The 58,050-nt window shown below is 36.2% G+C and overlaps 1 protein-coding gene across 1 annotated transcript; it reads left to right on the forward strand.

Annotated features, from left to right (window-relative positions):
- The first annotated feature begins 14,958 nt into the window (after positions 1 to 14,958).
- On the forward strand, positions 14,959 to 49,247 carry USP38 (ubiquitin specific peptidase 38). The gene is made up of 10 exons (XM_003257755.3): positions 14,959 to 16,174; positions 17,743 to 17,878; positions 22,956 to 23,085; positions 25,066 to 25,167; positions 30,664 to 30,822; positions 33,284 to 33,477; positions 36,833 to 36,926; positions 39,591 to 39,697; positions 40,856 to 42,218; positions 47,563 to 49,247. Exons 1-10 carry the CDS (start codon positions 15,493 to 15,495, stop codon positions 47,722 to 47,724), a joined length of 3,129 nt encoding a protein of 1,042 aa, XP_003257803.2. The 5' UTR covers positions 14,959 to 15,492; the 3' UTR covers positions 47,725 to 49,247.
- Positions 49,248 to 58,050: the final 8,803 nt, after the last annotated feature.

The raw sequence follows: 58,050 nt of genomic DNA on the forward strand, positions 1-58,050 counted from the left end.
CAAACAAATTTACAAGAAAAATACAAACAACCCCATCAAAAAGTGGGTGAAGGATATGAACAGACACTTCTCAAAAGAAGACATTTATATGCAGCCAACAGACACATGAAAAAATGCTCATCATCACTGGCCATCAGAGAAATGCAAATCAAAACCACAATGAGATACCATCTCACACCAGTCAGAATGGCCATCATTAAAAAGTCAGGAAGCAACAGGTGCTGGAGAGGATGTGGAGAAATAGGAACACTTTTACACTGTTTGTGGGACTGTAAACTAGTTCAACCATTGTGGAAGTCAGTGTGGCGATTCCTCAAGGATCTAGAACTAGAAATGCCATTTGACCCAGCAATCCCATTACTGGGTATATACCCAAAGGATTATAAAACATGCTGCTATAAAGACACATGCACACGTATGTTTATTGCGGCACTGTTCACAATAGCAAAGACTTGGAACCAACCCAAATGTCCAATGATAGACTGGATTAAGAAAATGCGGCACATATACACCACGGAATACTATGCAGCCATAAAAAAGAATGAGTTCATGTCTTTTGTAGGGACATGGATGAAGCTAGAAACCATCATTCTCAGCAAACTATCTCAAGGACAAAAAACCAAACACTGCATGTTCTCACTCATAGGTGGGAATTGAACAATGAGAACACATGGACACAGGAAGGGGAACATCACACTCTGGGGCCTGTTGTAGGGTGGAGGCAGCGGGGAGGGATAGCATTAGGAGATAAACCTAATGTTAAATGATGAGTTAATGGGTGCAGCACACCAACATGGCACATGTATACATATGTAACTAACCTGCACGTTGTGCACATGTACCCTAAAACTTAAAGTATAATTAAAAAAAAAACTCTTCAAACTATAAAAAATAAATAAAATTAATAGTATATTCTGAAGATCGCTCTTTTTTTTTTAAGGGGCTCAATTGTGTAGATTTACTTTATCAGCCATTCCCCTACTCATGGAAACTTGGTTTACTTATAGTAGGCTTTGGTTACTACAAAGACTGCTATCATAAGAAGACTTCCACACATATAGTACATGTGTTTTCATATTTTTACCAGTATATTTTAAGGATAGATTCCCTCAAGTAAGATTGCTGGATCACATGGCAAATGCATGTAATTTTATTATTGCCAGATTCACCTGTATATGAGTTATATCATTTTACATCCCATCAGCAATGTATGAGAATGCCTGTTTCTCCACAGCCTCAACAACAAAGCATGTGGTCAAACTTTGGAATTTTTGTCTGACACATGAGAAATACATTTAAGCATAATTTTAACTTATATTTATTTTATTAAGAGTGATGTTGTGTATCTCTTCACATGGCGGATGGCCATCTCTTTGTAAACTGTTCTAGCCCATTTTTCTATGGAGTTGTTTGCCTTTTTCCAATCTATTTTCAGGAGCTCTTTATATAGTAGGTATATCAAACTCCTTTTTTTCCCATGACTAACCTGCAAATGTTTTTTCCTAACTTATAATTTATCTTCCATTTTTCTTCTTTCCTCCCATACAAATTATTAATTTTTATGTAATAAAACTTTTCCATTTTTTTCCTTATTTTATCTGGATTTTGAGTAACAGCAAGGTTTCCTCACTTCTAGATTAAAATTAATTCACCTAGGTTTTCTAGTACTTGTATGGTTTTATTTAATTTAAATTTAAATTAAATACATTTAATTTTCCCAATTAAACTGTATATTGAACATAGGTTTAACTCCATGAAAAAAATGACCTGGTGGCACTGTAGTTGTGATTGTATTAAATTTCCAAAAAAAAAAAATAATAGCAAAGAATTGACTTTGATAATATTGCAGACTGATATTTTTAAAACATCAAGTCAAATCACGCCATCTCTCTGCTTAAAACCCTCCAATGTCTCTCTACCTCACCTGAAGTACAAGCCAAAGTGTTTGCAATAGCCCATGCTATTTGACTTCCGTTTCTAATAGCCTCCCTTGAAATCACTCCTGCCACACCAGCCATAGCAGTTGCTGGTCCTTCTGTGGGACTACTCTTTCCCCCAAATGTCTGCAGGGTCCTCTGAAGCTTTGCTCAAATGTCACCACTCTTAACAAGCATTTCTTGACCATACTACTTAAAACTGTAATTACTATCACCCCCTTCCCTGAATTACTTTTCCTCATAGCACTGTATACTAAGTAACACACTATATGTTTTACTTACTTATCATGCATCTTTGGATCATATTGAATGTAAATTCCATATACCCCACAGAGAATTAAACTGCCAACCAACAATTGAATTTTTTTAATTTAAAAAGCAATTTAGTATTCTAACAAACTCTGTTTAGACCAACTCTATCTGAAGCAGATCTTGTAAGTATTGCCACTACATAAATTGCCCTTGCTTATAATATCAAGTCTTAGGTTACTAATCTAATTAAGATGTATTATTTAGCATCAGAGGAATGGACGCTTGCAGAGGTTCACCATGCTTGAATTTAAATCCTAGTCTCCTTGCTTCTTCGGTTATGGCTTTTGCCAGCAGTCTAAGATGCCTTCAATATTTAAGTCTCTCAAAGTGAGTTTCTTTTTATACCATCCCTCCAAAGTCTTTAGTGTAATCCACTATACACTGAGAAATTCATAACCTAGTAGAGTTACAGCTGTGTCAATAAGACGCCTAACTTTTCCCCATCTAGTTTCTCACCCACAATTTAATGTGGGGAGAGGGTTTGCTTAGATTAATGTACTCAAACATGGTAATGCAGAAGAATCAATTGGGGTCTACTAACAACACAGATTTCTGTGCCCTCACCCAATTAAAATTTTAATTAATAGATCTGGCAACAACTCAAAAAAGTCACCTCAATTTTAGGTGTTTCATTGAGAAAAACTAGCTTAATGTCTATTAGATAATAGCAATAATGCAATCCACAGAGAAAAAATTGGTTTCTGTTATGCACTGAATTTTTTCTTCCCTCCCCCCAAAAAAAATGTATACGTAGAAGCCTTAAGCCTCAATGGGCATTTGAAGATAGAATCTTTAAGGAGGTAACTGAGGTTAAATCAGGTCATAAAGGTGGGACCTAATCCAATAGAACCAATGTTGTTATAAAAAGAGAAACCAGAGATCTTTCTCTCTCCTCTCATGCACAGAGGAAAGGCCATGTGAAAACACAGCAAGAAGACAGCCATCTACAATTTAGAAGAGAGCACTCACCAGAAACCAACCCTACTGGCATCTTGATCTTGGACTTCCAGCCTCCAGAACTGTTAGAAGATAAATTTCTGCTGTTTAAGCCACCCAGTGTATGGTATTTTGTTATGGCAGCCCAAGCCGACTGAGACAATTACTCTCTAGATTATTTTTCATAAAGAATCTGTCACAGCAATTCCAATTGATAGAGGGCCCATTGTAGAATCTTTATTACACAGAATTCAAATAGATATATACATAATCCCTACTTTTTAATCTTACTTAATAAATACTACAACTAAAACCCTTATTTCTAGCAACAATGATTTATTAATAACTTGTTTCCCATTTACATCTAGTTAGATAAGAGCAAGAATTAATGTGTAGTAGGCCTCACAGGCTGCATAGGCCACTGTCTATGCATAGTCATGAATCCATTTGCCTCTTAAAACATAATCCTGGCTGGGCACAGTGGCTCACACCTGTAATCCCAACATTTTGGGAGGCTGAGGCAGGCGGATCACCTGAGGCCAGAAGTTCCAAGGCCAGCCTGGCCAAGTTCAAGACCAGCCTGTTGAAACCCTTTCTCCACTAAAAATACAAAAATTAGCCAGGCATTGTGGTGCACGCCTGCAATCCCAGCTACTTGGGAGGCTGAGGCAGGAGAATTTCCTCAACCTAGGAGGCAGAGGTTGCAGTGAACCCAGATCATGCCACCTCATTCCAGCCTGGGCGACAGAGCGGGACTCTGTCTCAAAAATAAATAAATAAATAAATAAACATGATGTTGGAAGTTCCAATCTCTTAGTTTCTAAATATTATGGAGTTTGGGGTTTGTGTTGGTGGGGAAGATCAAACAGGGCAGACTAAAGTCACCTAACTGAAAGTACAGGCCACTTATGGCCAGGGTTGGTTTTTAAAGGGGTGTTTTGTTTTAAACTTTTTTTTTTCAATTAGAATGTTTATTTAAGATCTTTTCTCTTTTTTGCCATAAGCATTTCTTGCTATAAACTTCCCTTTCAGGACTGCTTTTGGTGCAAAAAAGAGCCTGCATTGCCAAGTCAATCCTAAGCCAAAACAACAAAGCTGGAGGCATCATGCTACCTGACTTCAAACTATACTACAAGGCTACAGTAACCAAAACAGCATGGTACTGGTACCAAAACAGAGATATAGATCAATGGAACAGAACAGAGCCCTCAGAAATAATGCCACATATCTACAACTATCTGATCTTTGACAAACCTGACAAAAACAAGAAATGGAGAAAGGATTCCCTATTTAATAAATGGTGCTGGGAAAACTGGCTAGCCATATGTAGAAAGTTGAAACTGGATCCCTTCCTTACAACTTATACAAAAATTAATTCAAGATGGATTAAAGCCTTAAATTTTATTTTATTTTATTATTATTATACTTTAAGTTTTAGGGTACATGTGTACAATGTGCAGGTTGGTTACATAGGTATACATGTGCGATGTTGGAGTGCTGCACCCATTAACTAGTCATTTAGCATTAGGTGTATCTCCTAATGCTATCCCTCCCCCTTGCCCCCACCCCACAACAGTCCCCAGAGTGTGATGTTCCCCTTCCTGTGTCCATGTGCTCTCATTGTTCAATTCCCACCTATGAGTGAGAACATGTGGTGTTTGTTTTTTGTCCTTGAGATAGTTTACTGAGAATGAGGATTTCCAGTTTCATCCATGTCCCTACAAAGGACATGAACTCATCATTTTTTATGGCTGCATAGTATTCCGTGGTGTATATGTGCCACATTTTCTTAATCCAGTCTATCGTTGTTGGACATTTGGGTTGGTTCCAAGTCTTTGCTATTGTCAATAGTGCCGCAATAAACATATGTGTGCATGTGTCTTTATAGCAGCATGATTTATAGTCCTTTGGGTATATACCCAGTAATGGGATTGCTGGGTCAAATGGTATTTCTAGTTCGAGATCCCTGAGGAATCGCCACACTGACTTCCACAATGGTTGAACTAGTTTACAGTCCCACAAACAGTGTAAAAGTGTTCCTATTTCTCCACATCCTCTCCAGCACCTGTTGCTTCCTGACTTTTTAATGATGGCCATTCTAACTGGTGTGAGATGGTATCTCATTGTGGTTTTGATTTGCATTTCTCTGATGGCCAGTGATGATGAGCATTTTTGCATGTGTTTTTTGGCTGCATAAATGTCTTCTTTTGAGAAGTGTCTGTTCATGTCCTTTGCCCAGTTTTTGATGGGGTTGTTTGTTTTTTTCTTGTAAATTTGTTTGAGTTCATTGTAGATTCTGGATATTAGCCCTTTGTCAGATAAGTAGGTTACGAAAATTTTTTCCCATTTTGTAGGTTGCCTGTTCACTTTGATGGTCTAGGAATCCAACTTACAAGGGACGTGAAGGACCTCTTCAAGGAGAACTACAAACCACTGCTCAATGAAATAAAAGAGGATATAAACAAATGGAAGAACATTCCATGCTCATGGGTTGGAAGAATCAATATCGTGAAAATGGCCATACTGCCCAAGGTAATTTATAGATTCAATGCCATCCCCATCAAGCTACCAATGACTTTCTTCACAGAATTGGAAAAAAGTACTTTAAAGTTCATATGGAACCAAAAAAGAGCCCGCATCACCAAGTCAATCCTAAGCCACAAGAACAAAGCTGCAGGCATCACACTACCTGACTTCAAACTATACTACAAGGCTACAGTAACCAAAACAGCATGGTACTGGTACAAAAACAGAGATATAGATCAATGGAACAGAACAGAGCCCTCAGAAATAACGCCACATATCTACAACTATCTGATCTCTGACAAACCTGACAAAAACAAGCAATGGGGAAAGAATTACCTATTTAATAAATGCTGCTGGGAAAACTGGCTAGCCATATGTAGAAAGCTGAAACTGGATCCCTTCCTTACACCTTATACAAAAATTAATTCAAGATGGATTAAAGACTTACACGTTAGACCTAAAACCATAAAAACCCTAGAAGAAAACCTGGGCATTACCATTCACAACATAGGCATGGGCAAGGACTTCATGTCTAAAACACCAAAAGCAATGGCAACAAAAGCCAAAATTGACAAATGGGATCTAATTAAACTAAAGAGCTTCTGCACAGCAAAAGAAAATGTTTTAAACTTTTTAATTTTGAAATCATTATACATTCACACGAAGTTGCAAAGATAATACAGAGAAATCCTCCGTACTCTTCACTCATTTATACCTCAGTGTTACCACTTACATAACTATAGCATAATATCAAAATCAGGAAATTGATATTGATCCAACGTATGTATCATTCCATGCCACTTTACCACATGTGGAGTCATGCAACAGTCGCAATCAAGGTACAGAACTATTCTATCACCACAAGAATTACCCTCATGCTACCCCTTTATTAAAAGTTCTAACTCATCCCTCTGCCTCTCCCATCTGTACCTAGCCCTTGGCAACCACTAATCTGTTCTTCATCTCTAAAATTTCCTCATATTGAGAATATCATACAAATGGAATCACATAGTATGTGACTTTTGAGATTAGTTTTTTTCACTTAGCATAATGCCCTTGAAATCCATCCAAGTTGTGTCCATCAATAGTTTCTTTTTATTGCTAAGTAATATTCCACAGTAAGAATGTACCACAGTTTGTTTAGCCATTCAACATACGGATGACCACAGTTTGTTGAGCCATTCACTTACTGGTGACAATTTTGATTGTTTTTGGTTGTTGGCTATTGCAAATAAAGCTGCTTTGGACATTTGTGTATATGTATTTGTGTGAACATAAGTTTTCATTTCTCTGGAATAAATACCCAGGAGTTCAACAGTTTGATCATATGATAGCTGCATGTTTAATTTTTAAGAAACTTCCAAACAATTCTCCAGAGTGGTTAAACCATTTTGCATTTCCACTTGCAACGTATGAGAAATCAGTTTGTCTGCATCTTTGCCAGCATTAACGTTGTCACCATTTTTTATTTTAGCAGTTCTCTAATAAGTGTGTTATAATATCTCATGGTCTTAATTTGCATTTCCCTATTAGCTACTAATGTTAAACAACTTTCCATTTGTTTGCCATATGTATATCCTCTTCATTGAAATGTGTCTTGAAATCTTTTGCCCATTTTTAATTGGATTGACTTTTTTACTGTTGATTTTAATTTTTTATTGTGGTAAAATATAACCTAAAATTTACCATTCTTAAGTGTACAGTTCGGTGGCATTAAGTACACACTGTTGTGCAATTATCACCACTATCCATTTACAGAACTTTTCATTCTTTGAAAGAGAAACTCTATACCTATTAAACAATAACTCCCCATTTATTTTCTCCCTAGCCCCTAGAAACCTCTAATTTGACTATTCCAAGCACCTCATATGAAGTGGATATTTATCCACATGTGAGAGTTGTCTCTGATTTTCCAAATTCTCACAAGGTAAAACCTTGGCAGTCATCAAATCTTATAGTCTTGGGTGCCACCATCTTGTTTACATTAATTACCAACCTGAGTGGGTAGGGAGGAGTCCCCTGATAGTTTCTACTTTGACCTTCTTCTCTTTGTATAGTAGCCCATCTCAACCATATTAACTTCCAGAAATGGGACCAGCCCATGTTTTCCTTTTAGATTCATCTCAGAGTCAACTTTAAGGGTCCCTCAGGTGACCCATGTACTTTCCACTGGTCTTTTTCCCACCCTTCCAGGGTCTCTTTTACCAGTCCCTTGACAAGTACAGTGAGTCCACCCCCATTCAGCTGTACACATGGCCATCTCAGGGGTCAGCAGCACTTGACAGGGACCTTCTCAGCTTGGGTAAAGCTTTTCTTCTTTCCAAGTCTTAATCAGCACCTAGTCGCCAGGCTGGAAGTGGCAAACTGCAAACTCAAGAGGAGGAGTTCGAGTCAGAAGTCCTTTTAACCTAAGGGATGACAGGGTGGAGGATAATGCCTGTATATAATTTCTTAAGAATTGATCCTTGGATTCCATAGTAGGAAGATCTGTAGCTCTGCCCAAATACAGGAGCCCATATAATAACTCATAGGGGGACAATCCCAAGTCTTTTCTTGGGACTGTCCTAATCCTAAGGAGTGCTATTGGGAGACATTTAGTCCAAGGCATTTTAGTTTATTAGTTTGGTGAAATGCTTTTTGAGAGTTTGATTCATTCTTTCTACCTTTCCAGAGGAAGGGGGATGCCAAGGGGTGTAATAATCCCATCTAATTTGTAAACCTTCCACAATTCCCCTTAACACCCTGGAGGTAAAGTGGCTGCCATTGTCTGAATCAATGTTTTTCACGAGGCCAAATCTAGGTACAGTCTGTTATAATATTATTTTGACCACATTCCTGGCACTGGCTGTTGGAAGGGGAAAGGCTTCCACCCAGATGGAAAGGTGATCTATAATCACCAGTAAATACTTCAGTCTTCCTACTTTGGGTATTTATGCGAAATCTACTTGAATGCTCTGAAATGGTCTTAGTCCAGGAGGTCTTCCTTCCATGAACTGTTTTCTAATCACGTCTTTGTTTATCCTTTGACAAGTTACACAACTTCCACATACTTGTTTAGCGAGGGTATGAATCCCTATATACCCATAATTCTTAAATATTGCATCACACAGACTCTGGGGTCCCCAGAGTCTTACAGACATTAGTTCTCTCATCAGGGGTTTACTTATCATTTCTCTCCCATCAGGAAGTACCTATTTCCCATCTTCAGTTTGAGTGACCCCTATCCTGTCTAATTCTTCCTTCTCCTCTCTGGTAAACTGAGACCTTAGTACCACCTTAGGGATGTCTGGTATCAGGCTAAATAGTCTAATTTCTTCCTCCAGGGAGGCTTGCCTAGCAGCTTCATCCACAAACCTGTTTCCTACAGCTTCTATAGTGTTCCCGTTCTGATGATCATTTACATGAACTATGGCTACCTCTGCTGGAAGCAGGAGACTTTCTAAAACCTGTTTGACCAGTTCCCCATGTACCAATTCTTTTCCCTTGTTATTTATTAGGCCCCACTCTGTCCAGATTTTTCCAAAAGTGTGTACCACCCCATAGGCACATTTAGAATCAGTAGATATATTCCCTTCCTGGTCTTCAGGGAGTTTTAGGGCCTGGTCAAGAGCATGTAATTCACAGGTTTGGGCCAATCAGCCGCTAGGTAATCTACCTTTCTCACATAATGAGTGTTTACTTCCATCAAAGACAGCATAACCATTATGTCCCTTGCCATCTATCACTCCGGATGACCCATCCACAAACAGTCTAATCCCATCACGTAGTGGAGCTTCCCTAAGGTCTGGTCTAACTTTGGCTTGGTATTCTATGGTATCTAAGCAGTTATGATCTGATGTCTCTTTGTTTTGGTCTCCTTTCCATAGGAAACTGGCTGGATTCAGGCAAGTATCTGGTGTTACAACCAAATAATCTTTTTCTAGTAATATGGCTTCATATTTTAGAATCTGAGAATCCACTAACCATCTCCCAGCTTTTTGATTTAACATATTCCTGACCTGGTGTGAGGTGTTTACTATTAGGGCCCCACCAAACATTAGCTTTCAACTCTCCTCTACCATACAGGGCTGCTTGCACACATTCAGATCACCCCTGAAAGACAGGATTGAGAAGCTTGGAGACAAAAGCAACAGGTTGCCTTTTCCCTCCCCAGGTTTGAGTGAGCACCCCAAGAGCCATGCCCTGGGCTACTGTGACAAACAGATGGAATGGTTTCTCTAAAGATGGGAGGGCCAGGACCAGGACTGTAATGAGGGCCTGCTTTAGCTCTTTCACTGCCTAAATTTCCTCTGGGGACCATTACAAGGGATTGGGCTCCTCTTCTAGTAACTTGAGATACAGAATTTTGTCTTTTAAGCATATGAGTCAATCCATAACCTACTGTGGCCAGTTAAACCCAAAAATTTTTGGAGTTTTCTCTTTGTCTTAGGCAAAGGCAAACCCACTATTCCCAATATTCTGAGTTTATTATCCACTTCCCTTCACCAATCAAGAGTCCTAAATATTTAACTTCTTATTCTACAAACTGCAATTTGTTCTTAGAGACTCGCAATCCCCTTTCTCAAAGAAAATAAGGCAAGATTATGGTGGCCTTCCTTTTGCCAGAAATTAAAAGTTCATCTACATATTGTAACAACTGGGTTCCCCTGGAAGATTGGAATTCCTCCAGGACTAAGATTTGACCAAATAAGTTTGGGGCTTCTGTGAAACCCTGTAGCAGAACAGTACAGTGGTACTGTTGTTTTCTCCCAGTTATAGGATTTTCTCATTTCTTTTTTGCCTATGAACATCCAATTACTCCAGCACCATTTGTTGAAAACACTATCCTTCCTCCACTGAATGGCTTTTGAATCTCTGTCAAAAATCAGTTGGGTATATTTGTGTGGGTCTAGGTTATTGTTGCCCATTTCACTGATCTATGTGTCTATCTCTCTGCCATTACCATACTGTCTTAATTACCCTGGCGTACAATGAGTATTATTTTTGGGTAGTGATATGGTATGGCTCTGTCCCTACCCAAATCTCATCTTGAATTGTAATGCCCATAATCCCCACGTGTTGAAGGAAGAAACAGGTGGATATAATTGAATCATGGGGGCAGGTTCCCCTAACCTGTTCTCGTGATATAAGTTCTCACGAGATCTGGTGATTTTATAACAGGGTTCCCCCTTAGCTCAGCTCTCGTTCTTCTCCTTCCTGCTGCCATGTGAAAAAGGATATGTTTGCTTCCCCTTCCACCATGATTGTAAGTTTCCTGAGGCCTCCCCAGCCATGCTGAACTGTGAGTCAATTAAACATTTCCTTTATAAATTACCCAGTCTCAGATACGTCTTTATTAGCAGCATAAGAACAAACACAGGTAAAACAATCCCTCTCACTTAATTCCTCCTTTTCAGAATTGTTGTAGCTACTCTGATTTGTTTTTCCAAATACATTTTAGAATAATCTTGCCTGTATATGAAGATGGAAAAACAAAAAAAAACCTTGCTGGAGTTTTAATAGGAATTGTATTAAACTTGCATATCGATTTAGGGATCATTAACATCTACACTATGGTGAGTCCTCCAATCCATGTATATGGTCATTTATTTAGATCTTTGATTTCTTTCATCAGTGTTTTGTTGTTTTCAGCACGAGTCCTGTACATGCACTGTCAGATTTACACCTACATAGTTTTTATTTTGAGCAATTATCAATGGTATATTTTTAATTTTGGTTTCCATGTGTTCATTGCTAGTACATAAAAGTACAATTGATTTTTGTCTATTATCTTATGTTCTGAAACCCTGCTGAGTTTGTTTTTTAGTTCTAGAAATTACTGTGTAGATTCCTCACGACTTTTTTTTAACCATGTTTTTCATTTCATTTTTTAAAAGTTCACTCATTCAAAAAATTGTTAGATTGAGCTGGGCATGGTGACTCATGCCTGTAATCCCAGCACCTTGGGATGCTGAGGTGGGAGGATCATTTGTTGTCAGGAGTTCAAGACCAGCCTGGCCAACATGGTGAAACCCCATCTCTACTAAAAATACAAAAATTAGCCAGGTGTGGTGGTGGGTGCCTGTAATCCCAGCTACTCAGGAGGCTGAGGAAGAAGAATCGCTTGAACCCAGAAAGTGGAGATTGCAGTGAGCCGAGATTGCAGTGAGCTGAGATCATACCACTGCACTCCAGCCTGGGCAACAGATTGAGACTCCATCTCACACACAAAAAAATTGATAAGATTGTTTACTCTAGTGTTCTAACTGCTAGAAATAGAGGTAACTAATAAAATTAAGGGGTTCTTTTTGACCTCATGAAGCTTAGATTCTAGAGAACAGAAAAAGGCTGTAAACACATAATAAATGAGAATGGTAAGAAAAGACACAAGAGCAACTTTATGGAGGGCCTTAAAGTCAAAAGTAGCCATTTGAGTTTTAAGATGAGAAGCACTGGAAGATTTAAAATAGGGTAGTGAGGCTGCTCTGCCTATGAAGTAGCCAATGGTATATTTTTAATTTTTAATTGTCTTTTATTCCTTTACTTTCTTAATAAACTTGCTTTCACTTTGCACTGTGAAAAAAAATAAATGAAATAGTGTCGTGAGGTTAGCCTGATGTCCATTTTAAGTCATTAAAACAAAAACCGTATCAAAGTGGTTGGTGTGTTTCTTTACAGTTTTTTTTTCTTTACAACTTAAAAAACATATATGAACATAAATTTCATAAAATCAGGGATTATTTGTAATTACTTCATATGATGTTTATCACAGTCCTCTCTAATCTATACAATCAGTTTGCTTTTGATTCTATTAGGTGATATAAATTTCCTAAGAGAAAACTAACCTCACAATAATGTTATTGCAGTTGGCCAACTCTAACCACTGCTTTTGGAACTGCCTTTTCTCTTTGCTTATCACAAACATAAACACATACACACACTTTTCATCTAATAGTATAATGGAAATAATAGAGACTCTAGAGTCAGACTTGATTACTTTTTAACCTCCTTTGGCTTCAGTACCTTATCTATAAAATGCAGCTATTAACATCTACTTCCAAAACGCTGTTTTGAGAACTAACGATAAAGTATAACATATTGAGTTCCAGGCACACAGAGGTTGCTAAATAAACAATCACTCCTTATCCTGTGCTTTTTCTCTTTCATCCCCATCACTCAGCTTCCATTCTCAGATCTAACATATTTGTAAAACCATGTAGTTAGCAATTGAGGCCTTAGAATAAATCTTTATACAAAATTTTAAAGCCCGTTACAATAGCACCCACTAATCCAATGATTAGTGGCATGATTCACTGCAAAAAAATCTTCCACAGACTTCTGAAAATATTTTAAAATGTTAAAAAGGAACATGGTATTATTACGGAACTTTTAATTATGCTATAAAATAAATTTAAAGTTGACCACTTTCAATTGAAATCTTATAAAAGAGCATATTATATACATTTTTTAACCAGTGGCAAAAGAAGGAAATAAGCTTTGAATATCTTCGTATAAAAACCTAATATTTCATTTCATGCATCTATCATTCAAGAGGTATTTTAAAAATACAGAGTCATGGTGCTTTTGGAAGTCTAATATTATGACATGTAATTTATATGGACTAATAGCATTATGTTCTCTCAGACATCTTATTTTGTAATATTCAATTTTTCAAGACCTAATATTAACAGAAAGAAGAAAATGTTATAGACAATTCAAAGTAATCTGTCAGGTTTTAAATTTACCAATATTTTTTTCTTGTCTACTTTGGAATAATCACTTCACTGGTACTATTCAGCAATCTTCATTCATCCTGTTAGTTTCTTAGCACAAAGACTAATTCCAAATTTCCTCCACTCCACCTCAAATCCACGATCCTTCTTAATACTTAATTCCGTCTTAATATTTTATTTTCTATATTATTTTTGTCTTCCACTGTGGCATTATTCCCAGTAAAGACAAACATCTCTGTACCTTCACCTCCTGCCTATTGGAAAAATGAAAGTTCCAAAATCATTCCTGTCTCTAGCATGACTGATAGATCAATTACCTCAATTCTCTTTTATCTTCAGTATCTTCCTACAAGTCAACTTGGTCTTAAGTTCCCTTTCACTCAAGCTCCTGTCTCCTCTAAACTGCTCTTCTTAAGACTACCATAATCAACGTGTGCATATATTAGTGTAATCGTGTTTGTAACTTGGTAAAAAAACAAAAACAAAACACTAGCAAACTCAAGTAACAGAATTTTGTTCATTTTTCTACGGGACATTTTAAATGACCTATTTCTTTAAAGTTTTGTCTGTATTACAGGGCCTTAATGTCTAGTTTCACAACTATATTAACCAAGCCTGAAGGGGGCTACATTTAGGCAATATTTTCCAATATAAAGACTTCTGATTAAATTCTTACTGTGAATCTTTGGAATTTGGCATGAAAGAGAACAAGCATGATTGCATCTGTTTTTCCCTATTGTAAACCATCTTCAGTGTCAACATATACAATAAGTTTTGTGGTATTTCCACCTGGTTTTCTATTTTCAAAGTACTCCTGTATGACACAGGCATAAACATACTTTGATTCTAATCTGCCATTTCCCTTACTCTCCTCACACTTTTTTGGATGGCTTATAATTTCCGATATGGTACAAAGCTCACTAACTGGTTCTTTGCTAGAGGCCTGCTACTGATACTGATGGTCGCTAAATGCTAGGTACGCCACTGGTATTGCTCTTACTTCAATACCGACATCGCAGGATAAAGGCAGTCACATTTAGGCGCGCAAGGGCAATTCTTGATTAATGAGCCAAGGCAAAGACTTCTCAATCCGAGTTTCGAGTTTTCCTTACTTTTCCCCCAAATGCTCTTTTCCTCGGATTTCACATCAACAGCACTTATTCGAGTTTTCACGAGTTTAAGTCGGAACCGACAGAGACTAGCCGGCAAGACTCCTACAGTCGCAGCCATCTGCGCAGCGTCCGCCGGGGACGCTCCGCGCGGAAGACCGCCTGTGACTCGACACACTCTCCACTGACGCGGCCGTTGCCGCACTTGCGCGGCGGGGCGGGAAGGAGGCTCCGAGCGCCGGGGCGGGGGACGGGAGTCTACGACTCGGGGCGGAGGTGGGGGAACAGGGAAGGAGAGAGGGAAGAAGAGAGGGGCGGAGGGGCGGAGGGGCGGAGGGGCGGAGGGGCGGAGGGGCGGAGGGGCGGAGGGGCGGAGGGGCGGTCCTTACCGGAGGTTCCTAGGTCCTTCACTTCCTGTTTGCCGGCACTTCAATATCCGGGTCAAAGGGTGTCGCTTCGGTCTCTTCTCCCCGGCTGATCCCAGAACCCTCCGTGACAGCGCGTCCTGACTCAGTCCACGGCCGGCTTCTTCTCACGACCTGCTGGAGCCTGGACGCCCACACCTGACCCGGAACTCGGAGGCGCGCTTCCTCCACCCACCGGCTAGCAGCCCCGGGCCCTGAGCGTCCGCCGACGCCGCTGAGGGGCCCGACAGGCCCCTCCGCGCTGATGCTGAGAGGGATCGAGAGCCCGGGGCGGCGGCGGAGTACGGGCCTCTGGCGCCTTAGGCCAGCTGCGGGTGTCGGTTCTTAAGCTCTCTAGGCTCTCCAGCTCCCGCCCCGGCTTGGATGGGTCTCCCTGCCCCATAAATGTGGCTGCTGAGGCGGCGGTGGCGGTGGCCCGTCACGCTGCTGCTGCGGCGCTCCAAGTTCATCTCCGCCCCGGGGCCCTCCTGCCCCACCTCGGGGCTGCCGCCACCCGCTCCTTATCCCCTGGCGCTGGCCTTGCAGCGTGGCGACAATGGACAAGATCCTGGAGGGCCTTGTGAGTTCTTCGCATCCCCTGCCCCTCAAGCGGGTGATTGTGCGGAAGGTGGTGGAATCGGCGGAGCACTGGCTAGACAAGGCGCAGTGCGAGGCCATGTTTGACCTGACGACCCGGCTCATCCTGGAAGGCCAGGACCCTTTCCAGCGGCAGGTGGGGCACCAGGTGCTGGAGGCCTACGCACGATACCACCGGCCAGAGTTCGAGTCCTTCTTCAACAAGACCTTCGTGTTGGGCCTCCTTCATCAGGGCTACCACTCTCTGGACAGGAAGGATGTAGCCATCCTGGACTACATTCACAACGGCCTGAAGCTGATTATGAGCTGTCCCTCGGTGCTGGATCTCTTTAGCCTCCTGCAGGTAGAGGTGTTACGGATGGTGTGTGAGAGGCCGGAGCCGCAGCTCTGTGCCCGATTGAGCGACCTTCTGACCGACTTCGTGCAATGCATCCCCAAGGGGAAATTGTCCATCACGTTCTGTCAACAGCTGGTTCGAACGATAGGCCACTTCCAGTGCGTGTCCACCCAGGAGAGAGAGCTGCGGGAATATGTCTCCCAGGTGACAAAAGTGAGTAACTTGCTGCAGAACATCTGGAAGGCCGAGCCTGCCACACTGCTGCCTTCCCTGCAAGAAGTTTTTGCAAGCATCTCTTCCACAGGTAAGGGTCATTATCTTTCAGAATATCTCATAAAAATTCAGTATATGTCTCTCTTGCACACACACATTCACACCATGTTTTCCTCCTGCCCTGAAAACATTCTTAAGCGAGAGCAAATCCTAATACCTCATCCCAAATTTATTCACATTCACCACCTTATTCTGGACGTCACATCGTACTTTAAAAACAGGCAGCGTTCCCATTTTAAAGGTTGAGAACGTCCAGGTCTTAAGACCTTTGGCACTAAACAAGTTGCTTAATTACCCAGCCTCTGCTCAAGTTATTTGGAATGCTTTCAGGATGACAGCTACTGCAGAAAGCTTCCATTCATTAGTGACTAATGGTAGCATGATGTTTACCATAGTATTTATTGTACGTGTCTCTCATTTTGTAATGAGTTCTTCCCCCATTTTGGTATTTCCTCATTTTTGAATTAATGGATTGTGCAGTTTGTTTTATTACTGGTTTATCCCAGATAACTATGAAGTTTTTAAATACTGACATTTTTTCTACAATATCTAGTAGACAAAGGAGGGATACAGATAGAATGAGGGAAGGAAGAGTACGAGGATTTAAATATTTGTTTTTGTGCCCATGAACTGCATTCCCAGAAAGCAGAGAAGGGTCACATGATACTTGCCTAGAAAATGCTTTCTCGTCGAGGAATTTTACCAGTACCTCTACCTTCCTTGTTCTGTCTTGGACCTTTCAGGTCTGAATAGATTCAAAACCATGTTCATTTCCGCTCTACTTGGTACAAGCATTCTCCTTCGTTTATACCACCAGTGGGGACTGTGTGGCTGTTCAAATTGAACTTGTGAGGGATGTGTCCTCTTCTTATCTTAAGAACCAGAAGTAAAGATGAAGTTTTAACAAGCGTTCTATGTTCTGATGAATTTAATATATTTACGAAAGAATTACAAACGATGTATTTGCAGTATCTGAGTTGTTTGCTTTTTTTTTTCTTATTGTAATTTTACTTCAGTTGCCTGTGTTATAACTGTTAGGTTCCTCCCAAATTTTTTTAACTGTAGCAGTAAAGGTACTTGTCTTGGATTTGCTTAATTTGTATACAGTTTAAGCAAAGTCTCCCCAAAAGTCACCTTAATTTCTACTTTAAGAGATTTTTTTAAAATCTTCCTTAGAGCAATGTAATGATCAATAAGTTTAAAGTTATTTTGGAGGATCTGAAGTGGAAGTTGAAATGATACTTTATGTTTCTTTATATTTCCTTTCTGATTAGTGATTTACAAGTTAATATTTTAGCGCAACAATAACTCAATAAATTATGAAAAATTAAAGTAACTTATGGACTAACCATAGCAATATATTTCAGCATTTTGTCTACAGTATGAATGATCATTGCTGTTCACTCGTAATCTTTCATTCCTGTAATTTAACATTCCTTGTAAATTAAGAGTCTACCCATGAGGGTGTAGCATAATAATCCTTCCTAATTAACACTTCTGCTGCAATTATTATTTTTTTTTTTTTTGGTAAAGTGTTGTTCTTTCTAAATACTTGAACCTACTTGCCATGTTCCCTTTTCTTTTTAATTGAAAAAACAGATGCATCATTTGAACCTTCTGTAGCATTGGCAAGCCTTGTGCAGCATATTCCTCTTCAGATGATTACAGTTCTCATCAGGAGCCTTACTACGGATCCAAATGTAAAAGATGCAAGTATGACCCAAGCCCTTTGCAGGTACTTCTTCATGACACTGTTAATGGTAATTGTAGATTTGGGGAAGGGGAAATATTTTGTATTTTGTGAGTAATGAAAAACTTACCAATGTTTAAAACTAAAATCATGGAATGACATATGTAAAGATTCTCCAAATAGATTGGAATTGTTTACTTTATAGCGTTGACAGGCATCCCAATAATTCACAAATCTAGTTTCAATTCAACTTTTTTTAATTCCCAAAATATACACACATATACACATATTATACACTCAGATGTTGATTGGATTATCAGTCTACAGTATTTCACTAATTTCATTGCCCATTATTGTTTCCTGCAACCTATTTCTTTCTGCGTTTTTTTTTTCTTTCTTCTTTAGTAAGTATATACTTTACTTTCTCTTTCAACCAGGCTCAATGTGTAATACACTCTTTGCCTTTGCCTATTTGAATTTTTTTTCTTTCTCAGTTTTAAATAGATGATTTGGCAAGATACAGAATTCTAATTTGATAGCCATTTTCTCTTAGCATTTTAAAAATAATACTGTATTAGCTTTGGGCATCTGTTGTTGCTCGTGGGAAGTCAGCTGTCAATCTGACTGTCATTCTTTTGTGAGTAGTCAGCTTTTCTGGAAACTTTTATGTTCTCTTTATCCTTGATGTTCTGTAATTTTATTCTTGCATTTCTAGGTATAATCTTAATATTATCTGCCCTTCTTAGCACTTTGGCACTTTTATTCAGTCATTCATCCATTTATTTAAACCACACTTATTGAGTACTTACCATGAGTGCCAGGCAGTGTTCAAAATGTCCTCAAACAAACTGATAAAAATATCTGCCTTTATAGGCTTGCATTCTAGTTGGGGAGGCAGACAGTAATTTAATAACACACTTCATTGATTCCAACATGTCTTCTAATTTCAAAGATGTTTAAATGTAGAAATGCCTAGTCATTCATGTCCCAGTTAAATTGGCACGACTTTTCTTGCCTTAGTGGTACATAAGCTAATTATGTATCTTAAAATTGGTTTTGTTTTAGATTTTATTAAATATGATAAGTAAAATAATTTAGTATGTTAGATAGTGATACATGTTTGAAAAAAAAAGCAGACAAAAAGAGGGATAGGAGTAGACAGGAAGGGGGACAGGTTGTGAGGAAGTGGTTTGCAATTTTAAATAAGATGGATGAAGAAGGCTTCACTAAGGTAACCATGAAGTGAAGACATGAAGGATGCGAAGAAGCAAACCTGTGGATATCTGAGGGGAAGAATATCAATACTATTTTATAGTTCACTAATTTTCTCTTCAAAGGTGCTCATCTGTAGAACTGAGTTTATTTCAATGACTATTTTTTTCTAATTGAGTTTTTTGTGTCTGCCTGTTCTTATTTAATACCTGCCTGTTTTTGTTTTTTAATTCCTTTCCTGCATGTGTGTGTATATTAAGCACATTTACGTACAATGTAAGGATTTGGACAAAATGGTTTCTGTGCCCCTGTTATAAAATTATAATTATAAGGTAACATATAAACTGAGGTATTCATACGGAGTTCTCAGTTGCATTTGTACTAACTTCACTCTCTGTAACACAAACTCTAGGGACTTTGATTTTCTCCACCTTATACCCCTTTTCACTTCATTGTTTAAAAAGGTCTTCCTCTTCTAGCATTTCTTCTTGTGCTCTTAAACATAATTGAATCAATTTATCTGTAACTTTTACTTACAGTTTCATAGTATTCATTCCCTCTTTGACTTTCAAGATTTGTGAAAGTGCTTTGTATGTTTGAGAAAACTCTTATGTAAATGTTTTTCCTGTTGTGTGACCTCTACCCCCATTGCTTTTAATTTATGATGATCCCCTTGCTGTGTTTGATCATCTGTATTTTTACATTCTCATCTCCTTGATATCTTTGTATTCATTGTTCTTGAAATTTTTGTCTCTGACACCATACTGTTAGGAATTTCTTTCTGTAACTATTCTTTTTATTTTCTTCCTTCCCATTATTATCATCGCTTTATCAGTTCTGATCTGTATGTGGTTGACTTCCAAGTCTTTATGTGAAGTTCTCATTGTTCATTTTTTTTTAAGAAACTGTTATCTTGTTCATCTCTTCATAATGTAACTCCTTCTGTGCCCTATTTAGCAGCAGCACACTTTTGTCAGTGTGACTGTAACAGCACTAAAGTCTCTTTCTCTTTGGGATGAATGCATTCTAACTTACATTTCTTCCTCGTAAAACAGATTTAGAGAATTACAGATTTTACAGCTGGAAGTGAAATTAGAAATTAGTTGGTGTATCACTTTCATTGTATAGCGTAATAGTAGCAGATTTTATTTACATGACATAAACTATTTAATACTCACCACAGTCTTTTGAAATAGGTACTGTTATTGGCCCCATCTCATAGTTGAGAAAACTGAGAGGTTAGATAATTTACCTAAGCTTGTTCAGGTAATAAACAGTAAATCCAGTATTTGAACTTAAATCTGGCTCCCAGTTATGATATAGTCACCAATGAAGAAACAAACCAGGGTAGTCAAGTTTCTCACTTAGGGTCACTCTCTTAGAGGCAGAACTTATCTTCATGGCCTGATGTTGGTGTTTATTTTTTCTCTTTTTTTACTTAAATTGACACTAATTCTAGATATCTGGTCACAAACCTATAAGCAATTTTCAACTGCATCCTTTCTTTCATTCCCTTTAACATAATTAATAAGTCCTTTGGATTATTTCTTTAAGACATTTCTTAAAATGGCGCTTATTCTATCCCCACTACCTTGAAGAAGTCAGGCTTTCCTCGTTGCACAGTTTTTTAGTTGGTCTTTTTGCTAGCAGTGACTTAACTTTTCTTATCTCAATCATCTGGACTCCTGATTTTTCTCTTCTAATTAAGACATTGTAGTGACTTCCACTACCTACTAAGTCAAATTCATATTCCACTTCTTGGCATTCAGTCCTCTTAATTTTCCAGCCTCTTCAAAAACAGTTATAGTACCCAATTTAGGAATTTTTTTTTTCAAGATGTATTTGGAAATTAATTTTTACTTTTTTTTTTCTATGGGGAGTTGTGACTCAGTTTTTGTATTACATTTCCAGTGTAGCCTGCGTGATCCTATTTACCTATAATCTACCTGAAATAATTACTCTTATACAGAAAATGTAACTGAAAGGGATAGTGATATTTGTTTTTACCATCCACCTCCCACTTTATACCTCCCCGTGCACTATGCTTTCCCAAACATAGCAGTGATCATGTTTACAGTCATTTTCTATAATCCATAGAAATGCAAATGCAAATGTAGATACCATACCAGAACCAAACAGGTAACATTAAAATATGAAATAAGCCAGGTGTAAGTGAAATGATAGGGAATGGGATACATAAGTACCTTCTAAAAGAGAAAACTGATCATCAACTCCAGTTGTCTGTTAATACAAGGAAATTGGAATCCAGTCTTGTTTGATCTGATTTTTCAAAAGAAGCCTGAAATCCAGTTTTCTGTGTGAAATTTCTCAATGTTTAAAACATTGGAACAAAAGGGAAGACTGCCTGTAGCCCACAAGCTGCCATGTAAAAGTGGAAATTGGTGTTATTCTCCATAAATGACAATTAAACCAATCTTGGTGTCTTTCATAATTTTGCCAGTTTTACTGTTATGGTTTTAAAGTTGCATGTATTTTTCTTTAGCTATATAAAGAAATGCTTTCATTTATTTAACAAATTTGAGTTCCTACTCAGTGCCAGGCACTAAGTGCTGGGAATCCAAAGATCCAAAGATATATGAGAGATTACTGCTCTCAAGCTCACAGTCTAATGGAAGAGACAGGTCGTGGAGTACATAAACGACAAATATATAGTTAAATGTTATTTAAATAGTAAGATACTAAATCAGTATACCAGGGTTAAAAGTAAGTGTCCTTAGAATTCAAATTGATAATCACTGATACATGGTGGCTAAGATTCCTATAGTTAACCATAAAAATAGCTTGTCTTGCAGTGCCTGCCTGTACTGGAGAAAAACCTCAGACACGTGCAAGTCCAATCAAATTGAAACAGAACTGAAATATAATTAAAGTGTGGCAAAAAACATTGTATTCTATGCTGGCAGAGCTTAGTTTAAATGCCAGTACTATTTTTTGATAATTGTGTAATTGTTGACAAATTTACAGGCGTGAGCCACTGCGCCCGGCCTTCAGTTGCTTTCTGAAAGAGTTGTGTCAATCTTCATTGTGGTAGAGATCTAACTTTAGGGAGTATCTCTGTCCGATCCTATATTATTATTTTTTTTTCACTAAATTGGGTAATTTAATGAGTTTTCTTTCAAGAAAAGCACTCATTAGTGCAAAATGAAGCCATTACAATATTTACAGACTTAGTGCTTTTTTATGTATTTGAAGTTTCATTTTGTTGTCTTTGTATAGTCAGATTTGAAAAAGATACCTCTTTCACAGTTCAAAATATAGTCTTTTTAAACAGTGCATTTCATATTAGACTGTACTCACCAGGAAGGAGGAATCTTGGATCATATTCATATGTCTTAGTTCAGATTACATTTCAGCTGCTCTTTTTAGAGTAAATTTGCCTAATAAATTATTGATACAGGTTGAGCATCCCAAATTGAAATGTTTGAAAATCCAGTACTTTTTGAGTGCTGACATGATGCTCAAAGGAAATGCTCATTGGGACATTTCAGATTTCAAATTTTTGGATTTGAAATGCCCAACCAGTAAATATATAATGCAAATAATTGAAAATCCAAAGCACTTCTGATTCCAAACATTTCAAATAAGGAATACTCAACCTGTGCCACTATATAGCATAAATTTTAAGTTTTGTGTTTATGCAAAATAATTTATCAGAAATTCTTTTTATGGAAATATGTTGGATATGAGAAACTGTCAGTTTACAAGATTGGAAACTCCATGAGAACAAGCACCTGTTAAATTCACTTCTACATCTTGGTCAGTGCTTTTCACCAGCAAATTCAGTAAATGTTGATTCACAAAGTGAGTGGTTATCTACTGTAACTCTTGTTATCACTAACTAAATGAAAATATTTTCAATTATGATTGTTTCATTTTCCTTCAATTTCAGAATGATTGACTGGCTATCCTGGCCATTGGCTCAGCATGTGGATACATGGGTAATTGCACTCCTGAAAGGACTGGCAGCTGTCCAGAAGTTTACTATTTTGATAGATGTTACTTTGCTGAAAATAGAACTGGTAAGTGGGAGTATGGAAATCTATTAGAATATATAGACTCATAAAATCAATATTTTTATCTTTGGGTGGTATCCTTGAAAGCATCTAATTTTGAATATGTTATTGTTGTTTTGTTTTGAATAACAGTTTGCATAGGCTTTAGAAATTTTTTTAAATGTCATTTAAATAGAAGTAATTAGGTTGGGCATGGTTGCTCACACCTCCCAAAGTGCTGGGAGGCAGAGGCGGGCAGATCACTTGAGGCAAGGAGTTCAAGACCAGCCTGGCCAACATGGCAAAACTCCGTCTCTACTAAAAATACAAAAATTAGGTTGGCATGATGGTTCATGCCTGTAGTCCCAGCTGCTGAGGAGGCTGAGGCACGAGAATCACTTGAACCTGAGAAGCAGAGGTTGCAGTGAGCCAAGATAGCACCACTGCACTCCAGCCTGGACGACAGAGCAAGACTGTCTCAAAAAAAAAAAAAAAGTATAAGTAATTAAAATAATTTTTTCATTTTCAAATATCCATTAGAGAAACATTCTTTCCATTATCTCTTGAGTCCAACTAATCAAGCTTTTACCACCATTACTCTACCAAAATTACCTTTGACACCAGTGGTTTCCAGTATTGCTAAACTCAAGAGTCATTTCTCAGGCCTCTTCTCATTTGACCTGTCAGCAATATTTGGCACAGTCGATCACTCTCTCTTGTTTCCAGGACATTATACTCTCCCGATTTTTGTCCTCCTTCACAGGCATATCAGTCTCCTGTACTTACTCTAACTTTCAGAATGCCTTACAGTTCAGTCTTCGGTCCATTTTCTTCTCAGTGCATACTCACAGCATAGGTGTTCTATGGCTTTAAACAACATCTCTAATTTGATGACTGCCAGATTTATATTTTTAGTCCATTTTTCTCCCTTGAACTCCATATTCATGTATCCATCTGTCTTTACATGAATCTCAGATTCACTTTATCTACAATCTTACTCCTGATTTTTCCCTCCCAGACCTAGAGGCTACTCTATCCTTTCACTTGCTCAAGCCAAAAACCTTGAAGCTATTCTTATCTATTTTTTATTTCCTCTTAGTCCATATCCTACAAATTCTACTGACACCACCTTTAGAATATATCCACAATCCTACCACCCTGGTCCTACATTATCATCCCTTGCTGCAAGATTGCAGCAGCCTTCCTGTTCCTGTCCTTGGTCCCCTGTACTTATCACACAAGGTCCTATGTATTCTCACACTTTTTCTCTAGTCCCGTTTCCCGCTGTTATTGCCTCAGTCTCTTGCTTCACTTACACTGCCCTTTTTTCTTCATCTGTAGCACACCAGCCTGAAGGCCTTTGCAGTGCTGTTTGCCTTGCCTATAATGCTCTTGTCCCAGGTATTTGCAAGGCTTATTCAATTCCTTCAGTTTTATAGTTGGATATCACTTCTTTCATGAGGCATTTATTGAACTCTATATAAAACAGCAGATTTTTTTGCTACACAGCATTCCCTATTCATCATACCCTGCTTTAAATTTCTTAATAACACTTACCACCATGTGTTAGTTTTTATTGTTTCTACCTACCCTCTAGATGGTAAACCCTGTAAGATAGAGTTTTTTTTTTTTTTTTTTTTTTTGATCCGTTGTTGTAGCACTAGTTCCTAGAACTAGGACAGTAATAGTATGTGCTTAACAAATATTTGTTGAGTGAATTGAATGAATGGTGGACTAGGGAGCTATTGCCTTATAAACATAGTTTGACAAATTTTTATTTAATTGGGGAGTTTTAACAGTTGGTTAGGCCAGTTACATTACCCTTGATCTCTGTCACATTATTTCCTAACTTCATCCTTCTCCCAAAGTTTAATAATATAAGTTATGTTAAGACTTTCCAGAAACGGGACATTCATATAAATGAATTTTAGCTCTAAGAAAATAACCACTGTTGGATTAATGATTTTCCTGCAAATTCTTAAGATGGTGTTTTGTCTTATTTTGAAGGTTTTTAATCGACTTTGGTTTCCTCTTGTGAGACCTGGTGCTCTTGCAGTTCTTTCTCACATGCTGCTTAGCTTTCAGCATTCTCCAGAGGCGTTCCATTTGGTAAGTTATGACATAAGCGTTCTACTTTGAAAAAGCCTCATTTTGAAAATTTAGTTTAATATTGAGTCACATTTTTATGTAGCGAAAATATTGCAAGTTAGTCCCAAATCTGTTTTCATATAGCTTTATGATTTCCTAGAAAATTGAGATTGTGAGATTTCCCTCCTAGGAATATATTTTCGTGTCTCATTCAAACTACTCCACTTGAAACAACTACCAGCAGTTGAGAGTTACTGTTCACATGGGAGATGTCACTGATGTATGTCTGTTGCACAAATGAACAGTATAGAAGGATTAAAATGATTGAAAACCACTGCTTTAGAATTTTGAAAGCATGAAAACACACCAGTTTTGCAGGCTTTTCATTCACTCTCAGCCTACATCCTACAAATCCTGTTGACCCCACCTTTAAAATACATCTAGAATCCTACCACTTTAAGCCAGCTGAATCATTGGCTTTTATTTGATTTCAATTATTTGATTATCAGTTACTGCAGATGAGAAATGACAAATTGTAATTTTGGTCAACTGTCCATTGACCACTCTAGGGCATCATAGGAAAACAGTGCCTTTGTGTGGTTACTTAATTCTTCCAAAGTCTAATCCTGTTTTATAGGACTAGAAACTCATTGTCAATAAACCCACAGTGGAAAAATCTTAGGAATACTGATTCACCATAACAAACTTCAGAGGAGACCAGTGAAGTTCGGAATTCCATTTGTTTTTATTTATCTAGAATATATTCACATAGGTTGCTCAGTGTCTCATTTCCACTGAAGGAGAGTCCACAGGCTTTGTAGTAAGTAAACCTTACTAGCAAATAATTACATTACACATTACCACTTAGGATGTGTGATTTCTGCAGTTAATTGCCCTAATTTTGGTGAATTTAATCATCAAGCAATAACCTTATATATATGTATAATACGAACAGAACTTAAACTCTAAGATAGCAGGTGTACTAGCAAAGTCTTCCAAGAAAAAAAAAAAAACATCAATTACTTGTCCTTGTCTTCAGGCACAATCATGTGTAAGAAATTTGAGAAAAGGCTTTGTTTTCCACATTTTTTTTTTTAACTTTTAGATTCAGGGAAATGTGAAAGTTTGTTACATAGGTAAACTCATGTCACGTGGATTTGGTTTACAGATTATTGCACTACCCAGTTGTTAAACCCAGTACCCAATAGTTATCTTTTCTGCTCCTCTACCTCCTCCCACTCTCCCCGCTCAAGTAGACCTCAGTGTCTATTGTCCCCTTTTTTGTGTTCATGAGTTCTCACCATTTAGCTCGCGCTTATAAGTGAAAACATGGGGTATTTGGTTTTCTGTTCCTGGGTTAGTTTGCTAAGGATAATAGCCTCCCCCTCCATCCGTGTTCCCGCAGAAGACATGATCTCATTATTATGGCTGCATAGTCTTCCATGGTGTATATGTACCACATTTTCTTTCTCTAATCTGTCACTGATGGGCATTTAGATTGATTCCATGTCTTTGCTATTGTGAATAATGCTACAGTGAACATTCACGTGCATGTATCTTTATGGTAGAATGATTTATATTCCTCTTGGTGTATACCCCGTAATAGGATTGCTGGGTCTAATGCTAGTGTTGCTGTTAGCTCTTTGAAGAATCACCGTACTGCTTTCCACAATGGTTGAATGAATTTATACTCCCACCAAGTGTATAAGTTTTCTCCTTTTTTTGAACCTCACCAGCATGTCTTCTTTTTTGACTTTTTAATGTTAGCCATTCTGACTGGTATGAGATGGTAGTTCACTGTGGTTTTGATTTGCATTTCTCTGCTGATCAGTAGTATTGAGCTTTTTTTCTTAAGCTTGTTGGCTGCATATATGTCTTCTTTTGAAAAGCATCTGTTCATGTCCTTTGTCCGATTTTTAATGGGGTTGTTTTTCTCTTATAAATTTGTTTAAGTTCCTTACAGATGCTGGATATTAGACCTTTGTCAGATGCATAGTTTATAAGTATTTTCTCCCATTCTGTAGGTTGTCTGTTCACTCTGTTGATAGTTTCTTTTGCTATTCAGAAGCTCTTAAGTTTAATTAGATCTCGTTTGTCAATTTTTGCTTTTGTTGCGATTGCTTTTGGTATCTTTGACATGAAGTCTTTGTGTCCTGGATGGTATTGCCTAGGTTGTCTTCCAGGGTTTTTATAGTTTGGGGTTTTACATTTAAGTCTTATCCTTGATGTAACGAACATCAATACAAAAATCCTCAACTTGCAAACCAAATCCAGCAGCACTTCAAAAAGCTAATCCATCATGATCAAGTAGGCTTCATCTCTGGGATGCAAGGTTGGTTTAGCATACACAAATCAATCACATAAACAGAAATAAAGACATAAACTACATGGTTATATCAATGGATGCAGAAAAAGCTTTCAATAAATTCAACATCCCTTCATGTTAAATACTCTCAATAAACTAGGTATTAGAGGAACATGTCTGAAAATAATAAGAGGCATCTGTGACAAACCCACAACCAACATTATACTAAATGGGCAAAAGCTAGAAGCATTCCCCTTGAAAACCAGCACAAGAGAAGGATGCCCTCTCTCACCACTCCTAATCAATATAGTACTGGAAGTCCTAGCCAGAGCAGTCAGGCAAGAGAAAGCAATAGGGGACATCCACATAGGAAGAGAAGAAGTGAAACTATTTGTAGATGATATGTTTCTGTATCTAGAAAACCCCATAGTCTCAGCCCAGAAGCTCCTTAAGCTGATAAACAACTTCAGCAAAGTCTCGGGATACAAAGTTCATGTAAAAAAATCACTAGCATTCCTATATACCAACAGCAGCCAAGCTAGGAGCCAAATTAGGAAGGCGATCCCATTCACAATTGCCACAAAAAGAATAAAATACCTAGGAATACAGCTAACCAGGGAGGTGAAAGATCTCTACAATGAGAAATACAAAACAGTGCTCAAAGAAATCAAGAAGACAAAAACAAATGGAAAAACATCCCATGCTTATGGATAGGAAGAATCAATATCATTAAAATGGCCATACTGCCCAAAGCAATTTACAGATGCAGTGCTATTTCTATCAAACTACCAATGACATTCTTCACAGAACTAAAAAAACACTATTTTAAAATTCGTATGGAACCAAAGAAGAACCTGAATAGCCACAGCAATCCTAAGCAAAAAGAACAAAGCTGGAGCCATCACATTACCCAGCTTCAAATTATACTACAAGGCTACAGTAGTATATTAAAACAGCATGGTACTGGTACAAAAACAGGCACATAGACTAATGGAACAGAAAAGACACCCACAGACAAGGCTGCACACCTATGACCATCTGATCTTGACAAAGCTGTCAAAACAAGCAATGGGGAAAAGGCTCCCTCTTCAATAAATGGTGCTTTGACAACTGGCTAGCCATATGAAGAAGATTGAAGCTGGACCCCTTCCTTACACCGTATACAAAAATCAACTCAAGATGTTTTCCAAATTTCTAGGAAGGAGATTCTCTGACATAACTTTATCATTCATTCTAATGTTTATTGCCCACATTGAGGACATTCCTTAATCTAGTAGTGGGTAATGTGGTAGTTAAATCACCTGTAACTCCAAATAACTCAGTAAAGGACTTGGGCTTAGGAGTTGCCAAGTATGAGCAATAATCTGGAATCAACATCATCATAATTCATTATAAGTTTAGAATATCTTAGGGCAAGCCAAGGTTGATGTTAGAATATGTGGTGTTATGGGTCAGGTTGCTTTTCTTATGCATTTTACACAGTGGAATAAATTTATTTTAAACAGACACTATGGCAGATAGTAATAATGGAGAAAGAAAAAAAATCAAAGCTTCTAATTAAATAAGTTTTATACATTTCCTCAAAAACTTTAGTATTATAATAATGTCAAGAAACATTTAGTTTCACTTATTCAAAAAAATCAACTTTCACACATTTAGAAAGTAACAGCCTGCTTAGAAGTATATCTGTATTAACTGTGAAAGACTAAGTCTTATTTCCATGTCGTGATAATGTTGACCATTTAGGATATAGTAATAGACAACCATATAACCTGATTACAAAGACCTAATCTAATTTGACAGATTTGTAATTACAAATTTAATAATTACTTCTAAAATTTTTGCCCCTTCTGTCTCCCTTCACCTTTGAGAAAACAAAATAATTTTGGATTCTGACTTTTATCAAGAGAATATCTGATAAATGTGGCTTTCTGCGACAGAAGTATAATTCATATTTGCTTAGAAATGTAAAGATGATAGCAATAGAATGAACTCACTAGGAACTGGTAGTTTTATGGTCACATTAGTACCTGTGATGGAGGTGTAAGATAAAAGAAGGTAGTGCAAAAGCTACAGTGTGATTTAAGCACAAATGTAAAGCTAGACAGAGCAGAACGGAAATAGCACTGTGTTGTAAGACTATGATTGTTCATTTTGTGGGAAGGACAGGGAATTGATGGGTTATTACTATAATTGCTGTTATTGCTGTTTGATGGTATGACCCTAATAGTTATAACTTTTTTACCATGAGTTAGCAACCCCAAAATGTTCTACAAATAGAACAGAAGATACCTTTTACCACAAGAAGTGTAAATATGTAGTATCAGATTATAATTAAAAATTAATTGAAAAAATATAGTATCATGCTAATGGAAAGAGCCATGTCTATAAAATAGAAGTTGTTTCATTTTAATAACCTCCTAAAGATGTGATTGGCTCTGGATTGATTGACTTTTTAGTTTAATTTTACAACGAAAGAACATGGTTGTGCTGATGATCAATATTAACAATATTCTATATGTTTATGAGCAATGATCATTTTAGATTTCACTTTTATTTTTAGCCCCAGGTCTTTAAAACTAACAGAAGTTTCTGATGCCCTTTATTTTTAGAACCATCTCATCTTTTGGTGGGAAATGGGATTTGTTAGTAAGAATAGCCACTCTAACATAAGGCATGGTCTGTGTGCTTGTCTGAAAGTAATCCCATTACCCAAGCTGCAATTTTAGTTACTCATGTAAAGATTTTCTTGAAGTAGACTTTAATGTGCAATGTACTTTTAATTCTTTCAAGTAAAAAATTTTAGATTCACACTAGATGGAGCTCTTTAGCTAATTCCAGGATTATTTTTCAAAAGTTTATTCCCATTGAATGATCTGGTAAATATAATAACCCTAACAATTTCAACCTACAGCATTTTTCAGAATGGCGGCAATGACTAAGATTCCTATTTTATACCTTAGTTTATGTTTTAGATGGTGTGTAAGGATGAGGAGAGGGGTTATATATGGGATTACAGTCATATGCGACTTCGAAAACTAGATTTACCTTGATATTTTAGAAATGTTTAACTTAATAACAAGAAAAACTCTGTGACTGAACATACAGAAAAGTATTTGCTGATCATATATCATTTGTGTTCTGTTTATAGGCTAAAGAATGTGTTACCAATTTGTATAAATTCAGCATTGTTTTTCCTTTTTTCTTTTCAGATTGTTCCTCATGTGGTTAATTTGGTTCATTCTTTCAAAAATGATGGTCTGCCTTCCAGTACAGCCTTCTTAGTACAATTAACAGAATTGATACACTGTATGATGTATCATTATTCTGGATTTCCAGATCTCTATGAACCTATTCTGGAGGCAATAAAGGTATGATGATAGTTGTACCAATATTTGTGGAGTTGTGTTATATTAATAAGGTGAAACATTCTTACAACCAGCTACTCAATTTACTATTTTATGGTAATATGCTTTTTGTTTGAAAAATGCAGTTAGAATCAGGTTTCATTTAGGGAGTAACTGCTTTCTTTCTGGAGTCACCATTCTAAATTAAGAACCATATTTCTTTATTTCTGCAGTGTCATCAATTATAAGGCATATCTTTAAATTTATAATAGCTTTTTGGGAAATTTGTTCAAAAAGAAATGCTACGTTAAGTTAATGCATACATCAGATTTGCACCCCAATATTAGAAGTGTTAAAGTATATGTAGAGTACGTCTTAGAATACAGGAAATGGAGTTTAATAAAATATTTGACTTTGATTTCTTCCCCTTTTTAATTCTTTTTTTTTTTTTTTTTTTTTTCTTTTTGAGACCGAGTCTCGCTCTGTCGCCCAGGCTGGAGTGCACTGGTGCAATTTCTGCTCGCTGCAACCTTCACCTCCCAGATTCAAGCAATTCTTCTGCCTCAGCCTCCTGAGTAGCTGGGACTACAGGCATCTGCCACCATGCCCGGCTAATTTTGTATTTTTACTAGAGACAGGGTTTTACCATGTTGGCCACGCTGGTCCCAAACTCCTGACCTCAAGTAATCTGCCAGCCTCGGCCTTCCAAAGTCCTGGGATTACAGGCGTGAGCCACTGCACCTGGCCTCGTTTTTAATTCTATTTTTGCTGTGGACTGTTCGTCAGTGTTTAGAGTCTTTACTTGAATTATTTGTGGAGTTACACTGTATTTCAATTTTATATGGAAATGGATGTAAAAAGCACTTTTTTTTTTGGACAGTCTTGCTCTGTTGCCCAGGCTGAAGTGCAATGGCATGATCACAGCTCACTTCTACATCTTGAGCTGAAGTGACCCTCCTGCCTCAGCCTCCCAAGTAGCTGGGACTACAGGTGCACACCAGCACGCCAGGCTAATTTCTTACTTTTTGTAGAGATGGGGCCTCACTATGTTGCTCAGGCTGGTCTTGAATTCCTAGGCTCAAGTGATCCTCGTCCTCCCAAAGTGCTGGGATTACAGGCATGAGCCACTGTGCCTAGCCTAAAAAGCACTTCTGTTTGTGTTGAAGACTGGATCACAATAAACATACTTTCCTCCCAGTAAACTTACTGCATAATCAGTGTATAGCAAAAGAATTGGAGAACTGAACTCAGCCAAACTCAATCAGAAATTATTAGAAATCATTTCTGTTGATGGTTTTTTTGAGATCTGAATTTCAATATAAAGGTCTTATTATCTTCTGTATCTGAGATGGATTAAAAACAGTTCTTTTTACTGTATCATTAACTAAATCAAACTTATTTTGGTTGAGCTCAGAACACAAAGACTGTTAAGCAATTAATGTATATTGCTGGGGTGACACTTTGACACTTCAGAAGTAAATTATGTACAGGAGCATTGTGAAGTGGATTTGATGGTAATATTAATCTCTTTCTACATTGTCCCTGGATCCATAGATGATAGTTGCTGCACTTGTTAATTGATTGCCATTCTTTAGTTCATCAGAGTTTTTCATGTTGAAAATTCTGATAACTCATATAGGCTCAGAAGAAACAATGGGCTCACTCTAAGCCCAAAGAAAGCACTTTTTCTTAGCAGTCAACAACAACAAAAATTAGAAGACTGAAACTCCTTCAGAAAATGTTTGTTTGTTAAGATCTAAGTGCCAGATGCTAATAGCAGTCCAGATAAGCCCTAATGATTTTACCAACTTCCCTTACTCTCCAGTGCTGTATTCATGCTTGAAATAATTTACACTTGAAATGTTATCTCATACTTCACAAAGTTGATAAGAAAAATCCATATGTTGTAATAATTTTCTATATGGGTAACATGAGATTAAGTTTTATTTTTCTTAAAGGTCATTATGCATAGATGCTTTCATTTCTCATTTCTTAATTACTTTGGGATTTTATTTCTAAGGGTTAATACTGAATAAATATTAGTATTTAATGAAAAGGAGACATTTTTATTACAAAATTTGAAAACAAATTGTTTGCTTATGTTTAACTGTGTGCTAAAATTTAAGTCTTCATTCTGCTGCCTTTGAAGAGCACTGCAGTGTATTCTCTGACCCCAAAGTTTTATTTTATAAACATTTTGCTGGCATATAGAGAACATAAAGAGTTCAAATGTGACTTGAATTTCCAGCTTTTGAATATTCCTCAACTTGATAAACTCTGTTATTAGACAGTATTTATTTTTGCCATACAGTGAAATTTTATATTTTGATGACTAGCCAAGTACTGCCAGTTACTTCAAAACTAAGTGGGGGAAAAGAAAGTTCAAATGTCAGTGTAAGAATCTTCTTAATGGTGTTAATTAATTTAACAACAAAAATAATTTTCACTTTACTTTTAAACTGTTTTTCTTCTTTATGACCTATAGGATTTTCCTAAGCCCAGTGAAGATAATATTAAGTTAATTCTCAATCAAAGTGCCTGGACTTCTCAATCCAATTCTTTGGCGTCTTGCTTGTCTAGACTTTCTGGAAAATCTGAAACTGGGAAAACTGGTCTTATTAACCTAGGAAATACATGTTATATGAACAGTGTTATACAAGCCTTGTTTATGGCCACAGAGTAAGTTTAAACTTGAATCTTTTCATTTTAACTGTAGAAGTTGATGCATGCTGATGAAATATGATAGAATTGTCTACACATTATTCCTTATAAATGGCATAAATGTTAACTTTGATTGCCTTATTCAGAAATGAAACTGCTTTTAGTGCTCAGAAACTATGAAAATGTTAACATTAGGCTGGGTGTGGTGGCTCGTGCCTGTAATCCCAGCACTTTGGGAGGCTGAGGCGGGTGGATCGCTTGAGGTCAGGAGTTTGAGAGCAGCCTGGCTGACATGGCGAAATCCCATCACTACTAAAAATACCAGAATTAGCCGGGCGGGGCGTGGTGGTGGGCGCCTGTAATCCCAGCTACTCGGGAGGCTGAGGCAGGAGAATCACTTGAACCCGGGAGGCAGAGGTTGCAGTGAGCCAAGATCATGCTGTTGCACTCCAGCCTGGGTTACAGAGTGAGATTCAGTCTCAAAAAAAAAGAAAAGTTAACATTAATTCTGCTTATTATTCATTGCATTTAAATGCCACTTTAAAGAAATTACTCTGACGATTTTTAATAGTGTAAAAGAAGGATTGATTGCACCTATTCCAAAGAGTTTAAGTGTGCTAGAGTACTTCATTGTTATTATCCTATGAGACGATAATTTTTTTTAACCTACACGTGTTTTGAGGGAAGTTATATAAAATTTTATCTGCCCGTCGGTATTTTGGTATTTGTCAGATCAACAACTTTGTTGCTGTTTAAGAAGTTTAAGTTCTGCTCCACCCCAGGGCAATAATTACTGAACACATGTATAAACAGACATGTTCCTCTCCCCTCTTAAGAATTTTCTTTCAAATCCATTTTCTTTTGCACCTAAGCAAATAGGAAATCAGAAGTTGTTAGTTATGTGAATGCTATCCTCAAAGGTACAAAATAACGATAAACTTTTCCTGAAGACAAAATCATGATTGAATTTTTCTCCTGAATACCAATAAAGTATTCATGGAACTTGCCCAAAGAGGTTTACAAATTGAGTCCTAAGCTTTTCCAAGTTGTTATGCCTGCCCAGAGGAATCATAAACTATGAAATGTCGAATTTGGCCGGGCGTGGTGGCTCACGCCTGTAATCCCAGCACTTTGGGAGGGTGAGGCAGGTGGATCATAAGGTCAGGAGTTCAAGACCAGCCTGACCAACATGGTGAAACCCCGTCTCTACTAAAAATACAAAAATTAGCCGGGCATGGTGGTGCGTGCCTGTAATCCCAATATTCAGGAGGCTGAGGCAGGAGAATTACTTGAACCCAGGAGGCGGAGGTTGCAGTGAGCCAAGATTGTGCCACTGCACTCCAGCCTGGGCAACACAGCGAGACTCCATCTAATAGAGAGAGAGAGAGAAGAATTCGCTTTATTTTATTGTTGGGCTCCAGATTATAATATCAGCACTCAGGTGTTTTTGGTTTCGTTTAGTATTTAATTTTTTGGTTTTTTTGTAGTTGGAATTTTTTTTTTTTTTAAGAGAACAGCTGATACTAGGCATACGACTGAAAGAATCTCCGTCTTACCACCAGAGGTCATCTAGTCCAGACATCTCCTTTTACAGATGACAAAGAAAACAGAAAACCAAAGCAGTTATAACGGCAAGAGCAAATAAAAGGTTATCTCTTACTGAACAGTGGCCAATGATATTATCTCTGAATAAGAAGACAGCATATTTTATTTCTTAAGTAATATATGAATTCATAGTTTAAAAATAGTTAAATTTTATATAGAATAAAAAGCAGACATTCCCATTTCCAAAGGTAATTTGTTAACAGTTTACATTGTTCCAGACCTTTTTTGGTACAGTTGCATGTTTGTATTTAATATGAAAACAAATGCATTTTTTTAAGAAAATTTGCAGAGAATCCTATTTATATATTCTTTTCCAGCCACTTGCTTTTATCATTTAATAATTTGTATTCAAAATATTCCCATGTTGGGGCAGTACAGATCCGTGTCATTCCCAGTAAATGTGTATGCCATCATTTATTTATTAAATAATCATTTAATTTAATGAGTATGTAATAAATTAAATGAGTATTTAATAAATACTCCTTTATTTAATAATGCTCCTATTGATGAATATTAGGTTATTTTGCTTATAATTAACATCTCTCTGCCCTTATACAGATATAGAGGATTTTTCTTTGAATATTTTCCATATCTCTGAATATCCTTTGAATATCTTTCAAATTGCTCTCCAAAAAAGCTGTAGCATTTTGAACTCTGATACTAATATAAGATTGTACCTAGAGCCTGTACCTTTAGCAGCAAATCAGCCTTTTTAATTTTTTGCCAATATGAAGAAAAATGTCTCTTAATTTGCATATCGCTGCTAATTACAGTTTTTCCCTCTCTTATTTTTCTTTATTCATTTGTGTTTCTCTTCCGAATAACCTGTTCTTTTCTTTGTACATCTTTTTGTTGGGTCTTTTTTGTTTTCATGTTGCTTTATATATACTCTGGATGATCATCCTTTGCTATATGCTTTTTTCAAGTCACAATTCAAATTTGTGGGGTGTTTTATTTATAATTTATTTTATGTATTCCAGTCTTCCACTTTTCATTTATAGCATCTGGACTTTTAAAAGCCTTTACCGTCTAAATTTCTTGTTTTTTTAAGTACTTCAGTAGTTTTGTATTTTATATATAGCTCATTAGTCCTGTGGTATCTGTGATGGTGTATAATCTTATGTAACTTCATTTTTTACCAGATGGATACCCAGTTGTCCCTTTGCTTTTTTTTTTTTTTTGAGTAGTTTATCCTTTTCCCATGCTCTATTCTTTAAATTACTTTAATTTTATAGTGTGTTTTAATTACAGCATATTTTTTTATTTCATGAAGATTTGAAAGAATTTAAGTTGTTTACTTATGTTATAAATTAATGGCTTAACCTATTTCTATTTGCTAATCCAGATAATAGAAATAATATGTGATAGCACATAGTCCATTAACAGGCTTTATAGTAAATGTTAATTTATTGTCATTCTTCCCTTCCTTCTTTACTGTTAGATAGGTAACTTCCTTAGGAAAAGGACCATTAGGTAAATGAAGTTTTACTTTAAGGATAATAAATTCTTGAACGGACTTTCTTGTAGCTTTTAAGAAATGCTTTTAAATGGCCAGGCACAGTGGCTTATGCCTGTAATTCCAGCACTTTGGGAGGCCGAGGTGGGCGGATCATTTGAGGTTGCAGTGAGCTGAGATTGTGCCACTGCCCTCCAGCCTGGGCAACAAAAGGAAACTCTGTCTCAAAAAAAAAAAAAAAAAAAAAAAAAACTTTTAATAAATGCATGTGTGTGTACACACATATACATAAATCATTATATTCTCTTTCAGTTTCAGGAGACAAGTATTATCTTTAAATCTAAATGGGTGCAATTCATTAATGAAAAAATTACAGCATCTTTTTGCCTTTCTGGCTCATACGCAGGTGAGTGTGTATGTGTATATAGTATGTTTATGTTAACTGCGTGGTAATATTCATTAAACTTTACCTTATACCGAACCTTTTTAACTGATGAAATAATATAATAGATATCTCACCCAGTACAACAAATCCACTTAGAAATGCTATACATCCTGCCTAAAATATCTAGATATTTTTCTATTTTCAGGATATGCCCTAAGTTTTTATATTTTTCTCTTGCTTCCCATTATTGTAGCTGAATATTATGCTGACCCATTGATCTAGAAATTTTTAGAAAGAAAATATGATTTCCTATCCAATAAATAAGTTCCTTCGTGAAGAATTATTTTTAAGTGCATCTTTGTTTCCTGATATTAAATTAATAGATTTGTACAATAATGAGCAACTAAAATATCATCGTGGTGCTTGGGCATTTTTCTCTTTTCTTATGTATACCTATTCATTATAACTAAAGATCTCTGCAGTTCTGTTTATCTGTTAAGTTCTAGAGCTTAAAATTTCGTGGTGATCTTTTATGTCCACACATTAATCCAGGGTCATTAATTTATATTAATGGCACCAAGGTGGTCATATATAGTAAATATTCACTCAACAGACATTTATTAAGAGACACTATATGCAGTCAGTGATAAACATTAAAAGAAGAGTCTTGGCCAGGTGCAGTGGCTCATGCCTGTAATCCTAACACTTGGAGGTCGAGGCAGGCAGATTACCCGAGGTCAGGAGTTTGAGACCAGCCTGGCCAATATCGTGAAACCCCGTCTCTACTAAAAATGCAAAAATTAGCCAGGCGTGGTGGCACATGCCTGTAATCCTAGCTACTCAGGAGGCTGAGATAGGAGAATTGCTTGAACCCAGGAGGCGGCGCTTGCGGTGAGCCGAGATCATGCCACTGCACTCCAGCCTCGCCGACAGAGCGAGCCCCTGTCTAAAAAAAAAAAAGAGTCTTTATGTTAAAAGAACTTTTAGTTTAGATTTTGAGCCTATACACATGAATAATATATATATCATTATTTATAATATATATTATTATTTTTCTGGTTTTACTTTCATTGCCTTTATCTCACAGAGGTCTAAAGGAGTAGTAGTTAGGGCCAGAAGAAACAATAGGTTGAGAATTGATGGGATTCAGTTGATGGGAATGCTTTTGTTTTCTTTCTACAAGCTGAGAAATATTTCAAATATAACTTCTTAAATGGAAAGAATCTAGACAGGATTAATATGAGATGATAGTAATGGCCTATGAGTAGTTATATACTCAGATAATTTTATTATTATCTGGGGAAAGTATGTTCACAAATTAAATTTACCATATCAAGACGAAGGGAAATGAAATGAAGACTATCTCCTTCCTCACTCCCTGTTGTTTCCTAGTAAATTGATTTTTGTGCTTTATCACGTCTGTATTTATTATATATAAAATATATATGTATATATAGGCAGATATATACTTTATTAACTTACTAAATCAGAGCTATTAGGAAAAAAATTCTTAGGAGAGGTTTCCCTGCTCCTCCCAAGAAAAGTAGAAATTAAAAAGAGCCTGATTAAATTTCTGTCACAGTTGAGACTCTCTGGTAGCAGCCTGACAGAGATTATTTTAGGCAGATAGATTTTCCCATATAATTGAAAAGTTCTTTTTTCTTATAATTAATAAAACAACAGTTATTGAACACTTACATTTTTTTAGCCCCTGGTCTAAATCTTTAATGTCTTAATCATCAAAAACAGTCTGCCAGGTAATAAGGTATATCCCCATTTTACAGATGAAGAAAACAGGCTTACATCACCTGTTCAGGGTCATGCAGACGAGAAGCAGGATTGAGATATGAACCAAACAGCTCTGAAGCCCATGTTTAACGTAGGCTAAACTTCCTTCCTTCAGAATGCTATAAACACCCTTAATTTGGGTAAAATTTTTCTTAACTGAGAACTTCATTGTTATGAAGTTATGCCACAAATAATAAAAATGTCAAGAGAATTCCAAAGTTTCAACTTATAATCACATCTTTGAAATGCCTTTTGGGTTCTTTTTTGTCATGGCAAAATCTAGGATTTGAACCTGGATCACTCCGGAGTCCACAGTTTAATCACTAAGCAGCCTCTATACTTTAAAAAAAAAAATTAGCAAGGGTTTCTAACCAGTGTACTCACAGTCTGCACATGTATGACATGTATCTACTCAAGGAAATTTTCGCCTAAAGTAGATATGCATGACTCTACTGTAGAGTATTTCCTTTATTACTTTGTTTAAAATATATACTAACAAAATATACATTAATCTTTTTTAGATTTGATTTTTCAAAAAATTGTGGACTCAAACATGTGACTGTCATAGAGGGATGATACCAGGAGCTTTACGTCGAGAGTTAGACATGGGTTCTACTTTAATGCCCTGTGCCACTCATTTAGCTGTATGACCCTGGACAAGTCACCTGTTTCTCTAGCTCTCAGTTCTCCTCTGCAGAGTGAGAAGTTATGACTAAAGATTACCTAACTTTATTTCTAAATAATTTTATCTGTCCTTAAGTTGCCATGTCTGGCACTTTTGGCTGATGCGATGTTAACTGTAAATAATCTTTATTAAACACTGTATATTAAGATTTCAGTTATTTGGTTCATGCTATAAGAATTACTTCCTTATATTTTCTCAATTGCTGTCAAAAGAGGGAAGCATATGCACCTCGGATATTCTTTGAGGCTTCCAGACCTCCATGGTTTACTCCCAGATCACAGCAAGACTGTTCTGAATACCTCAGATTTCTCCTTGACAGGTAAAAAGTATTCTTAAAATTGTGATTTCAGTGTTGTCTTTCATAACAGTTTAATTCTACTTAATATTGCTTTTACCTTTAAAAACATGTTTCAAATGTTACTCTTTAAAATTCTATTGCATTTCTCATATGTTTTTTATATTTTCTTTTGTTTTTGTTTTCCTTTTTTGAATTTTCTTCCTTGAGACCAGCTGTTCTCAAAGTGTGATACAAGGACCCCTGTGGGTTCCCAAAACACTTTCAGGAGTCTGTGAGGGCTTCTCTTTTCCAACAGCATAACTGTGTGAGGCCAGATTTTCTTTATATGCTTCATCCAAAAAACATATAACAATAGAATGCAGAGAAGATAAGAGGCTCCAGCTGTCTTCTGTTAAGCCAGATACTTAAAATATTTGCAAAATGTAAAACACTGCCATTCTTACTTTTTTTGGTTTTAGAAAATACAGCTTTTTCATTTTTCAAATGTTACTAATATTAAGTAATGGGTGTATTATTGTTTGTTAAATGTTAATATTTTATTTTCTCAGTTCTGACAGTAAATATCAATAGAGACAACCCATGTAAAGGAAAGCTCTTTGTTTTTTAATTATTTTTAAGAGTATAAAGGGGTCCTGGCACCAAAAAATTTAAGAGCCACTCCTTTAGACCAGTTCATAATTGTATGGGTTTGGTATATTTTATTGTTGCCTGACCACTTAATTAATAAAACCTGTTATCATCTGTATCTCCCTGTCTTTGTTCTGCTCTGTGGAATGACTAGTAAACTTAGTTGGGCTCGGTATGTGCAGCCTTCCTTCCATTCAGCTAAGAATCTATTTTGTAGTTTATTTGTGCCTGACTTTCTATGAGACATCAGGAAGACAGAGATAATATAAGACAGTTAAGGGACGTTTATAATTAACTGCAATGTAATACGTGCTATTAAGTAGCAGTATGAAGAAAGTGTAATGAGAGTATAGAGTAGTAATAGCCACCCAGCTTTTTTTCTGCATTCTCAAACTATTCAATTTTCTTTTAATTAAAACAGGAAAAACCTGATTTGTTTACATTAAACATTAAATTTGATTAAAATAGTTTATAGAAGCCACTAACATTTTTAAATAGAAATGACATTTGAAGTTAATTTAAGTAACTATATAATGATATCCTCTCCTGCAGGCTCCATGAAGAAGAAAAGATCTTGAAAGTTCAGTCCTCACACAAGCCTTCTGAAATTCTGGAATGCAGTGAAACTTCTTTACAGGAAGTAGCTAGTAAAGCAGCAGTACTAACAGAGACCCCTCGTACAAGTGACGGTGAGAAGACTTTAATAGAAAAAATGTTTGGAGGAAAACTACAAACTCACATACGTTGTTTGAACTGCAGGAGTACCTCACAAAAAGTGGAAGCCTTTACAGATCTTTCGCTTGCCTTTTGTCCTTCCTCTTCTTTGGAAAACATGTCTTTCCAAGATCCAGCATCATCACCCAGCACGCAAGATGGTGGTCTAATGCAAGCCGCTGTACCCGGTCCTTCAGAAGAACCAGTAGTTTATAATCCAACAACAGCTGCCTTCATCTGTGACTCAGTTGTGAATGAAAGAACCATAGGCAGTCCTCCTAATGAGTTTTACTGTTCTGAAAACACTTCTGTCCGTAACGAATCTAACAAGATTCTTGTTAATAAAGATGTACCTCAGAAACCAGGAGGTGAAACCACACCTTCAGTAACTGACTTACTAAATTATTTTTTGGCTCCAGAGATTCTTACTGGTGATAACCAATATTATTGTGAAAACTGTGCCTCTCTGCAAAATGCTGAGAAAACTATGCAAATCACGGAGGAACCTGAATACCTTATTCTTACTCTCCTGAGATTTTCGTATGATCAGAAGTATCATGTGAGAAGGAAAATTTTAGACAATGTATCACTGCCACTGGTTTTGGAGTTGCCAGTTAAAAGAACTACTTCTTTCTCTTCATTGTCAGAAAGTTGGTCTGTAGATGTTGACTTCACTGATCTTAGTGAGAACCTTGCTAAAAAATTAAAGCCTTCAGGGACTGATGAAGCTTCCTGCACAAAATTGGTGCCCTATCTATTAAGTTCTGTTGTGGTTCACTCTGGTGTATCCTCTGAAAGTGGGCATTACTATTCTTATGCCAGAAATATCACAAGTACAGACTCTTCATATCAGATGTACCACCAGTCTGAGGCTCTGGCATTAGCATCCTCCCAAAGTCATTTACTAGGGAGAGATAGTCCCAGTGCAGTTTTTGAACAGGATTTGGAAAATAAGGAAATGTCAAAAGAATGGTTTTTATTTAATGACAGTAGAGTGACATTTACTTCATTTCAGTCAGTCCAGAAAATTACGAGCAGGTTTCCAAAGGACACAGCTTATGTGCTTTTGTATAAAAAACAGCACAGTACTAATGGTTTAAGTGGTAATAACCCAACCAGTGGACTGTGGATCAATGGAGACCCACCTCTACAGAAAGAACTTATGGATGCTATAACAAAAGACAATAAACTGTATTTACAGGTAAGTCGGAAATACAAGCTTTATTTGTTGAAAATATTAAACAATTGACATAGTTAAATGAGTACCCTCATTTTGGAATCTAACTTAGGAGTTTTTATGAAATTCTGAAATGAAGGTCTGGATTTATATGAAGTATTCTCAACCTGTATAACTAAATTGCCTTTCTAATATTGTGACAATTTAAATGAAAAGTGGCAATTAGATGTAATGCAGAAGACTTTATTTGTTCATTACAAAAGATGGCTCATTCTGAAATCATGCCATACAAAATACAGAAAGTTTACAAAAGTGGACATATCCTCCCTCTTCCCCTCAGCCTCACCCACCAAAGGAAACAACTGCTAAATGTGGTGTTTATGCCCGCAAGACCTTTGTGTAAATATTTTAATGGCTATTTATTGATATTTAGGTGGATAAGATTAAAAAACACTAAAAGGTAGACTATGTAAAGAAAGGATATTCATATGTTTTGAGGATGTGGGCAGTAAAACCAAGGAGATAATAGAACAATTGTAAATCAAAGCCAAGGAATGGTTTTATATGAGATAAATTTATTGATAAATATACTTTTTTCAAGGAGTTAGTGATTTTATTACTTAAAGGCTAAATAAAAAGTTAAAATTCTTGCTGAAAGTATTTTTTTTTTGTTTTTGAAACTTGCGAATTTGTTCTCAACATACAGGGCTAGCAGTAAACTACAGGTGAAATTCTAGGTACATTAATTGGGTAGTCTAAGTGATTTTGAGTTTGAATGAGTACATTTTAAAAATTTTGTGTTTGAAAGTCACTCCTGAAAGATACAGATAGAATAAGAAATGAGCCACTATAGTACTGATTTTTAGAGGGAAATTTTCTCAAAAGCCTTCAAATTTACTGCATTATAAAATACTCATACATTTTTAAAGAAGTATGGCAATGTTCTTGAGTAACAAAAACAATAAACTTTACAGAAAAAAATAGAAAATCAGAATATTTGTTTGAACTGATTAACTACTGAAGACTCTAACATCTAGTCAGATGGCTTATGATCAACATACTAGAAATAGAATGTATTCAACTGAGTCCTTCTTACTAGATATCATATAAACACTAGTCAAAGGAGAAATATGGGTTTTGAAAGATAAAAAACTACTCTCATTTCTGTGATTAGAATCCCAAATGCTTGTATAGCCATAGCAACTACTTGTTTGTAGCTTAGCTCCAAGTGATTTTCCAGTTTATCTTGCCATTTTCCCCATTACTTTCTGATTATACAACATTTGAGCATGAGGAGCTGTTCTTTTCATTATTATTTTAAGACTTGTATGTTACTTTATTATAAAGAAAAAGCATTATGTATTTTGTTAATTCAGTTTTTCAGTTTTGTGCAGTTGTCCTAGATTCAACCTTAAGTTTCATATTGACAAGTTGTTTGATACAAGAAAAGATACCACCAAATTTTATATTAAGGTATTTACCTGTATTAAGACTAGGTAGTAAATCAAAGTTTCATTATCAGAGTACCCTTTTAAAGCAAAAGTACAATAATAAATATTTGATTTTTTTTTTTTTTTTTTGAGACTGTCTCATTCTGTCACCCAGGCTGAAGTGCAGTGCTGTGATCATGGTTTATTGTAGCCTTCAACTCCTGGGCTTAAGTGATCCTCCTGCCTCAGCCTCCTGAGTAGCTAAGGACTACAGGCATGTGTCACCATGCCTGGCTAATTTTTTAAAAAAAATTTTTTTAAAGATTGTCTTGCTATTTTACCCAGACTAGTCTCAAACTCCTGGGTTCAAGCAATCCTGCCTCCTCGGCCTCTCAAAGTGCTGGGCCACTGCATGTGGCCCGATAATCAACTCAATTAGGAACTTATATTTAGATTGTGATTATTTACATTTATTTATTTATTTATTGACACAGAGTCTCACTCTGTCACCCAGGCTGGAGTGCAGTGGTGTGATCTCGGCTCACTGCAACTTCCACTCCTGGGTTCAAGCAAATCTCAGGTCTCAGATACCCAAGTAGCTGGGATTACAGGCATACGCCACCATGCCTGGTAAATTTTTTTGTATTTTTAGTAGAGACAGAGTTTCGTCATGTTGGCCAGGCTGGTCTCAAACTCCTGGCCTCAAGTGATCTGCCCACCTTGGCCTCCCAAAGTGCTAGGATTACACGCATGAGCTACTGTGCCCAGCCTATTTACTTTTAAATACAGTGATTGATAAAGGCTCAAATTGTGAAGTTTTTCATACCATTTAATCAGATTATTCTGGTATTTTAAGTACATGTTAAGAGACTACGTTGTTTATTCTGTTATGTGGATGCACACATGCTCATAATTGCCAGGCAATAGAAAACTATAGCGTTGAGATTATGTATGCAGCAGTTTTCAGCTATCACTTCTTAAACACCTGGAGCATGTACGTGTGTGTTTTCATTCTATCATTTTTGTTTTTATATCCATGTTTTAGATATAATTATTATAAATATATGTCATGCTTTATAATAGATTACTATGTCTGGACTATAACTTTAAGAAATAGCATTATACCTATTTATAAAACAGTTATAAAAACTTAAATCATAAAAGTAAGGATGTGAAGTGAACATCTTGAGTTCCTCTGCTCTTGAACAATATTGCTAATGAATTTACCATTTTAGTACATATCAGGGTAGCTGCTTTCATTTTAATACTTCATAATCAGATTAGAAACTCACCTTGTGATAATTTTAAGAAGCTTTTTTCAGGATTTCATTTTTACATTTTAGGATGTCATTTTTCAATTTTAAATCTAGCCACAACCAGATTTACAAGTGTTAGAAAATGTTGCTCTTTTGAGTATTGGCAAGATCCGTGGTTTTGAAAAACCCAGGCAAAAAAATCTTATATGACAAACCATTCTCTACTCTGTGTATCATAGCCTGACATTTGGGAAAACAATGCAAATTGTGGATCTCGAAGTAAATTTTCGAAAGGACTTTTCTCTTCATATATTTCTTTCCCTTCGGTCCAGCTTCCATTAGGAGTATCTCCATTGTTTTAGTGTCTGGAATATAAGAACTAAGCCTTTGTTTAGGATACAGTGAGAGATTGCGTAATGCATCATCATTGCATGGTCCAGATTACCCACCCATCTGTCCCGCATCAGCCACAGACCACTTCCCATCTTTTCTTGCTTGGTTTCTTTCCTTTGTTTCTTTGGAGGAGGTAGTAGTTCTTCTTAACTTCTTAATTATTTTCTTTTTCATACATTCAGAAGAGTATATTCAATATATATGTGCAGTTTAAAGAAAAATAAAAGGATTAATGCCAACAATTTTACTTGAATGAGAAATATAAATATACTGAAAATTATTTGTCTCAAGGAGCAATAACTTTCCTGTGACTAGATCTATAGTCTACTACTGAAATTAGAATTAACTTTAGTACTTGATATAAATTTGTGATATAAATTACACATTCTATGATAATCATAATTTTGACATTGTACACAATGTCCTTACCTGTATTAAGTAAAATAAAAGACAGTTTCTCCTATTTTTATCCATTGTCTAAGCTTATCAGAAAACAGAATACCACACATTTTTTTCTGTCAGCCATATATTTCTATAAATAATAAAGCAGAAAAAGAATATTACTTTTTTGGGATGTTGTATATCTTGAAATACAATATAGGTTTCATGGGTACAGAAGCAATGGAGTTACTAATTTTATATTTTATGTCATTCGACATAGTTTCTATAAGGAAATCACTGTATAAAAACGTCTATGCAAGATTTGCCATATCTTTTAGTAGCAGAAGTTCAAGGAGAACTTCTTGAACTCTACGTTACGTGTTTGTTCAGTTTTAATTCATTAGGGAACATTGTCTATATATCTGAAACCGTGTATTGTTTCTCAGATACAGAGTCCTAATTTCATCGCTTGTTTGGATAGTTTAATAGGTTATAGAGCTAGAACAATGAGGATTTGTGGGTGGGGGGGTTTCTATCTGTTTCTGATGTCACTTATGGCACTTAATTTCAATCTGTAAAACATTTATAATTCCTACTTTAATTTTATAGATCAAAGGATAAATTAATATATATATCACCTTAAAAATACTCTGTAGGTAGATATTATACCAAAGAGCCAGCAATTATAAATGTTGTAAATGACACTGTAGATCACAAAAGTATTTTTAAGAAATACCCTGCAAATTAAGTTTTAAAAGTTCTAACAGAGACTGGTTAGTTAAGCCATTTTGTCACAAGGATTTATCAGTGGTCCCTTTCTGCCATAAAAATAGGTGATTCTTGATCATCTTGTGTACCGGGACTTGAACAGAAGATGCTGCATGCTACTGAAAAATAAAGTATCTATAATATGACAGATAGGTGTCAGGGTATGCCTGGGTCTTTTCTTCATAACGAAAAATTGAGCATTTTGTGAAGAGGGAAGAATAATAAACTAAACCATTTTAGCTAGAAAGTATAAAATAGTATTACTTTGCCAGATGGAACAAAATCACTAGGCCTTAAGTTGAAAAATTGAAATAATAGTGTTTTCGTTATTAATGTTAACTGTATTTTGAAAGCCCTTCAGGATGAATATGCTAACAAGTTCAGGTATGCTGTGACCAGTAACTTTCAGACCTTATTTTTACCAACCCTATTTGAAATCTGTAGATCCTCTCCCAGAAAAATAGGCACATGCCAGAATATTTTGCATATTTTTCCAAAGAGTTTGTGGGTCCCAGTTTTAGAATCTAGTTGTATACCTTGCCAAATGAATTTGCCATTATTTATTCATATTTGCTCCCTTTGAAGCTAAGCACCTAATAGTATTCTAATCTGAGATCATTTTTATTGAATACCTAACATATGCGTGGCATCTAGATAAATATGACTGATATCTGATAAAAGTTTTCCTGATAAGGAAACGTTTTAGATATTACTGTGAGGAGGTAGGCTTCATTTTACTTGTCGTGTTTTTTGAGACCTGTCTTATTATTTATTGAGAAATAGTCTATGGAAAGGGCAGAAAAAAATTCAGTCTTCTTCCTTTATTCATACATTTAACTGTAATCACCCACTTCCAAAATAGCCCCAATTGCTGGAGAATAGATAATCTATTGTGATAATCTTTGAATTCTATGTTAAATATATTAGAAAAGGATCTATTCCAGTATGTTTTAGAGAGTGTTGCAGGAACTGTAATATTTTCTTAGAGAAATTTTTTTTCTTAGGTGCTTTAGTTTCAAAGTTATTGAGATTTGAAGAATGCTTATAAGGATTAAGGTAGTTTTAAAATATTTGTATAGGTGATATAACCATCCATTGTATTTAGCATTTTAATTTCATAAAAATTATTTTTAATTTTAGGAACAAGAGTTGAATGCTCGAGCCCGGGCCCTACAAGCTGCATCTGCTTCATGTTCATTTCGGCCCAATGGATTTGATGACAATGACCCACCAGGAAGCTGTGGACCAACTGGTGGAGGGGGTGGAGGAGGATTTAATACAGTTGGCAGACTCGTATTTTGATCCTGAGAAAGTCCAAAATGCACTGGTCACGAAACGTCTAATACTATGACTGTTAAAATGTCAGACTATAACAAATATCTATCTTTTATTTTTCATTAGACCCTTATACTTCAAGAGAACACACTCAGTGCTTGTTTTTATTTTCTTGACACATTTATTAACAAAATGCATCATGGGAAAAAAATCTACCTCTTAAAATTCCATTTGCTTTTATGGTTAGACATGCTTGACCAAAAATGTTCAGAAGAAAATATGTACCTGGTCCCTAATTAAGCTGCGTTAAATTTGGTAGAAGCATTTAAATGGTCTATCTTCAGTTTTACTGAACAAAAAATGTAATTTATTTAGCATTCTTTATAAAAGAATTGATGCTAGAGGTAAAAAAATACTTGTTTTTAAAAAATCCTTTACGTCTTGTGTAATTACCCCATTATTAAATTCAAGTCTTTGAAAATCAACTAGAGATGATAAAGTCTCTAAGGAAGGCAATAACAAAATTTATCAAGATATAGTACTTTTCAGTTTTTGTTTAGTGTCTTCAGCATCACTGTGTCTGTATTTCAAGTACAAATGTTTTTAAAAAGGATTCTTTATACGTATGTGCTGAGTTGATTTTAAGAAAGTTGCATGATCCTGTAGGAGCAACATTTTTACCTAAAAAATGCTAACTTTGTAGTATTTCTAATTGTTCAAGGATTTTAAAATTCTATTTCAGGGAGTATATCTTCTGTGTGTTTTGAAGGAGGTGAGTTCTGTATGTGCCTTGCAGTACTGTAATTCAAAAATAGGAATCTTTGGCTGCGAAATTTTTTTTTTTAATGAAATGTTAGGAAGTCATTTTTGTGCTAACATTAAAATTATAACTTTTTGAAAGGTAATAGATTTTCCAGAAGTAAAATCTGATGGTTCTAAATCAATCAATGTGATAGTTCATTTTTAACTCTTAGAAGAATTCAGAGGAAATGAACCCAGCTAAGTAAAAAATCTGTCTTGATTTTGTTACTTATTCCTCAGAATATTAAACATTGATCACATATTTTTAGAGTTTTACATTTGGGTTTTTGTTTGTTTCAGTCATATGTTTTGCACTGTTGTTTCTATTTTCATAGTTCTAGATAAAATGTTAAAATGCCAAACCCTACCTTCCTACACTTTCTTTTGCCAGAAAACTGGAAACATGTCAGTTCTCCTGGTTCTTGATTATACAGTACTCAATCCCAGTTATCCCCCTTCCTAAAGATTTTAACTTATCCACAGTTGTGCACTGTTCTGAAGATTGGTCTCATATTTATTTTGAAAACATTTTAAGGAAACAATGTTCTTCGATGATTTGGGGTTTATCTTTTTCCCAAGCTTTTATGGCAGTGGTTAAAAACAGAAATCCTCATGTTTATTCCATTACCTCCCATTCCTAACCTGTTTCCAGTCACCAGGAAGATTAGGAAGGCAGATTAGATTAAAAACTGAAAATTATTTGAAGCTTTAATGAAGGTTCTCCTCCTTATAAATGAATGAACCAGTTATCATGCTTTTCTGTGGTCTTCCTTTCCCAATAGTGAATTTCTGAGCTATCCTGTGTATTCAGTTATCCACTTACTTGATAGCAACTTATGACCAGATTATATCAGTCTTGGCATTTATTGAAATTGGTAAAGTGATTTAATACTTGATAGATTGATATTGGGCTAAGATGCTTCTAGGAACTTTCATAAAAGCAATTAGACTTATGCAGCTTTATCTATGAATATCAGGTCTCTCAAGGATTTTATGTATCAAGATAATATGTATTGGCTTTTTTAAATGATAAAATGAATTCTAGTTAGAGTCTTTCCTTGGTATCTGCAGTGGATTGGTTCCAGAACACCATCCCCCGGTATTAAAATCCACAGATGCTCAAGTCCCTTATTTATATAAAATAGTACAGTATTTGCATATAACCTATGTACATCCTCCCATATACTTTAAATAATCTCTAGATGATTAGATATTATTGCATAGCACTTACATTGTGCTATGTAGTTGTTATATTGTTTTTTCATTTGTACTATTTTTTATGATATTTATTGGTTTTTTAAATTTTCTGTCCAAAGTTATTGGAATCTAACGATACAGAGCCTGAGGATATGGAAAGCTGACTGAATATAGTAACACTGAGAGTATTCAAATGATAACTCATACCAGTACCAAAAACTTGAAGACTTCCTTTTAACATTAAAAATATAGTAACTTTTTACATGATTTGTTGAATTCCACATATTTGGAACCAGAATAATCAGAAACTTCATTCAAAACCTGTGCATCTGAACTTTTTTAGTAAGGTAATACTCAGGACTGCTCTGATTCTAACAGATCCCTGTTAATTACACATTTGTCATATTAGGTCTTTTCTTTCTCCCATGTTCCGAACCCTTGTACTTAGCTCCAACTGTTGTGAGGTTTGACTCTGAAGACTGAGTACTGTTGCTGTTTTTCTTTCCTTTAGTCAGAGTAACCAGTTTAAATGAAGTTGCTCATTGCTGCTAAGAAGCATTAGGCTTCACTGCTAGCAAAAATGAAAAACTATAAATCTGAGTCTGTTCCTTTCAAAGATGTTTATTGACACGAAGTAAAAAATTGTTTAGAGATATGCAAAGAAGGAAATATATATGATGTTACACAAGCTCTGGTAACCTATCCACTAAAGCAGGTGCCTATGCAACTCTGATTTATGGCGTTAACATATCTCAAATTGAAGAAAGGATTCTAGCTCATTCTCCATTCAAGCACCTTCCCCCACTGCCTCTCTTCCAGCTAAATAATCAAAGAAGCAGGGCAGTATGTGCCTGGAGATCCCTGACTTTTATCTCCATACCTTAAATTGTTGGTAGATCCTTTGGATGTAGAGATAAAAATTCATTATGATGCCTAGAGGTATTGGGGGGTCCATGCGAAAGGTTCACACAGCCTATTACATTAATGCACATCTGGAAAGAACAAAACTTTTCAAGCTAAATCTTAAGTTCAAATCTATAATTTTTTTCTCTTCAGTTCTGTTCTTTGTATGATAATACTTACAAAAGTAGTTGTCTTCTTTTCACCTACTACCTCTTTAAAGCTATCATCTTATAATAAGTGGAATTGGATGCTTATTGTGTGTCCAGCACAGTTTAGGAAAAAAATAATTGGCACTGTTTGTCCAGTTACTGGAAATCTTCATTTTGATGCTTTGTACTTTGTTCCAGGTCTTTAATTCTCAGTCTGTCTTTTCCTATGATTGTGTACTTCACATGATACATTCCATATAAAGAGCTCTTTTAAAATGAGTATTTCAAAAATACTGTACATTTATATATAGTATTTTTTCTCATAAAAATGTGATAGTTTATATATCCTTTCATCATACATTTTTTCTAATGAGTTTAGATTTCTGAAACTAAATATTCCTGAAGTAGAGAAGAGTAAGTTATTCACATTTTACAAAAACATACTAGGAAATGCTAACTGGTTATTATTAGCAACTCAGTAACATCATCCAGAGGAGTAAGGTTAAATCTTAGATAATGCAAACCTGTAATTAAGTTAAAATTCAATAGTAAGGAAATTTGAATTAAAAGTTACTATCCCCAAAAACAAATAATTCTAAAATATAAGCTGTTTCATATGTATATTCTTAAGTTTTATCAAACTGTTCTGTATCTTCAGTGTTAGCCTAAGTTAATTTTCTTACAGTCCTTTTTTAGAAGTGAACGAACCTCAAAATGAATGGGGGATTAAAAAAACAAACTGCTTTAAAAAAAACTAGCTTGTTTAAAAAAAAAGCTTTCCCATATGAAGAAATTTGTATAGAAATAATTTTTAAAGAAATGAGAATCAAGATTTTTATAAAATCAGCAATCTAGGTTTCACAAATTCAAAAGGATTTATTATATAAAACCATTAGCCCCACTGTTACATAACCAGTGTGGACTTAACATTAAAAATAGAATCTAAGAAGTCAGCCAAGTGTATTGCCAGCTCTCGTCAGTGTCTGTTATGACCTGCAGTTGTTTTTCTCTTCATGGATCTCATATTTTCATGTTTTGCTTGTGGTGTTGACACACACACACACACACACACACACACACACACACACACACACATACACACACATCCCTTGATTTCAGAGGGTGAAAAATTTAGCCTTTCCTGGCCAGATCATCAGTTTTTAACCTTGCATTTCATGTTGAAATCACTTGAAGAGCTTTTTAAAAATAATACCATGCCCAAGCCTCATCCCAGACCAATTACATTATGTGGAGACGGCATCAACGTTTTTTGAAGTTCCTCACATGATTTTAATGTGCCACCTGGGTTGAGAACTGGACTACAAAAGGAATTTTTTCCCCATAGGTCTTTCATTCAAGGGGATTATTAACGTATATCGAGAGTCTACCGTGTGCTGGACGCTGGCAGATATTTATGTGTCTTTTTAACTTATACCAGCCCTGTAAGTGGGCTCATACCCATATCCTCCCTCACCCCTTAATGGACAAAGAAAATAAAGATTCTGATTAAGGAACTTGCTCAACATTGTGCAGCTAGTAAAAATCGGAACTGAGATTTTAACCCAAGTCTTCAGAGCTCCAAAGTCAATACTCTAATGAAGCAACAGGACTTAAGCAAATTACATATTAACAAAAGCTTAACAATGAATTTTGTAAAATGAAATAACAGTGTGTTTCCTTTATCCTTTTGCACTCCAAACATGATTCCTTAAGAAAAAAAAAAAGATCTACTTTGTTAAAACCTATATGTGATAATCTAAAGGGTTGAGAAATGTGGTTCTTAAAGTCATTTGTTATACCCGCCTAGTTTCTGTTTGCTTTACTAGGCTTATCTCTTCCATTCTTGCCTTTATGCCCTCTCTCATGCATACTGGACCTTGCATCATTTTTTTTCACACAGCACCATATACTTGCCATCTCGAGACCTTTGCACATTCAGGTCTCAGGATAGCATACCATTCCCCTTACGCTACTTTCTCTTCCCAGCTTTCAGCAGACTAATTAATTGCCTCCTACTCTTCAGTATGTTCATATCTTCTCATACTGACCTCCCAAGCTGATTAGTCTCCCCCTTTATCCTGAGATGTGTATTGTGCTTAGCAATGGGGCTAAATTAGCACTGGAGTAAAGGCTAATCCTTTACAGTATAAAGTTTACACCCAACAAAGATTAAAAGTAGGTCTTAAAAAGATCAAATTCTAATGCTGGTTAAATTCTTTAAGTAATTTAACTGCATACAGAACAATTGCAGCCTCTTTAAGGAAATGCAGTATACATACCCAGCATTTCAGAAAGTGAAATTCACAATATCCAGCATCTGATCAAAAAGTCTGAGGCATTCAAAGAAGGAGAAAAATTCAGAAATTATGGAAAGAAAGGAATTTGCAAAGTAGGAGCTTAAAAGGAATGTAGAAAATCATGAGCACAGTGAAGAGAAAAATGGAAGATCTGAGAGTCAATTATCCAAGAGAAAATTAAAAGCACCCAGAGGAAAAGAATATGAGGTCAGCAAACAATACACAGCCCACAGACCAAGTCTATCCTGCGTCCTGTTTTTTCCTAAGTAAAGTTTTACTGGAGCACTGCTATACCTGTAACCTGTTGTGTATGGCTGTTTTTACACTACAATGGTAGAGCTGAGTAGTTGTGACAGAGACTATATATATTAGTCTGTTTTCATGCTGCTACAAAGAACTGCCTGAGACTGGGTAATTTATAAAGAAGGATTAATTGACTCACAGTTATGCATGGCTTGGGAAGCCTCGGGAAACACAATCATGGCAGAAGGGGAAGCAGGCTTGTATTACAAGGTGGCAGGCAAGAGAAAGCAGGGAAAACTGCCTTATAAAACCATCTGATCTCGTAAGAACTCACTATCCTGAGAACAGTATGAGGGAAATCGCCCCCATGATCCAGTCACCTCCCATCAGGTTCCTCCCTCAACACCTGGAAATTACAATCCAAGATGAGATTGTATATGGTGTAACCATATCACCATACAGCCTGCAGAGCCTAAAATATTTACTATGGTACATTAAAAAATTCTGATCCTTGATATAGAGAAACAAAAGACCATTTTATCAGAATATGAAAGCTAGAGGATGGTGGAATGGCATCTAAAAAGTGCAGAAGGGAAAAAAGTCAACCTAGTGAATACTCACTATACCCAGTGAAGATTCATTCAACATGAAGGGGAAATAGATATTTTTAGACAAAAGCTGAGAGAATTTTTTTCTTGAGTATTTGCACTACAAGATAGGTTAAAATTCTTCAGGCTGAAGAGAGCGTACCAGGTGGAAATTTGGATCTACAAAAAGGAAGGAAGATTTGGAAATGAATTTGGCACCATTGACTCAATTTACAGAATAAGAAAGCAGGGATAGTTTTGGGAAGCTCAAGACACACTGTGCCCATGAGCAGCAATTTGGACCTCCTGCTGCATTCACTGTGCATCAAACACACACTGTACAGACAAAGACTCCCAGGAAAAGAAGTATAAACATGGACTAACACAGAGGTGGGCAAACTACAGCCTGTGACCCAGCCACCTGTTTATGTAGAATCCAAAGTAAGAATCTTTAACTTACACATAAACTTCTAGAATTGAGTTTAACAAGTCTCCTAAATACAAAGTTAATATACAAAGTTGAAGGGTATATTTATACACCAGTGACAGGTATTAGAATACGAAATTTTAAAATATTGACAATAATGTAAAAAATCAATTTTTTAGAAATCTAGAAACAGCTTTTTAGAAATAAAAGATGCATAAGACTGCCATACGATGCCACAAAACATTATTTAGGAAATTAAAGAAGACCTAGATAAATCATGGCTTGGAAGACTCAATATTATAAATGCCTAATTTTTCCTCAAAACAAATAGCTAACTTCCCAGTCTATAGAATCAATGCAATCCCAATCTGGGAATTCTATTTTGTATTGAGGAGCTGATTCTGAAATGTAAAGGGAAAAAGTCCAAAAATTGTCAAGACTCTTGGAAATGAGGAACAAGGTAGAATGACTTTCTTTAAAAGATAAAACTTATAAAGCTAAAATAATTAAGATAAGGGGACTTATCAGAAATACGCCCATACTTACATGCATATGTGATTTATGACAAAAATAATGTGACCATCCTAGTTGTTTGAGACTGAGGCTGTTCCCAAGACATAGAAATTTCAGCTAAAACCAAGAAAGTCCCAGGCAAACTGCAATGACTTGGCCCCTAGACAAAGATGACACTTCAAAGCAGTGTGAAAAGGGTGGTCTTTTTCATAAATTTTAGTGGTATAGTGGGTAATCATGTAAAATAAAAGAAACTTAACCCTTACTGCACACTATATATAAAAAATGTATTTCAAGTGGATTTTAACTCTAAACTGAAAGGCAAAATAACACTTCAAAGAGATTACTTAGAACATCTTCAAAATCTAGGTGTATGGTTAAGATTTCTTAAATAGGAACAAAAAATCCTTAGTCATGAAGGAAAACAGTGATAAAATGGATTACATTAAGGTGAAAAGCTTTTCATCAAAAACTCCATTAAGAATAAAATACGGGCCAGGTGCGGTGGCTCACACCTATAATCCCAACACTTTGGGAGGCCAAGGTGGGAGGATCACTTGAGCCCAAGAGTTCAAGACCAGTCTGGGCAATTTAGTGAGACATCGTCTCTAATTTAAAAAAAAATAAGAATAAAATACAAAGCCACAAAGTGGTACATCTGTGTAAATCAAGTGAACATATAAAGAACTACAAATCAACATAGAAAAGCCATAGAAAAATGAGCAAGACTTGAGCAGGCACTTCCAAAGAAAAGAAATTTCTAATAAACATACAAAAAGGTGCTGAACTTCATTAATCACCAAACCTCAATAATACGCCATTAAATGCTCATAGAATGAATAAACTTAAAAAAACTGGCAATATCAAACATTGGTGAGGATGTAGAAAGTTAATTCTCATATACTACTTACAGGAGCGTAAATTGATAAAACTACTTTGGAAAACTCTTTGGCACTATCTTCTAAAACTGAACATGTGCCTACTGTGTTATCTGGTAACTTCACTGCTAAAGAGAGATGCTACAAAAATGTGTGCATAAAGCACATTTTAAATGTTGTGTACACAAAAAGTTTTAAATGTTCAGTGCAGTATTATTCATAGTAGCCTAAAACTTGAAACAACCAAAATATTCATGAAGAAAAGAATGGATAAATAATCTGTGGATATTCATTTTTCTTGCTGCTTTTAGAAAAATATAAATTCTGGATGGACATTCATATATATTAAATTCCTTTATAACAACAAAAATGAATGAACTCCAGATACACGTCACAACATTTGAATTCCACAACCATAATACTGAGGGAAACACAAAAGAATGCCCACTCTTGCGGCCGGGCGTGGTGGCTCAAGCCTGTAATCCCAGCACTTTGGGAGGCCGAGGTGGGTGGATCACGAAGTCAGGGGTTTGAGACCAGCCTGGCCAACATGGTGAAACCCTGTCTCTACCAAAAATACAGTAATAGCCGGGTGTAGTGGTGTGCACCTGTAATCCCAGCTACTCGGGAGTCTGAGGCAGGAGAATCACTTGAACCTGGGAGGCAGAGGTTGCAGTGAGCCTAGACTGCGCCATTGCACTCCAACCTGGGAGATACAGCAAGACTCCATTTCAAAAAACAAAAAAGAATGCACACTTTTATGATTCTGTTTCTATAAAACAGGCAGGAGCTAATCTGTGGTATTAGAAGTACAGATAATATTACCTTTGGAGAAAGGGAAGGAGAAATGTTCAGAAAAGATCATGAATAGGGGACTTCCGTGGTGTGATTAATGTTACCTTTTTTTACCTGATTCTTTGTTTACCAGGTTGTGTTGATTCTGTGATTACATGTGGAACTATCTACTTATAATTTTGTGCTTCCCTGTATGTCTTTTATACTTCAAAAAAAGTTTAAATTTTTAATTATAACTGGCAGCTCTATTGAGTCTAGCCTCCCAGAGTGTTTCATTAGAGAAGGAAAGTAGTTAGGCTGTTGGAAGAGCCTCAGTGATGGATGATGAGCCTAAAACAAGAGAGTTGCAGAAAATCGGACAGGATGAAATGAACTGTTTGTATATATCGAAATTGAATATCCATTTTTTAATTTAAATGTCACCTGCTCCGGTGCACTAGCCACATTTTAGATGCTCATGAGCCATGAGGCTCATGGCCGCCATAATGAACAGCACAACTGTAGTGATAAGCCATAATGGTGATAAACTACATTTTATCATTTTATGCCTCCTTCCCTTCCTGTCCATTATTTGGGTACCCTTTAAAAATTAAACACATATGTTGTCTAATTACTGAAATAAATGAAAATGCTACGAAAAAAATCTGGGCACCTATCTTCCTGGAAACTTCAGGCTTAATTCCATTTAGAGAATGGACCGTCTGTGACTTCTGAAAGAACTTACAATATTATTAATGGTTTCCCCTATTGTTAAGACAACAGACCAATAAACTTATTTTTTAATGTTGCTGCTATTGTCCACTTATTAACCAGTCTGTCTGCTTGCTAGACCCCATTAGAACATCTTTTTAAGTTTATTTTTATTTCTTGGGTCTTGGTTTATACTCAGTCCTCCACTTCCTACCACTGATACTAGTTTTTTTGTTTTTGGTTTTTGGGGTTTTTTGTTTTTTTGTTATTTTTTTTTTTTTCAGACAGAGTTTTGCTCTGTCACCCAGACTGGAGTGCAGTGGTATGATCTCGGCTCCCTGCAACCTCCATCTCCCAGGTTCAAGCAATTCTCCTGCCTCAGCCTCCCGAGTAGCTGGTATTACAGGGACATGCCACCACACCCAGCTAATTTTGTGTATTTTCAGTAGAGACTGGGTTTCACCGTGTTAGCCAGAATGTTCTCGATCTCCCGACCTCATGATCCACCTGCCTTGGCCTCCCAAAGTGCTGGGATTACAGGCGTGAGCCACTGTGCCAGGCTGATCCTAGTTTCTTGAAACACACAATAATAGAGGTGAATATTTTTCAGGATGCCTGTCTTGTGGTTGTTATGGTCTTGATATCAAAATCACAATATTTCAGTACAGAGCACTAGCACTGCTGCCCTTTAATTTCTCCACGATGATGTATACTTAGCTAAGTCCAAGACACATGTTTATAAATACTACTTATCTGTATTTTTGGCAGCTTATATTTCCAGAGAACTTCATTTTTAGGTGTGAATGACAGGCTTGACCTTAATTTAGTTCTGTATGGAGCAGTTTGTTCTCAAACCATAGTCTAGTGTTAATG

Source organism: Nomascus leucogenys, chromosome 7b, assembly GCF_006542625.1.
Source record: "Nomascus leucogenys isolate Asia chromosome 7b, Asia_NLE_v1, whole genome shotgun sequence".
NCBI classification, from domain to species: Eukaryota; Metazoa; Chordata; class Mammalia; order Primates; family Hylobatidae; genus Nomascus; species Nomascus leucogenys.

Excerpts from the sequence above, each read along its gene's own strand:
- USP38 (XM_003257755.3), top strand. The coding sequence starts at position 15,493 with ATGGACAAGATCCTGGAGGGCCTTGTGAGTTCTTCGCATCCCCTGCCC. Across the intron at positions 17,879-22,955 it reads ATGACCCAAGCCCTTTGCAG|AATGATTGACTGGCTATCCT; the intron begins GTACTTCTTCAT and ends CTTCAATTTCAG. Across the intron at positions 39,698-40,855 it reads CTCAGATTTCTCCTTGACAG|GCTCCATGAAGAAGAAAAGA; the intron begins GTAAAAAGTATT and ends CCTCTCCTGCAG.